Source organism: Varanus komodoensis, unplaced genomic scaffold (genome assembly GCF_004798865.1).
Source record: "Varanus komodoensis strain SLA01 unplaced genomic scaffold, ASM479886v1 scaffold44_3, whole genome shotgun sequence".
Taxonomy (NCBI): domain Eukaryota; kingdom Metazoa; phylum Chordata; class Lepidosauria; order Squamata; family Varanidae; genus Varanus; species Varanus komodoensis.
This window is the reverse complement of record NW_025336010.1, coordinates 2,019,680-2,086,619: the sequence shown is the minus strand read 5'-3', so window position 1 is coordinate 2,086,619 and position 66,940 is coordinate 2,019,680. Positions and strand designations below refer to the sequence as shown.

The following is a 66,940-nucleotide window of genomic DNA, read 5'->3' as shown; positions in this document are numbered from 1 at the left end:
AGTTAGCAGGACAGAACATGTTGCTCAGTAAGCCCAGGAGCTAAACCTCGGCCTGATTAAGTGACCACAGCAAACTTTGCTCGCTTTAGTGTGAAGGCCATTCTGGTGCAGGACAGGGCCCAGGAGCATACCAGGGCCATTCAGGATGCGCCCTTCACACGCACAAATTCAAGCCTCTTCTACAGGCCACGCCTGAATACTCCAGAGCTGAGCTGCGAATGATGTTTGTAAACTGTGTGCTTTAGAAAAATAGAGTCTTTCAGCAATGCACATGCTGGAGAATTGTGCATTTTCATGCTTTAGGCAATGTAAACTACAGAAAAGCATGCTTATTTTTCCAGTTCAGACAATAATAAAAACTTCATGATCAAGAAATTACTTCAGGATGAAACTTGGAAAACCTTGCAGCCTCAAACCCCTTGGTTTTCCTAACCCTGTAAGTCTCTTGGATGAAAAACGCACTAACTATACATGGCCTTCCCTTCAAACAAGGAGCAGTCAAATTCTAAATGTTCATACTTCCTTCAGGATCTTCTCTTTTAGGGTGTGCAGAGCTGGGTGATATGGAAAAATTGTGCTTAATCAAGTAATGAATCAGTTAAATGCAGATTATTAATCAGCCACACACCCCCTTTAATCAGCTGACAGCCCCCATTGTTCATTTCGAGACCCTCTCATGATGCACTGATTGGATCCTCATTGAAACCCTCCACCGGTTTCACCTGGGGGGGGGGGGCGCTCCGTGGGCCGGTGCATATTTACCAAGTTCATTCCGTCTACTCTTTTTAAACGTGGGCTTAGGGTTTGTCCAGTCCTCTGGAGCGGCCTCAGTATTCCAAGATTTACTAAAAATCAGCCTGCTCAGGGGTGCAGACAGCTCCTCGGCCAATTCTTTTAAAACTCTTGGCTGCACATGCTCTGGTCCTGCGGATTTAAAAATGCTCAACTTCAGTAGATGCTCATCTGCCCCTCCTGCAGCAGGCGCCTTGTCCAGAGTGCGTCCCACCTACTGTCCCGACGACGCGGAGCCCTTTCAGTGCGACTGCAGCAGTTTTGAGGATGCGAGAAAAGCAACTAGAACAGCCCAAAGGCTGCCCCGGGGAGCGCCCTGCCTTGCGCCAAGGCCGGAATGGGGGCCCGGGCAGGGCACACGAACTGTCGCGCCCCCACGCAAATGGGTCCCAGCCGCTCCCTTCCGGAGGCACGCGGCTTCTGATCCAGGCAGTGGTGTGTGGCCAGCATGACTGACGGAGGCAGACAGCCGGGGTCGTCGTCATGTCGTCCGGCCCCCCTGGAGACCACCCTAGCTGGTGGCCGTTACATCTCCTGCACCGCTCGAAGGAGGCCTTCCTTCTTGACACATCTGCTGCACAGATGGCGGTGGGGCGAGCCAGCCCCCCGCCCGGCCAGGGTGTGCCAGGCAAGGAAAGGCACAGGCCGGCCTGGGAGGGAGCAGGTCCCTTTGGACTCCGAGGGGCTGGCTCCTGAGCAGGCACGTCTGTGTGCCATTTGCACGTGCACACACAGCACGTCAGCTTCCATTCGGGCCGTGCGGGGTGGCTGCCCTTGTGCTCCCCGCCTTCTCCCTCCGCAAGTTGCAGGGAGCCAGGCCAGCATGGGTTGCTGGCCCTTTGCTTTGGCTCAGGCGGGGCACAGGAGCAGGCGACGCCACGAGAGGGCCACGGAGCAGGCCGCGGGGGCTAGCAGTGGGCAGGCATGCTGGCAAGTGCTGTGGCACCCCCCCCCCCCCCACACACACACACTAATTCTGGTCCTGCCCAGAATAGCCCCTCCATAAAACTACTGAAACCTACACCCAGCCCGAGATGTTTCAACATACGCACCATTCCATTGGGAGCATCAGCTGGAAGTGTTCCCAGTGCCCATATTTCCAAAGGACAGAGCGAGTGGCTCGTGTTGTGAGCAGTAAACCAGACTCTGCACTCTTGAATTCTAAGTCAGTCCCCCCCCCGCCCCCCCGGCCAGCGACAAGCTGCTCAGAGGTCCATTCCATTCTGCCAGTGGCCTTCTTCGCGCCTTCTCCAAATTGCACCCACTTTCGCTGTCGGCCTTTCTCAGCTCCAGGGTTCCATCCTACCTTCCCAAAGGCTGGGAGCGATCGCTGGCCTTCTGCGTGTCGCTTGCCCCTAGCTCCCAGGTGCACTTCCACCGGCTGCGCCAGCTGGGGCTGATGGGAGCTGCACTCGACACCTCCCCCTCCCTTGACTTAAGCGGAGGGACGACCTGCTCAGCTTTTTCCCTGTCATGAACGGCAACGAGCTTGTGGCAGGGCTCCTCCTTCCACACCTTCACCTGAGCGCAGGGCTGGGAGTGTGGGGGGCAGTGGACCCCCATGGGTGCTGTCCCCCCATTCCAAGCCCAACAAGTCCACTGGAATACTAAACCCTGTTCAAGCGTTGTCTGCTGGCGAGGAAGCGGCCAGCAGCTCCCCCAGGCCTTGTGGGAACCAGGCTCTGAGCCTGGATGCCTCTGCTCTGTATGGGAACCGACTGCCTGCAGCTGCTCCGTGGCAGGGAAGGGGCGGCTGAACACGCCCAGGGGCTTTCCTGGCATCCCCCTGCTGGCAAGCTGGGCCACAGCTGGCCATCCGCGCCCATTCCTCCTCACTCAGCAGCCCTGAGCCTGCACACGCAAAGACCGCGGCTTGGTGGCATCCCGCTGCCAAGCCCTCGGATGGGTCAGGGTCTCCAGCACTTAGCCTGGGCCCAGTGTCCCAAGAAGGAGGTCACTGGACACCGAGCGCATTTCGGTGATCTACAGAGCGTGTCCAGGAAGTCACGAGAACGAAGCCCCTACGCTTGAGACGGGCTCTGTGCCGGGAGAGGCTGGCCAAGGGCGCTCAGGTGGGGTCCCGGTGCACGTGAGAACACCGATCAGCTGCGTTCCAGCCCTGCCAGAGTTGAGCCATTCCCGTTCGTGGCACCCTGCTCAAGCGCCTCGTATTCAGAAAAATGCAAGCAAGTTTGGAGCAGTGGCACGCGATAAAATTGTGCGAAATTGAGTAAAATGCATCGGAAACTTTGGAAATAGTGAGGAAAGCTTACGGAGAAGCTGCGCTATCATCTGCACAAGCATACCGATGGCGCGACCTGAGATCGGCTCAGCTTGGATCCTTCATCACGACAACACACAGAGGCACAGGGCTTCGGCCGTCAGGGAGTTTTGGGCTGGAAACACCTCATGGGGCTTCCCATCCACCCCTCAGCCCCGACTTGGCTCCTTGCGGCTTTTTCATCCTCCCAAGGGTGAAGAACGGTTTGAAAGGACACCATTTTGGCCATATGGATAACATCCAAAGAGCCACTACACGGGCTCTGAACGCCATCCCACCGGAAGACTTCCAGGGATGCCATGAAGAACGGAAAAATTACTGGGAGCGTTGTGTGCACTCACAAGGTGCCTGCTTTGAAGGAGACACTGTTCAATTGTAAAAAAATTCAGTAAAAGAATTCTGAAAATACAATTCCCATCACTTTCTGGACACACCTCGTCAGGTTTATCGACAGATGTATTCAGCCTAGTGAGAGGAGCCGCAGCGCTCGGGAAGCCAGGGAATGCTGGTTCCACGTCAGATGTGTAGGGGACGCACAATGGCGTAGGGTCTCCTACAGAAGCCCCCACTAGCGCCCCTTGATCCGGGCTGTCTGCGTGGCACGGCCTGGCAGCCCATGGTGGGAGTATTCACCTGTGGGGCCACCACAGTGTGTTGGGGGCCCACAGGCTTGCTGTGCCTGGTCATGCCACACACACCGAGATGGCAAGGGGTGCAGACAACCCTCAAACAACCCTTAAAAAGTCAGGGGTTCTTTGAGGTTTGCACCACAAGACAAGCCATGGCGCTCAGCAGCACGAGCCCAAGGACAAGGCATGGGCTGCGGTCCCACGACAACCCCGCCAGTGCTGAGAAACAGGCTGCTTCCTGTAAGTTCTTGGGCCATTCCAGCTCCCATTAAAAGACACCCGCAGAACATGACCTGCTTTCTTTTGTCCCTTATCAGGCCCTTGAGAGGTTCTGCCTCCAGGTCTCCACGCTGAGAACTCTCCTTTCAGAAATCTCAGAATCTGGGGCCAGACTATGCAGTAACCCACACTCAGTCTGGGCTGAGTCTGGGCTGAATGAGGGCTGTGGAACCATCGACAGTTACCGAATCATTAAAAGTAGTCTTCCAAATCACGAGAAGTAGCAGTTCCTCTCTAATCCTCACTAGTCAGACCTCACCTGGAATACTGTGCCCGGTTCTGGGCACCAAGATTTAAGAAAGATGCAGAAAAATTAGAAAGGGTCCAGCAGAGGGCAACAAAAATGATCCAGGGTTTGGAAACACTGCCCTGTGAGGAAGGGCTGAGAGAAGTGGGCACGTTCAGCCAAGATCTCTTCTTGCAGATGCCAGCGTGTAGGATACAGATTCAGGCTGGACATGAGGAAAAGCTTCCTCACTGTCAGAGAAATGTGACATTGGAACCAGCAGGGGGTTGGACCTAATGGACTCCATGGCCCCTTCCAACTCTACTATTCTATGATTCCATGAAGGCCATGTGATGGTGCTGAAGGCAAAAATATGCAAGAAACATTCTCGCCAGGGGAGACCTGGAATTCCTGAGAGCGCTGCCCAGGGCTGGCTGACACCTTGGCCCAGCTGAGATCTACCCCAGACTGTGGGGTTGGTTCATCCACAGAAATTAGTTTCATAGCACAGTCTTCTCCATGTTTACTCTGGAGCAAGTCTAGCTATATTTAGGGAGACTGAGAGAACCGGGCATGTTCAGCCTTGAGAAGCGAAGACTGAGGGGGGACATGGGATCCCTCTAGAAGGACCTCAGAGGCTGCCACAAGGAGGAAGGTCAAGCTCTCCTCTCACTGATACCAGAGTGTAGGACATGGGATAATCAAGTTGGGACAACCCAGTTTCAGGCTGGACATCAGGAAGAGCTTCCTCACCGTCAGAGCAATAGGGCAGTGGGACCAGCTGCCAAGGGAGGTGGGGGGCTCTCTCAGACTGGAGACATTCAAGGAGAAACTGGGCAGCCCTCTGAGTGGGATGGTGCGACTCGGTAGCCTGCAACAGCAGAGGTTGAACCCGATGGCCTTCATACCCCCTTCCAATTCTACCATTCTATGAAATGTGGGCATCCGAGACAAGTCAGGTTGACAGAGCACAGTGAACAATGCACGGTTCACATCCCAGTAGCAAACCAGAGGTCCTCTTCTTGGGTTGCCCACAGCTAAGAAGCCCTGTTAGTACAGTGGGCCTTGCGCGCCACCCCCAACAGCGCAGGGTGGCGCAGAGGCGCTCTGCGCATGCCCCGAGGCACTCCCTGCCAGCTCGCACGCTGCTGGGCTGAGTTCCAGCCCTGGGGAGGCTTGCTGGAGCTATGCCCTGGCAGGACTCCAGTTAACTCCTGTTCACCTCCAAAGAAGCCGTTAATGAGGCAATAAGGGAGATGCTGTCACATGCCATGGATTAAAAACTTACTGATCGTGTTGCCATAGGAGAGCTGTCCCCCTGCCGTTCTCCAAGGGGCTTAACTTTTCAAAACACAGTCCAAGGGCAACTGCACCTTGCCAACCGGACAGAAGAACAGTTGAGCAACTTGGTTTACAGAAACTGCTCCTTGGAAATGGTATTCTCCCCCAGAAGCCACCGCGCTGCTTCCTCGGAGGACAGGGACCTCCCTGGGGCCACCTGTTCCCGTTTCATGTGCTCACATGCGCAGACACATGCGTGCGCAAGTGTGGAATGCTTCCTGCCCCTCGAGAGAAATGCTGGGGGGCAGAAGCGAGCCCCTCAGGGAAGAGGTCGTGGCCGTGGGCTTCAAGGGGGCTTCGGCAGAAGCGTGCAGCTGGGTGGGGGCTCTGGAGCGCGGACTCGGATTGGGCCCCAAGGCCTTGTTGCCCTGCGGCAGCCAAAGCCACCCAGTTCCCCTGGCAGAAGAAAGGGCTGCGGGAAGCAGGCTGCGGGCAGTTTCAAAATGCATGGGGCGCCCTGGCAAGGCTGCCCGGGGGCCACGCCTGGGGCTGCTCCGCGCCTCTGGCCAACCACTGCCAGGAAAGGAAGCCAGGCGCAGGGGGCGGTCCTGCCCCGACCAGCGGGGCTCCGCATCCATCGCAAGTCCCCTCCTTCCGGCTCTCGTGCCCCGAGGAGCCTGGACCCTGCCGACGGGGGAGGGTGGGGCTCATGCTCCATGCACCACCTCGCTATTTCTGGCCAGGCCCCTTCCCCTGCTGGCAGGCTCAGGGCCACGCCGAGGATAACCCGTGCCCGTGCCCCGGGTCCCCGGGTCCCCATCGGGGTCGGCAGCACGGCCCCTGCGGACGCCGGCGGCCACCGGAGGCCTCTCCTGGAGCTCGCGGAGGAGTCCATTTGTGTGCCGCTTTTGGGGGTGTCCCTGGGCCGAGTGGACGCGGGGGCAGGTGGGGGCAAGTGCTTGTGGGCAGCCACATCACAGTGGGGCTTGGGGCAGCTTCCTGGATCCCTAACGTGCGCCCACCCCTCCGGCGGGCCGAGTGTCAGGGCAACAAGGTGGATAAGAAGTCAGAGGGAGAGCGAGAGGGAGAGGAAGGAGGCCTGGGGCCATATTTTGGGCAAGCCAGGCCTCATCATCTGAAGTTATTCATCATTCAGAAGTTAGCACAGCAAGGGGGGACGCCCAGCTTTATGAGTAAGGGCAGACCCAGGGCAGCCCTAGAACGCGATGGCTCTGGTTCAGATGAATTAAGGGTTGGGTCAGAAGGAGAGCAGGTCAGATGCAGCAAAAGGAGGCCCTTCCCCCGGGCTGCCCCCGTCCCTCCACGATTTTGCCGAGCTTGCCTCCGCCATTCCGCAGGAGCATCCTTGCCCCCAGATCAGCGCCCCCAGCCTGTGCTGCGTGGGTGCATTTTCTCCAGCAGGCATGCTCTGCTGCAGCAGGGCCAGGCCGTGTCCGAAAGCCCCCTCAGCTAGCAGATCCCACATGCAAGACTGTGTTCTCATCACTGGCATTCAGGCCTGGAGAACATTCCGCTGCTGGTTTGCTCTTCCAGGAACGAGAGTGTGCTCTCCGACTTAAGATAAACGCTGGTTGGCTGTCAGAAATCTCTGTTCAGCACTTACACGCATTTATCTCGCACTGTGACAGGCTGCTGACACAGCAATTTCCATGCCTCGTGCTGCATGGGTGAGTTTGCAAGGGCAGTCAACTCTTGCGCAGGAAGGGTTTCTGATCCTGGAAGATTCTCGTTAATTGACAAATCCAGCAAATTATGTGAGCCGTTAGGGTAGATCATTTAACCTCGCCAGAGTTCCATTAATGAATAGCATTTACACTGCCCTTTAAAGTGGGAGTGTGCCTTGGTCACAAGTTTCAGCTTGGCCACAATTCAGAGGTCCGGAAAGCAGCTTGGTTTGCTTGGGACCAGTTTAAAGCCCACCTGATTTGACTAAAGGGTCAAATGCAGATCTCAGTTTGGAAGGTTCACTTCCCCCTTTCAGTATAACTGCAAATCAACAAATGGTATTTCCTTTTTCCTGTTTGACAGAACTGGATAAAATCTGTAGGAGCAGGTGGGTGAACAGGGAACTTCTGAGGCAAATAGGTGCAGGGGCAGGCAGAGAGGCAGCAGCACTTTCCAGGTGAGCACCTATTGCTGCTCTAGCCTCCCAGCTCCCCTTCCGCTCAGCCCACAATGCACGGGGGCACATACTGAGCACCGTTTTGGGCACGCAGCCCTCAATGGGGCTGTGCTGCATTGTGTGAACTCACTTGTGGGGGGGGGCAGGTAAACGCTAGGTTTATTGTTGGAGTATGTGACTAACCCCGCAGTGATGCCTCATTAGCTCTGCAACATTTAGATTAACTCTGTGAAGTGGGCAGTTCTACGGCCCCCATATTATCCTCGGCATCTGCAGCCTTGCCTAAGGATGAGGCTCCAAATGAGCCGAAGCCCATCAAAGCGAATCCTGAGCAGGCTGCCGAAGGAACGGGGGAAGCGTGCAAGCGGCCACCCCCACACAGGTCAAGTCCAGTCCGAAGCCGCTTTTGCTCACCTAGGACCTGAGACACGTGCGCAGCTCCGAAACAGAAGGCGCGCAAGAGCGGTGCGATCTGAACGCCACTGGCGACTCTGCCTCAAGTGAGCGGCCGCACTCTTCTGGAAATGCACCCCCGACTACAGATGCCCACTTCCCCGCCTCCGCCAAAGGAGCTCCCATCGGCTCTGCAGCACGGGGCAAGGCTCCCCAGGGTGCAGAGAACTGTTTCAGAAGTCCGCGACCCTTTTCCAGTAAGTCGTGTGAATACTGAAGTGTGGGCGGGGATGCCAGAAGCTGTCCAAGAGGGCCTGGCCTGAAGAATCCTTCCTAAGAGAAAGACCGACTGTGGCAACAGTCCGTGAAGCAGAGATGTTGGATCCCCAGCACAAAAAAGCCCCTGAAGCTATTGAACATTCATCTGAATTAAAAGAGGACCATGTTCGGGGACAAAATTACTGAGCTGGGGAGCCTCCTGGCCAGACCGAGCATTGTCATGAAGTGCCGGTCGCACGGTGACCACAAAGAGGAATTTGTGAACGCAGCGATCATTAATTCCACCCTGTGACACCCAAGACTGAAGCTTATGGGCAGGCTCTCCAAAGTTCACAATTCTCCCAAGATGCCTCTTCACACTAGAGGGACATGTGCTGCCTGCCCTTCTACACACAAGCCTCTCTTTTCCCACCAGTCCACTCAACAACTTTCTCAACGATCTTAGTGGACACACCAAAAGGTCCCACCAGAGAAGGGCAAAACAGGAGAAGGCCTCCCCAAATGCAGAAAGACAGCAAGCGCCCTCTTCCAACTGACTGATCTGGCCAGTCCAGTCTGCCAGAAGCACGAAGAAATCCGTGAAATCAGCAAGAAGCAATATTTGCCACATTCTTAAAATCCGACTGTATTTTCTTCCCTTTGCATGGAAGATCCCCTGGAAGGGCTGATGCTTCTGAAGAGGTTGCTGCTTGTGCTAAGACCTGCCACAGCTGGGCTGCTGTGCTGCAGATGTGCATCTTGTTCCTTGGAATGCAAACTCCCTCTCTCCAAACAAGGTTTTGTTGGTGTGAAGCTTGGACGTATCATTCCTCTGCCTCTGTGGTGCTAGAGTCTGCCTCTGCCTCTGGGCGCTTTCTCCCACTCAAGGTAGGCTTCTGGGATGGGACTCCAAACCAAAAGGCTTGTGTGTGTGCGCACACACACATGCACACACACGACACATGGTTGTGGACACACGCCAGCACACGCCCCCATACAGTTCCAAAGTTTCCTTAAAGTTTCCTAACCCCGACCCCGACCATGCCGTGGTCTATGATTAGGCTGATTAATCTACCTGCTCCGGTGACATTGCCGTAACAACACCACAGGGAGACAAAGACACAAAACTTGGCTGACGTGGCCAGCTTGGTAAAATTTGTGCAAGAGAAGACCTTCTGGTTGAGCCACGAAGAAAAAGGGAGGATGCTACCAAGTCGTTAGAGGAAATTTTGGCCGTGGTTCTCTGGGGCGGATACCCCAGTTACGTAATGTCTGTGTAACACTCTTGCACAGAAAATTTCAGTAAGACGCATGGCATGAACTTAGCAAGGAGAACTCTGTAAAAGTTCTTTCTGTAAATTTGATTTGTACATTTTGGAAATCCTGTAAGTTTGTACATTTGTACTTTACAAAATTTTGAATTTTCTAATTTTTCTAATTTTGTAATGTGGCAAGTGTTGTAACTCTTGTAGTATGTTTTTATTTCAATAAAATCGTTACAGATGTCCAAAACCTCTATGCGTTTATAGGCCTGGAGGCGGGACGGCTAACGATGGGTTCAATTTTCCCATTGACTGCACCCACATCCTCCCTCCCCCTCCCCCCCCCTCCGCTGCCCATCCTTGCTGCCTTCTGGCTCCCATTGCTGTGTCCCTGCTTATGCTGCAGCGGCCACTTTTCCCGCAGGAAGCGGGTCTGCCGGAGACGCGTCTGCCCGCCAAGCAGGCGCCCTCGCACGCCCCGTCCCTAACGGTTCAGGGCAGCATCGCTCCGGCTTAGCAACCTGAGGAGATGTGCACCAAAGCAGAGAAAGGGAAAGTCCTGCCATGTCCCTGCACGGCTGGCATGACCTGCATCGGGTGACAAGCCTCATCCAGGCAGAGGGCCAAATGCGGTTTTGCGGGGGCTGCCCAGGAGGTGCCTCTGGGGGTGGGCACAGCCAAAGGCGAAGGGGCAGGCACTGCCGGCGGACTCCAGTTCCTGCTCCTAATGCCTGCGCATCTGGGAAGGCATTCCAGCCTTTGCAAATGGGCCGGGGGAGGGGGCGGACCCGAAGCCACCCACCGATGGGTCACCTGGGCACAGGGGCCGGGCACAGCCATATGGAGGATCCCAAGCGCCAGGCCAGGCTTTCCAGCGTGTGATATGCCTGGAGGTCTTAGGAAAAAGCTGCTCCGAGGCGTTTGCTGCCCACGGTGCTCCGGACCGGCGCATGCATCGGGCCTCATCGCTGGGAGCCCTGGGGCCGCGAGGGGCATGCCGCCTCCTCCAGCGCTGTCCTCCACGCCGCCCACGCAGAGCCGTGGTCGGCCGAGGCAGCCGTTGCGTCACCTCGCGGTGGAGGTGGCCCGCTCCTCCAGCAGGTCCTGAGCGTAGCCCGGTGACACCCCCGCGGGGCAGCATCCGGGAGGCCGGGCCAGCGGCCTCGGCCTAGGCCTCGAGGGAGCGGGAAGGTAAGGCTGCGCAGGGGCAAAGCCAAGGTGCCCAGCGGGTGCCGCCACACAGAAGAAGAGGCGTGTGCCAGGCGGTTTCCTACGGAGGAGCCTTGGCATGAAGAAAACATGAAGATGCATAAATGATGACGGCAAAGGGAGAAGGAGCAGCAGAGCCTTTGCCAAGTCAGCCGCAGGCACCCAAGGCTGCAACCCGATGCCCGAGATAGAGTTACCCGGAACGCTCCGCTGGGGCGTGGCACTTCTCCCAGGGCAGCTCCTGGGGCCAAGGGGGCCACCAGGCAACAGAGGGTGGGGGCTGCCCACCCAAGGAAACGACCGTGCCGCAGTCGCTCCCCCCCACTTGGCAGTTCCTTCCAGCGGCAAATGCTTGGAGGAAAGACGGGACACCCCTCCCCCCCTCCCACAGGGAGCAGCCGCACCTCTTCTTTGGGGCTTACCGAAAGCAGAGGCGGAAAAAGGTCTGCAGGCCAAGGGAAGCGTCCAGTCTCCAAACGGCCAGCCAGGGCCTCCTGTTCCCACAGCCTCTGCTACATGCTGGGGTTCCAGGAGGCACACCAGGGGGTGGAGAGGTGGGACAAGCCCACCTCGGGGGAATCAGAGAATCGGTCCTGAGCCCCAGATCCTTTGGGTGCTCGCTGTAATATGCCAGTGTTCTCCCCATTTTCCACTCCACCGGCTTTGCATTCAGCCCTGTCCATCTCTGTGTGATTCTACACCAGTTCCCATATTGTTCCCGATTATACCAAATCCTTGGGAAGATCGTTTCCTCCACTGTATCCCCACCAGCCCTCCCCCCACCGCGTGCTTTTAGGGTTACCTCCCACCATCCCCAAGCTCTTGGTACGCCATTCAAGTAATCACGGGGCCTCACACCTTGCAGGAGCAGAGTTTCCAGAGGCCTGGCCGACTGCTTTGATAATCCCTCCATGCACGGGCAGAGCGAATTAACATTCTCCACAGGGCTCCGTCGGCATGCGTGACCTAGTTTGCGCTCCGCTCCAGTCGGGGAGGGCAATGTGGGGACCATTTGAGGAGGGGTCCTGCAAGGCTGGCTCACCTGGCTTGGGCTTGGAGAAGCATCCTCCCATGATGGGCCAAGCAGAGGCGGTCCTGGGGGGAAGGAGGGGAGTCAGCAAGCTGCGTCTCCGAGAGGCATCGACCTCCGAGGCAGGGCGGCGGGGGCAAGAGGAGCCCAGTGGCCTCACATCCTCATCTGTGCCGACACCTGCAGCCTTCCTTCATGGCCTGCATCGAGAAAGAGGGCCATCCGTGAGGACGAACTCGGGCACTTCTTGGCGTCCGCCGGCTCCAGTCACTCCCTCAAAGCCTGACGCCCGCATCCCTTTGTGCCCCAGTGGAGTCGCTGCACCAGCGCACTGCTTCCGAGTTCGGAGCTCTCCCAGCCTTCTGCTTCCTTGATGCATTGGACTGCAACTCCCATCATTGCTGGCCTTTGGAAGGAGGGGAGTTGCCTATCAAGGGGCACCAGGTTGGGAAAGGCTGCTCTGCTCTGATCCAGGGGAGAACACGAATGCCTGTTTGCTGCAGGCCCTGAGCCTCAGGGCATTCCCAGGGGGGACAGAACCAGCACGGTTTGGTTTGGCTCTTCTGTCGCTCCCTGCCCTCGAAGCAGAAGAGCTGCACTGCAGAGGCAAACGCCAAGCGAATGTTAAAAAGCAACAATAGTTTAAATCGTAAGACCTGTTTAAGCGGCTAATTCAGTCCCAATATAATAGTAAGTAATTAAATGCCCTGTGGTAGAGCACAGCCTTAAACATGGTATCCGAAAGATGTCACAGTTGGCACCAGTGGGGAGCCTGTTGCATCGCTGACGGGCCACCACCGAAAAGGCCCTTTGCCTGGCTGCCAAAAACTAGGGCGAGCCCTGGGCCTTGACCATGGCACCCGGGCAAACTGCAGTTTGGAGGCCCGCCAGCAGGGGCCGCCTCCCCGAGCCACGAGGGGCTTGGTAGGTCAAGACGCGCATGGTGGATTGGGCTTGCGAGCCTCTGGACGGCGAACGCAAGCAGGCCAGAAATGCTGCACACGCAGATCATGTGGCCCCTCTTAGCAATCTGGCTGCTGAATTCTGCACCAGCTCCTGCTTCTGGACTGTCTTCAAGGGCAGCCCCACACAGAGCGCACTGCAGTAATCTAGCTTCAAGGCTACCAGAGCATAGAAGATCAATAGCAAGCTATCACTGCCTGGATATGGTCATGGCTGAGACCCCAAATGAAGCTGGGAGACAGCACTCCAGGCCACTGATGCCCCCTGGACCTACAGCGAGAACGATGGCTCAGGGGACAGCCTCAGAAGCCTGCCCCTTCAAGGGGAGAGCAACCCTTCTAGAATAGGTTGAGGTCCCTCAGAGGAACCTCCCACTGAGAATGACTCCGGCTTCTCAGGACTGAGCTTCAGTTTGTTGGCCTTCATCTAGTCTACTGTCTCAGCGAGGCGCCATTTTAGTACATTCGCAGCCTCACCTGCTGACGATGCAAAGACGCAGAACTGTGTGCCACCAGCACATTAAGGACAACAGGCTCCAAGCCCCTGACGACCCCACCCAGCGATTTCATGCAGGTGCAGAATGACGTGTGGGCAAGCCACCCCCCGAGGAACCGTGCTGGAGCGTCCAAGGAAGAGCACTGTCCCCCAGCCCTACCTCCTGCCGCCTGCTTCCCAAGCTGGGACGGAATCACGGCAGGGCAGTGCGCCTCGCTCCTGGCTCAGGCGCTGGCCCAGGAGGACACCTTGGTGATGGGCATCAACAACTGTAGAGGAGCACCAATGCTATTATGCCCCTGAGGGTGATTCCAGTTGAAAGACAGAAAAGCTAAAAACATTTTCCACACAGTCTGCCAGTGAGTAGAACATGCGCTGAGCTTCTCTTTGGAAAAGTGGATCCACCCTGCCCATGAGGAAGAGCTGTCGCCCTCCACTCACATGGCCATTTGTGTATCTCTGAGGCCTCATCTTTTTAATGGCCGGATCTGGTGTCATCCCATCTTTCCTCTGTTGTAACAAGAATCAGAGCATCTTGGATGGCAGGGAGACAGGCCTGGGCTCCTCTCTCCAAAGAAATCATTCTTTATCTACCTCGTCTAAAGGGAATTTCAATGGCTTTATTTTTCTCATTGACCATTAGATAGCTTGGAAAACCCAAGTTCCTTTTTAATCTCTTAATTTCAGTCCTCCGACCAGCTAATCTCCACGCTCCATTCCACTCTGAGCCGTCTTTGAATGAAGCAGTTTTATCTCCACAAGGAACAAACGGGAGGGATCATAAAGCAGGGGGAAAGTCAGCAAGAGACACGTGTTCCGCATACTTTCCACAGCGCCTTTGACCCAGCGCTGTGAGGACTCCTCAGGGACAAGGAAACCTCACCACACGGCTGGCTTAGAGTTCCCGACTGAGTTCTGGAAAGGGCTCCTAGATGAGAAGAAACCGGCTTGATTCCTGCAGCCTGCTGCAGGCTGGGGACCCCCAGAAGCCTTGGGCCACAGCACCAGCTGCCCCTGCCATGCACCGGGGGTGTCGTGCTGGGGCAGCTGCTCTGCTTTCTTCCAGTGTCTTCCCACCCACTGCTCGCTAGCTGGGTAGGCTGCAGAGGCCGTTTTTCAAAAGACGGGGTGCCCAGCCACGACAAGAACGCTGCATGGCCCGGGAGCTGCGCTCCCTTCTCCTTGCACAAATGCTGCGGGCTCTCCGACGGCGCTTATGGCAACAGCTCCCTCCACGCCTCTCCGTGGCCCGTTAGAAGACTCAGCAGGAACCCACTCCCAGCACTGCACTGTGAGACCGTGATCCCGTTTCTGGGAACCCATCCATTCTTCCCCCGGGTGCCTGTGCAGGCAGGTCACAACCATGCTTCAAACGTGAGCTGGCACCTACGGCCGCTTTTTCACAACCCACAGCTGGGGTGAAGCACCCTGCTCTACAAGCGCCCCACTGGCACTGGAAGGGGTCCATAAGCTCCTCCGTCTCCGAATGCTGCCACACGTGGAAAGGAAAGAGCCAAGAGCAGAATGGGTGGGGCCGAACCACCAAAATGAATCAGGACATCGTAGCTTAGCTGTCTTTCTGCCGGGAACTAAGCCTCAGGAGAAGTGTCTTGGCCAGCTCCAAGTGTGCGTGTGGGGAGGGGGGGTCACAGAAGCCAGGGGACCACCCAAGGAGCAGCGGCAGGGGGACATGCGATGGGGGCTTCTGGGAAGCCGCGGGGGCTGGACTGGAACACAGGGAGGAGCAGCAGAAAAGCCAGGTCTTCTCTCCTGGGAGGTGGTGCAAGCAGGATCTAGCCAGGGAAGCCACCAAATCAGGAATCGTGGCTCCGTGGTCTGCAGTCTGGAAGGGCCCTCCCGGCCCCTTCCCCCCGGTAGTGTTTTTGTGATGGGGGCAGGGAGAGAGCTGCTGGCTGTGGAAAGGGGACAGGTGCTTTTGCAAGGCCGCAGGGGGCAAAGTGTCCCTCCAGCCCATCTCCTCACTGCTGCCCCAGCAAATTACGGACTCTGGATTAGACGTGTGCACCAGCCAGCATAGCTGCGTTGATTTTATCACTGTTTGCAAGTTTGACAGACAATCTCCCGATATTAATCATTAAACAAAAGATGCCATTCAGATGTCAAAGGTGCATCAATGAAATGCTCGTACATTTCCTAGACGCAGAACTGCACCGAATGCAAAGTCTGGGCCAATCCTGCCCTCGATGGAAGTGCCCACAATAAGGAAGGCTGTAGAAGCCCCAGGCAGGGAAGCGGGTTGGTGGCCGTGCCACAGTTTCCGCAGAAACAGCTCCCGCCAGGCGAAGCTCGTGGAACTCGGCGACAGGGTCTCCAGGTGGCTAGACGGCGTGCGTGCGGTGGGTGCGGTTTACCCGGCTTTCAGCAGGGCCCCTGACAAAGGGCCACATGATGTCCTGGTGGAGAAGCCGATGAGCTCTGCAATGCATCGATGCGCTGCCTGAGGGAGGAGGGCATGGTCGACTGGTCACAAGCTGAGTGTGGGGAACCATCGGGAGGGCGGCTGGGGATGAGTGGAGTCCCCCCAGGCTCGGCTCAGGGACTGGACCTGTTCAACCCCTGTAGCAAAGACCTGGAGGAGGGGATAGCCAGTCTGCTGACCAGATTCGCAGACGATACCCAAGTGGGGGCGGTGGCCACAACTGAGGAGCAGGTACTGTGGATCCAAAAGGATTAGGACAGACAATGGAAGTGGGCCGTGGACAACAGGATGCCGTTCAGTGTGGATAAGTGCGGCGTCTTGCACTTGGGACTCAGGAATAGGTGCTGCAGGTACAGGTAAGGGGACAAGTGGCTGGAGAGCAGCACTCGTGAAAGGGACCTCGGGGTGCTGGTTGACTGCAGGCTGAACATGAGCCAGATGTGTGACACGGTGGTCAAGAGGGCACATGCCACCCTTGGTTGCATAGCCAGAAGTGTGGCTTCCAGATGGGGGCCCACCAGTGTGGGTGTTCAAGCAAAGACTGGCCAACCACATGCTGGGTATTATATGAGCGGAGCCGGCTGGAGCCGGGGGTCAGACTAGATGGCCTAGGAGCCCCCTTCTGACTCACTGTTTCTATGTTTCTAACACCAAGGCAAAATTGGGAAGAAGTGGTCTGGTGAGATACATCTCTTCCTCTTTAAGCATTATCTATCTATTTATTATATGTATATCCCGCCTTTTTTCTCGCAAGGAACCCCACGCAGCCCCCACAATCCCCCTCCTCACCACTGTATCTGCAAGGTGGCCCTGCGAAGTGCGTTGGGCCGAGGTCTGTGGCTGGCCCAAAGCTCTGGGGGCCCTGTGGCCACAAGGGACACGCCTTCCGAGTCGCCATCCATTGCGCCGCCCTGGCTCTCGCAGGACCCCCGGTGCAGCTGGCAAGGAGTCCAGGATGGAGCCAGCTCAGCATTTCTCCACGCAACTCACATTTAACTCTGGGATTTTCTGCCACGATTTGCAGGGCTGGCCAGTGGCAGATCGCTTCTTGGAAGGGTTGCACAGCTGTGGGAGGACAGACGCCTCCATGGTCATTCGGGGGAGCTTCTGCAGTTTCTAGTTAGTCGCAAAACTTAATCTTCAGTGGTACCCACAACTAGTGCGAGAGGCGAGTGGAATCTGAAGCAGAGACTGTCTGCATGAGACGGTCCAGGCTGCTGGCAGGAGCGGATGGCCCAACCCAGATGGCACAATGCAAGGCTGGAAGGATGGCGGAGAGGCCGGAAAGGATGTGCGGAGCGGGAGGACCTCATGCTTCTGGCCTGGCCCTGGCTCTGGTCCTGCTCGCCACAGCCACGTGGCCTCCAGCACCTGACGCATGAGGGACTGCAGCCCTCGGCAAGGAAAAGGTTGCCAGCTCCCACTAGAACCTCAGTACCGAGCAATGGTATTTGAGAGCACTGTGGCCACCACTCCAACAGGTACAATAGCACCCCTTAAAGCCTTTCAAAGTTTGCTTTTTGATAGATTGCACGGCGTCTGATGGTGCTTTCTTGCATTGTGAGAAGGACCGGTTGCAAGCCACTCGGACAGCTTCGGTTATCGGGCAGCACCGGAATGGAACAAACATGATGAGCCGGAGGGGGAGCAGGAGGGGGGTCACAACTCAGAAGGAAGGACGCCCAGAAGGAAGCTGAAAGGGGAACTCCGGAGGGCTTGATCTCTTCCAAAGGCTCGGGGGTGTCCTAAAGTCACCATGGTGGAAGCCCACTGGGAATGCATCCCAGAGGCAACAAGAGGGGGCACCACATCCAAGCAGTCCCTGCGAGATCAAGGAGGGCAGCAAAGAAAGAGCGCCTCCTTCAGGAAGCCTCGCCCCAGCAAGGAGAGCGATGGGACGGAAAGCCGATGTGGGGAGGTCTGTCTCGGGGGCTGTGCAGGGCTGGATGGGCACCAGGAAGCGGAAGCAGCAGCCTGGCTACAGGCTGAGTGAGTCCCACTCGGGGAACTCAGTGGCGGGCCATCCCGGAGAGAGACGCCCTCCTCTTGCCGGAACAGGAATGTCGCTCAGGTGTGCTCCTGGATTTGAGCTTACCCCCAGAGAGGCACATGGCCACAGAGGCGATGAGCACGGTTGCCCCAGGATGGGTGCTTTGCCAGGTCTAGCCTCTCCCAGATCAAGCCTCTGGTAGCCTGTCGGATAGATTACAACGGGGCTGCCCAGTTAGAAACAGAAGCAGAGCGAGTCAGGAGGGGCCTCCCAGCCCATCTAGTCTGACCCCGGCTCCACCCGGCCGGCTCACGACACGCCCACCATGTGCACGCGCACCAGTTCTCCCCATGCAGTACCTACAGCCTGCTCAGCCAGCCACAAGCTGGGCACAGTCTTCTTGGTTGTGGCACCCCTTTCATAAAGCATTTTTCCAGGGATGCCCACAGGGCAGAACACTGGCTCTCTATCCAGGAGCTAAAGCTTCTTTTTCTGACAGCATAATAGCTTTGTTACGCTACATCACTTCGACATCCTTTAGCAGTTTTTCATATAGCTCAGGGAGGGGTTTGCTGTTGCCATTTTCAAATCCAGTTTGCACCAGCGGTTCCCACCCCGTGTGCCAGGAGGGAACGGCTCAAGCGCCAGAAGAAACTGAATAATTGAAGGCTCCTGCTGCCACGTTCAAAGCACGCTCCTGCCCCCGGGGATGCGGGTGGGGAGAGGGGAGCTGGATGGCAGCCCTGGGCCACCACCCCCACCTGCGCGCCCCGGGGAGCAGCTCCCTGAGCCGGCCTGCCCAGCAAGGGGGCCCTGCTGCAGCGGGGGAGGGGGGCTGCTGCGTCACAAGAGCGGAAGCGGCTCTGGGTGGGCTCTCTGCCCAGTAATCGGGGGGGGGGGGCGGTTCCAGTCAGCATCTTCACAGCCTGCTTGCAGGTTAGCCCATGATGCACGATGTAGGATGAGCCCGCTGTGGAGGACCATTCTCAGTGAAAGGCAGCCTTGTTCTGAAGGCCTGCCCAGCCCCTCCCGAGGGAAAGAGGAAGAAAAGGCAGCACTGGGGACTTCGCAAACAGGGACCTGAACGCAGCCGGCCCCATCAGGGCCTTTCCATTTAAACGGTGCTCCTCGCTTGCCCACTGGCACCTCCACTTATGCAACCACACGTGCAACTTCAGTGCCTTTCCCTTCTTCCCCCCACACCGTTTTTGGTGGATCCTCGGTGGCCACTTCCTAAGAATGAACAAAACACCAAGAGCCAAGTGCAGGGCACTTCTGGCAGAGGCAAAGCCGCATGGGGAAAGGGCCCGTGGCTGTCAGCAGGCCAGAGACAGTGCTTTCCTGCCTCACTGAGGACTGCACCCTTGCCCAAGCGAAGTCTCGACTTGCTGACTTAGGGAGGGCTCAGCGGTCAAAAACGCAAGGAAGACTCTACAGGGTCACCTTCATCGGGAAGAGGATGAAAGAAAGATGTCCTGAAATAGAAAATGGAGTGCTTCTCCCAGGGCAGACAGACATCTTCTCCCCAAATGCCACCTCTTCCTATTCTCCCTGTAGCCCATCCAGAAGGATAGAATAGCATGCCTTCGTCTTCATCTTCTTCACCATCATCGCTCTACACCCATGGGCCTCTTTTTCAACTTTTAATGGCCCTCCAGTCAACAGCAAAAGTACACAACCAAAACCAAAACCAGGCCAATAAATCAACTAATACTATGGCACAAAATCCACAATAAAACACTAACCAGCAACTGAAATCCTAGCTTAAACCACCATCCTGGCGGAAAACACATCCCCAGAGGCCGCCAAAGAAGTTGCCCGCTGGCCCTCCCGGGTGCGACTCCAGCCGCGTGACTATGGCAGATGGCTCCACAGCTCTTCCGCCATGGAGTTGCCCTCTGACCGCCTCCGCCGAGCAACGGGCATCGGTGCCCTGACCGACCGAGCCTCCAAAGAGCAGGGCAAGGTCTGGGGACACGGCAATCACCGATAGTTGCTTATCTTGCTACCTGCAGTTACTGCTGATTGCCAGCCGCCTTCTGGCAACGTAAATGGCAGTCGACATAAATGGCAGTCTGCAAAGGCTGTGTCCCCACACCGGGGTCTGCGGCTGGCGGGCCGAGGGAGGGTCCCTCCTGCCCTGCTGGAGGCTCCCTTCCTCTGCTTCTCCCCTTGGATGACCGGTGCACCGTTCGCTCCACCCCCCGCTCGCATGCTCAGCAAGCTACGGCGATGGCAAAGCAGGGGCAGGCAAGAGGGAACTTCAGCTCCTGGCAGTATCGAGATGATGAAGATGAAGATGAAGAAGAGGAAGAAGAAAAGGGGGGCTGGGGGGCTGTGCCATGTTCCTGATGATAAATCAGCATTTGCCAGTATCACCCAAAACAGGCCTAAGGGAGTTAAAAAGTTGAGGCGGGGGGGGGGGGGCAGGACTAGGGTTAGGGTTCGCAAGCCCCTCTGCTGGTGAAAAGCACCAGAGATGCCAGCAGTCCAGGAAGGTGGGGTCACCTCCTGGCTGACTGTGGGATCCGGATGTCCTGGGCCTGCCTGAGACTGGCTTAGTAGCCATTGCACCTTATAGAATTAGGCAGGACCTGGGGGGCCGCCCAGTCCAGCCACGTCTGCGGTCTCATTCGGTATGGGGTGCGGGAGGGCATTTCTCATAATGAGCAGAGTATGTGAGCCACTCCAGAAACCAGACAGTCGCGGGCAAGAGTGCCGGTCAGCCCTTTCAACTGCCATTCCCGGCATTCCCTGGAAGAAGGCCATGCCCACCAAGCCAGGCGGGGCCGCACTGTCGGCACGCCATTCACGCCGTGCCAGTCTTCTGGCCACTTCCTTTCCAGACGACTCTCGGCTTCTGCTCTTGGTTCCTTCAGCCACTCTCTGAAGTGCAGCCGTTCAGCTCAGGAAGCCAGAGAGACAGAGGGGGCCCAGCCCACGGCAGAGGGCCGACAACGAACTGGCCCCATGGCTGAAAACTGTGAGATCCTTGACAGCAGCGTGAATGGAGATGGTGGATCCCGTGCCTGTGCAACGGTGTGCCTTCTGCACGAGCACACTCGGTGGGCTGGTTCATCAGGACGAGGGGCTTAATGAGCCCCACAGCTGCTGGTCACGTGCAGCCAGCTTGCCCAGGTGCGTGGCTCAAAGGGGCATCGAACACGGCAAATAGGCCATGGATCGTGGATGCTTCGTTCGCTGCTTCAACGACCCCCACATCACTCGCCGGGTTCAACTGTCACTGCGAGCTGTGCCCTGCGAGACCGCGGGTCGCAGCAGCTCAGCCAGTTCCCTCTTACACTTTGTAGCTCTCCCCAGCTGGTGCCCTTCCAATGAGTTGTACTACAACTCCCATCATTCCCAGATTCCATGTTGGCTTGGTCCAAGGGCAGCTGCAGTATGGCACGCACCAAGTTGGGGGATGGTGCCTTAAGGCAGTGCCATGCAGAAGGTAGGTCTCCAGAGGTTTGGACTACAACTCCCAGGAGCCCCTGCCAGCACAGCTGACAATTAGGGAGAATACCCAACGATGTCCTGGTGCAAATGCTCATTTAGGGGCTTCATGTGCAGCGGCAGTCGCATGAGCCGGTGCAACAGAAACACCTCCAGCGCTCCCCCCACCTTCAGGGGTGTGAGGACAGTGTTGGAAGGCTCTGGCAAAGGCTAAGGGTCTGCCAGGCCCCAGGAGGTTTCCGATGCATCAGCACCACAACAGGGGCTCCCACGCAGCATTAGCCTGGGAGGAGGCCGGCTATTTCCCCCTCCCCGTTCTGGAAAATAGGCCCATTTGCCAGGATCGACTCCCAAGTCAGTCAGAGATGCTCTGGCCTCTACTAGCAGGGAGCCCCTCCGGCAGGCGCCTTTGCCGCCATGGGGACCCCCGCGTCTTTTAGCTTGCTAAGCTACAGGCTTCCCTTCCGACCAGCCTGGGACAGAAACAAGGAGCGGGCGCCAGCGGTGCCTGCCAGTTCGCAAGGGCGCTCACCTGGCTTCTCTCGGTGCTCACAAAGGCAGTGAAAGTACCAAGCTGCCACATCCACTCAGCCCGAGTTACTTCTGCGCACGGAAACGTCACACGTACCTTTGGCAATGCAAGCGCAGATTCCCGAGTGTGAAGCGGGGGAAGAGGCGCTTTCCGGAGCAGGCATTAAGCAACCGATCCGTGGGAGCCTCCTTGGCGCCCAGTCACATCCCCGGCATCCCCCTCGGGCATCTCTGAGATCGAAGGGGGCGCTCGGCGCTTGTCAAAAATTAGGCTATGCCTGCGGGTCGGCGCATGCCCCCCCGGCCCCTTCGAACGAGGCCGCCCTTAATCACGCTTCTCCCTCGACCTTCCGCCCCGCTCCAGCTCTCCGGGCACGATTCCAGCATGGGGGCTCCGTCACCCACGTCAGGCGACGCAGCTGCCCCTCCTGCTGATGCCCAGGCGCAGCCCGAAGCGCCGAGCAGGGGGTCCGTGCGCAGGCAAAGCGGCGGCGGCGGCGGCGGAAGGGGGGCAGCTCCGATGCGGGCCTGTCCGCGCTGCCGCCGTCACTCCCGAGCCGGAGAGCAGCGATCCGGGGCCCAGCCGGAGAAAAGCACTGCAGCTTCTCCGAGCTGCAATCGCCGAGACGCCCGGATTTCCTTCCTTCCCAGCAGCGTTCCCACGAGGGACTGTTCCGCAGCTGCAGACGGACCCTGCTCCAGCGCCCCGACTCCCGGTTGGGAGCGAAGGGAGAACACGCCGGCGCCCGGTCACCTCCCTCGGTCCCTTCTCCGCCTGCCTCCGGCATCTCCAGCTGGAGGAAATCCTTACCTGTGCAGGGAGAGCAATGCGGCATGAAAGCACAACATCAGGGGCTCGTCGGGCAACCGGCAGCTCTCCCGGGACCAGCTGGCATCACATGCAGGGTGGGGGGCGGCCGTGTGGCTCGGTCTGCCCTCCGAGGCGCCTGAAGCCAGCAGTCGGGTCGGCTCTTCGTCAACCGCGCGCAGCGCTGCCCAAACTTGGCGAGACTTCTCCAGGGCTTCCTGCCTCCCTTCCGGCGCGGCAGCCCGCCCGCGTGCCCGGTGCGCATCCGCAGTCGCCGGACTTCACGCCGCGACTCCGCGAAAAACGTCAAGAGCCCGAGAGCGAGAAGCCAGGTTGCCTCGGCGCACCTGGCGGCCGAGGCAAAGACACAGACGGGCGCTTTGCTCCAAGGCACTGAACCGACGACCTTTCTCTGCTTACCTGCTTCGCCGCCGCAGGAGGGACTGCGGCCAAGCCCACTGGGCGCAGCCACGGGCTTCTCGCTGCCTGGGCAGTCGCGCTCCAGAGCGCATTAGCTGTGCTGGATCCCACCAAAGCAAGCTCCAGGAGGGTGGTAATGCTAATCTGCTGCAGCGGCACTTGAAAGGCTAACGAATCTGTTTCCGGCAAAAGCTTTTTCGACTGCAGGGCACTTTGTGCCACCCATAAACGGGAATGAAATCCGTGGGGGTCTTCTGCCATAATACCCAGCTTTTAGGGCACCTGGGTTGATTTTCCTCAAAATAGACCAGAGCTCACCATTTCCCCATCACAGCAGGAGACCAGTTTGCAGAGTGTGCATGCTAATTAATATGTATAGATGGACATTTAAAAATAAGTGCAATGGTTAAAGTTGAATCTTGCCAAAAGAAGGGAGCCTGGCATGAGGTGAGCTGCACTTCCACTGTTTTCCCATCTTATCTCTAAACCAGGCCTGGACTGGACAGACACTTAAACAGAGGATTGTCCTCTCTAAAGCAGGGCACATGGCCACCCCATCAGTGCCTAAAGTTGCATGTGTGATTTCTCAATGAGTTAAACAAAACTCAGAAGTGCTGCCGAGTCTTCTCTGATGAACATGCTAAATCTGCACCACTGTTCTGGAAAGGAGGATGGTTTCCGAAGAAAAGCCACCAAGTGTTGCAGCGCTGGATGGGATGGAAAGCAGTGTGGACTTCAAGAAGGCAGAAGCTAGCCTTGCTGTGCCGAGCCAGCACGGACCCCAGGCAGTGCAGGTGCATTCCTTTCCAGCCCTATGGGAGGCGCCGCAGGGATCAAGGGTGGGGCACTGCCCACTGGGCTACGGCCCCCTCCAGAAGCGGACTTGCAAAACCCGAGCGCTGGGCCTTGAGCAGCCTTTTGGCATGCATCGCGGAGGCCTGTGGAACACCAGCCAATCGGCACGTGCCCACGGCTGCCAATAGCAGGGCAGGCTAGGAGGTTCTCAGGCGCTTGGCTGCTTTGCCCAACCCACCCTCAGCAGCCGAGCCACGGTGGGCTGCGCCGTGCGCGCGCCTGGCCATGTGGCGTGTTCAGTGCCTGGCCACAGACTGCGGTCGTGCAAACCTGGGGACGGTGGCCCGTTTGAGTGTTATGCACGCTCTGTTCCAGGCTTATGCACAGGTTGTTTAACCCTGGCATAACCTGTTGCCCCCACGTTCACACAACATGGCTTCACCAGCCAGAGAGGACTGTTTTGATGCAGAGAATGACCCCAAATTGGCATGCATCAAGGTGTCCGCCCCCCTCCCGGTGGTCCCAATCTGAACAGGGGGTGGGCTGCACCAGCTATTATCTGCCCCCTGCACTGACACAGTCTGCCCTTCCATTTTTCTCCCTTTAACAAGTCTTTTCCTCATTCTTGTCATACGAAGTAGTAGATGTCAAGGAGCCTTCCCCAACCAGGCCCCATCCAGTGTGAGGGACTGCAGTGTCTAGCATCCCCAAGTGAGCGTGCTGGGAAAGCTGATTTAGAGCATCCCAACAAAGAAAGTGAAAAGCACGGCCAGTTAGTTGAGCGCAGGGCTTCCTTATGGCGCTGGGATCCTCAGGCACTCCTCGAGCACAGAAATGCCAGGTACAATCCCTTTCTACAGAATCACACACAAACAATACTTTGAAAGCATTTACGTATATCAACTTTTCCCCAAGCAGGTCTGAAAGGGGCTCTTTTCTGATGTGCAAGCTGCCCAGCTTCACCCCGTGCCGGTTGACCTGGATGTAAATCCCACTGTGCTCAGAGCAGCTCGGTTCCTGGTGTGTCAAGGACAGCGCCCAAAGCACGCCTCTGCACATGCGTGCCCAAGGCCGGTTCAGGCATCACTCGCAGGGTGTGCATGCGGAGGCTGATCCTGCTGGGTCCCGGGAAAGGATGCCCAGAAGGCTGCCAGGGCAGAGTGGCAGGGCTGGCAAGGGGGGAGCCCAGGCGCTGGCCACCTCAGCCCCACGCCACGCAGGAGCCGCCAGTCCAAAGGCAGCATGCAACACAGGCACCACCACCCGCCCAGGCCTTGTCGCCCAAAATCTGCAGCTCTGCAGCAACTCGAGCTTTTAAGACCTTGGCATAGATTCGGTTTGATCTTTCACGTCGAAAACTTTTGGCTTTGCTCTTTCACTTTTGGGAACCAGGCTGGTTGTGAATATCACTGTCTGCAGTACTGAGAGGCAGTGCAGGAGGGAGCGCTGGACTAGGAGAGCTGCGGTCTGGACCCACTTGGTCATGAAGCTCACGAGGTGACTTTGGACCATTCACAGGCTCTCCACCTAGCCTACCTCACAGGGCTCTTGTGAAAATAAAATGGAGACGAGGAGAGCCCCGTAAGCCATTCTGGATTCCTTACAAAAGGGAAAAAGCTGGAATGTAAATGAAATGTAAGAATAAAATCCTGACCATATTACTATTAGACCTTGTAATTAATAATCCTCTAGAGGCTTCATTATTTGTTCTTAATTCTGCTTTTAGATATGCATCTTTTCTTGCATATCTGCTTTTAGATATGCACGTATACTCTGCCTTTTCTTGTTTTGCATAAATCCAGCCATGTAGGTGACTTCTTTGGCATGCTTCCAGGAATTACCAGAACATGCAGGATTAGAAGAGTCTGCTGCCCTGATCTGTGGCTGGGAGACCCTCCCGGGGGCCACGTGTCAGTGGGACGGTGGCGGGGGGGAAGCACCGCTGCCGTGCACAGCGCTGGGCTTTCTGCTGAGGGTGCCCGCGCGCAACCACATTGTCGGGATTTTTCGGGGTGGCTCCAGGTGCCGTCCTCTTTGATTTGTAATGCGCTCGTGTTCTCCCACCATTTCTTCCATCTTGTATCAAAAAATGTCCAATGAGGAGGGAAAGAGGGAACAGCCGCTCAATGCGCTGCAGCTGCGGCACTGGGAGCCTTCTCCCCGGGTCTCTGGCAGGGCCTTGCCAGGGTGGTGCACGCAGTCAGGCGTTCCCTTCCATCCCCGGTGCGCCAGGTGGCCCATGACCAATCGCATGCTTGCGTGGAAACGAAGGTGGGGAAGAGCTTTCTGTTTGGTAGCTGTTCTAGATACTGGAAGGTTTACGATGTGGTCTGGTTTGGCTTACAAGTTTGACGGACAGAATTTTCTGTGGCTGCGTGATTGTCTGGCACGGTTGTGAACTTCAGGCTTGAGTGGGCTCGTTCTGTCCGATGCCTGTCGGGTGGAGACGGCTTCCTAGAGAATTTTTAACGTCAAGGTGAAGGTTCCCCCTGCTAAGCCCAGTGGGGTTGCTGTTCGTGTGCAAACAATCTCGCCTCGCAGGATCAAAGCCCGTCTCAGAGTTCTGAGTTACAACTTCATATGGCTCTGCATCAGGGGTCCTCGAACTTTTTAAACATGGGGCCACTTCACTGTCTTTCAAACTGTTGCGGGACTGGACTATAGTTTGAAAAAAATATGAATTCCTATGCACACTGCACATTAGAATTAATTAAAATTAAAATATTCTTTAAAATGATTAAAATTTAAAAAATAATTTAAAAAATTAAAAAATGTTTGCTCCGCTCCCTCAGGCTGCAGCAGAAACCCATGATGAGATGGGGAAGAGCACGTGCTGGCAAAACTGTGGGGTAAAAGGCTTGCTTGAGCATATGTGGATATCTTGTGCAAAGTGGAATTATTCTGGAAAGAGGCAATTAAATGATTAGAAAAGCTAATGCATCAAAACAAGATTGGTCATCAAACTCTCCTATTATTCTCCCTCTTTGTGGACGGGAATGAGAATTTAAATAATAAAGAGTGGGTGAGATCCTTACGGGAGCAGCGAGATTAGAAATTGGGCAAACCTGGAAAGATGTTAAGGGCGTCTCCTCTCCAAGATACTTAGGAAGGGAACAGGAAAGTGCACTAGTGGAGAAATTGACTAGACGGAATCCTGAGAGGGGAAATGAAAATGGCTAATTTCATTAAACCTTGGCACCCCTCACTGACCTTGCATATGCAATCAAAGGTTGAGATAAATAAGTAGAAAACCCTATAGTATATTGGTCTGCTGCTTAGTAAGTTTTTATATATATATATATATTTGTGACTTTCAATTTGTGGAATACACTTGGAATGGACATGTAAATAGTTATTGTTATATAGAAAATGTACATGCTGTACGATGACTGTATGTTTTTGTTATTGTTAAGGATTGTCAATTTTTTAAAAAATGGAAACGATGCAACAAGAAGGTTCATGGGGGCTCCTAGGCATGTTTGGAAGAGTGAGGCTGCTGTCTCTGGGCTTCTAGTAGTCCTTCCATTTTCTAAAGCACAACTTGGCTGTGGCTGTGCTTGTGCTTGAAAGTCACACTGGTCCCTCCTGAGCTTTGCTTCCGTAGCTGCCATTATCCCTCTTGCAGGAGCTGCACCTTCACTGTGAAAACCCCCTCCTGAGACGCCACCGGCCCTTTCTCCCAACTGGGGAGGATCCTATGGATGGCGCACGTTTCAGAAGCTGTGGACGAGTTTTTCAATTCAGGCCTCAGCCTGCCTTTGCCTGAGCTCAGGTGGAAGAGAAGGAGACTTTAGTTTTCCATGACTCTCTGTGCATTGGGTTTCTACGTATTCCCCCAAAAGCTCCTGAGATGGTTCACAGCAATGAAAGCCATAAGGTTAAATAGATGGAGTGCAACATGGAAGCTTAAAACCACAGTAAAAATGTCAATCATGCCCAGAATAGAAGCTTGGACCGAAGCAAATGTGAGCACATGGAAGCAGGCTTGGAGCCACAGAGGTTTTCCTGCAAATGCCCTGGGCACCAAGCAGTCATGACCATGGGCATATGTGGTCAATCAAAGGGTTTGGCCTGGCATCCCCCAGTTGGCCCGGGGGGGTGGGGAGGGTTAGGAGCGTGGCGTCATAATGCGAGCAGGCCGGCTCCCTCCAGCTCCCAGCGCCATCACAGAGCTGCCGGTCCTCGCAGGTCATCATCCGACCCGATAAAAGCCAGGACTTTCTGAGGCCAAGCTCAGACTGCAGCCATCCTTCAGAGGGTCCAGCCCTCCCAGGAGCTGAGCTCACCTGTGAATGAGAAGGCTTGGGAATAGTTGCCACTGCTGGTGCTGAGCCTGCAATCCAGCCCTCTCACAAGCTGAGCTCACCTGCGGAAGAGAAGGCTTGGCAATTGTTGCCAGTGCTGATCCTGAGCGAAATCCGGGAAGGTGAACGAAGAGTGGAAGGCGAGACGCCACTGAGGACAAGCTCTCCATGGGATGCCCTGGCGAATTCCGTCAGCCCCACTGGCCGGCCGGAAAGCACCCGCAGCGGAGGCAGCGGCAACATGGAAAGGGGAAGCCCAGCCCTGCGGGGACGGCGGCGTCGCACGGAATCCCAACTCTGGCCCGAGGTCTGGCTGAAGTGTGTGGATCCGTTCTGGCAGCCAGGTCGGCTGAAGACTGCACGCAAGAATGAAATGCTATATTTTTTGATACAGTAAAATAAATGTTGATTCATTTCTCATAGAACCAATTGCCTTCTTATTCATTTAAAGAGAAATACAAAACTCTGTATGCTTGTGGTACCCTTATCATTGATTTGGTTGGGTGGTATTTTAAGATAGGGGTATTCTGCTCACCTGCCAAACCTCAGTGCCAGAGCGGTGGAGTGCTTAAGGGCGCAGCACTGGGCCCCCGGTGAACCGTGGGAGCAACGGGATCTCACCCTGTTGTGCAGATTCGAACCGGCAACCGTTCGATCAACCAGCCCAGCAGCACAGTGGTTTAAACCACTGCTCCACCTGCATCTCCACATACACTTACAAACCCCCAAACTGTTCAAAGAATTAGAAGAGAAATTATGTGTTTTATGAGACTCAGGAGAAAGAGCAAATAGATCCTGCCCTTTTAGGGGATACTCAACAAGCCACCTGCAGAGGGTATTTTACAGTGGAGGGAGCAAGATTAAAACGAGAGAAACAGAGGCCCGGAATGGCTTGAAGTTCAAAGAAAGAGACTCACAGAAGAACAGAAGAAAATGGGCTGGAAGAAAACCTCTCTGCAACTTACGGGGACCGAATCAGAGTTGGAAGCAGCAGACACATGAAAACATATGCAGCCAGGAGGTACTGAAACAGGAGCTGCTATTAGGAGGAGTTCTACAAAACAGAATTAATTGAGAAAGATATATGAAAGAATTTGTGGATGTATTACCAATAATACCAATTCCTGAAGAGCATGAACAACAGCTTAACTCTCCAGTAACAGTAGTGGAAATCAGAACAGCTATTCTGACACTAAAAGGGGGGTAAATTACTAGCTTTCATTATTACAAAATTTGGGAAGAGGTTGTATCCATACACTTGTCAAAATATATAACGCAATATTGGGTGGAGGAAAATACCAGAATCTTGCAGATTACTTAGAAGAAAAGTTACACCGAAGCAAGGGAAAGACCTTACCCTTTCCTTAGTTAACAGACCAATTCCATTACAAATTCATCCTCTTCCGTTTTGCCTCAAAGATTGACCAGCTTCCTAGTGAATTACTCGTATGCCCAGGCAGATCAGGATGGCTTGATGCCAGCCCAACCGATGGCAGATGCGACCCGAGGAGCGCTGAAGATCAAATACACGGCAGCTGCGGAGAAACCGGAAATAGCAACGCTCTCCTTGGATGTGTTTCAAGCTTTGGATTGTGTGGGAGGGCAGTATTAGTTGTAACTGAAGGGGAAAATGAGTTTGGGCAAGGGATTTAGCAGAACTATAAAGAGCCTCTGACAGGGGTCCCCATACTTTTTAAACAGGGGGCCAGTTCACTGTCCCTCAGAGTGTTGGGAGGGAACTATAGTTTGCAAAAAATGAACTAATTTCTATGCACACTGCACATTAAAAATTAGTTAAAATTTAAAAAAATGTTTACTCCACTCCCTCGAGCTGCAGCAGAAGCGCAAGATGAGACGGGGAAGAGCATGTCCATATTCAAGGGACAGAGCTACAACACAACCAAGGCACTAAATGTAAGTGCAGGTTAGGGGACAAGTGGCTGGAGAGCAGCACTTGTGAGAGGGACCTCGGGGTGCTGGTCGACTGCAGGCCGAACATGAGTCAGCCGTGTGACGCGGTGGTCAAGAGGGCGAACGCCACCCTTGGTTGCATAGCCAGAAGTGTGGCTTCTAGATCAAGAGGGGTATTACTGCCACTCTATACGACTCTGGTGCGCCCACAACTGGAGTATTGTGCTCAGTTTTGGGCTCCTCATTACAGGGTGAGGCCCCACCAGTGAGGGTGTTCAGAGATAGGCGAGACATGCACATGGTGGACATGTCATAAACGGAGCTGGCTGGAGCCGGGGGACAGACTAGATGGCCCACGAGACCCCTTCTGACTGTCTCTGAATATAGTATTTTGCATAATGCAGCTGAGGACTGCAACTGGCATTTACAAAGAATGAAGCAAAAATACTAAGGATAAATACTGTTAATGCCACTCTTAGTATTTCAAGCAAATCAGCCCAGAACTATGCCCACAATACACAATGGCTGTATTTGGATGCAGAGCTGATGACTACCATATTTTAAGTGCAACCTTGGCAAAACTAGTACTGTCCTGTGAGTTGGACTACAACTTCCATTGGCCATGCTGGTTGGGCATGATGGACATGACGCTCCTCGCTGCTGTCCCGGTTCCGAAGGAGCAGGAGCGGCAGTGGGAGGCCGGAGAGGTGAGCACGGGGTGGCTCCCCGTCCGGGAGAGGCCGCGAGGAGGGAGGCGAGGGCTTCTTTCAAGGCGAGGGGAGGGGAGGGGAGGGACAGCGGCGGCGGCTTGCCCATAGAAGGCCGCTGCTCCCGCGCCTCCGTCGTGGCCTTCTCTGAGCAAGCCGCTGCCACCGTTGAGTGACTGCCCCTGGGCTCGGCAAGGTGGCGGCTTGGCCCGCAGCCTGGGGACATGGCTCACATACGAGAAAATGGATTTTTTAAGTTACATTTTTATCTTCAATCCTTTTTTAGTGTCTTCATCTCTCTCTTCCGCCCTCCTCTCTTCTGTTTCCCACTCCATATACCGGTTCTGTATATGCATGCAATGCGGGGGAGGGGCGGAGAGCTGGCACACACACAGCTGAGCTGTTACAATTTGGTGCGTGCGCCGCCTCTCCGCTCAGTTTCAAAGAACATCTGTGCCAGCTCAGAGCTTTTGGACTCGTTTGGAGTTTGTTTTCTCCAAGTGAATCCAAAAGCTCTGAGGCGGGCCAGATAAATGAGGCAGGATCCAGCCCGTGGGCTGTAGTTTGAGAACCTCTGCTCTACATAATCTGAAAGAGCAGGTTTGTTTTTCCTTTCCAGAATCCATGGGTGTGGTTTTTCCTAGGCACAAATACATCTAAAATGCTAATTTGCAACTGTATGGAGATCAAACGCATCTTGTTTCCAGTTTTCAGTCTTGATGTTATTTTTGACAGCAAACTGCTCTGGAAAGATCATCTTGCTTTGAAAATTAGAAAATATAGTCAGGAGGAACATGCAAAAGATTGTCTCTACAAGCAATCAAGGGTGACTAGGATGACACTTTTGATTTGTTTTACTGTGCCTAGGTTAGAAACATAGAAACAGAGTGAGTCAGAAGGGGCCTCCCAGGCCATCCAGTCTGACCCCAGTTCTAGCCGGCTCCACTCACAACATGCCCACCATGTGCGTGTCCAGCCTATCCTTGAACACCCTCACCGATGGGGCCTCACCCACCTCCTGGGGAAGCCCATTCCACCCCCTCGGGGTCCTGACTGTCAGGAAGTGCTTCCTGGTATCTAAATGGAACCTAGGTTTCCTGAGCTTTGCTCCGTTGGAGCACGTCCTGCCTTCCTCTGCAGGGCAGAACAGGTCTCTACCCACCTCCTTTGACACCCCCTCACATGCCTGTATGTCGCCAACAGGTCCCCTCGGAGTCTCCTCTTCTCCAGGCTGAAGAGACTCCGTTCCAGGTCAGACTTCTCTTGGTTCATGGAGATCAGGTCTCTTCTGCTTGGTTGATCAAATTCAGGCTCTTCAGGGCAGGGCTTTAAGAATAATTACTGGAGCTTTCATTTCTACTTCTGGTGCAGCTTTGCAGAGAGTCTGAGCAATGGTCATGTGATCCGAGAGGCAACATTTCAGGCCTGTCCTTGTGGGAGCTGGGTCCTTTTCGGGAGGGATCTTTGCACGGATTCTATGATGAATGCTGACGCCTCGAGACTTCCAAGACGTGGAAGCTTTGAACGCCTCGTGCAGTTTGCATTCACTGTCTGCCGAGCAAGTCCAGTGCACCAGGTAACAAAGTCAGTCCACAGCTGCATGGTTGGCTCTGGATGCCCCCCTTGGTGAATGCCAGGATTAGGAAGTCGGGGTCCCGGTGGGCCAGTATCTCAGAAATGGCGCTGGAGAATATTCCCTTGGGTTGGAGCCTTTCCTGCATGGAATGTGGGTGGCTGCAGAAGTGTTTGCAATGCCAGTATCTCTGAGTCTAGAGTGCAGGCAGGGCTTGGCTTGTCCAGCAGAACTGATGCTGTTTCAATGAGGCTTGTGAGGCGAAGGGATGCAAACTGACCATGTCTTGAGGCTCTTGGTTCCCCTTTGAGACTGTTTGCTCTTCAAGCTGGCAAAAGTACCTGTCAGAATGAAAAAGCCAGTGAAATCTGGTCTGGGAACACTGAGTTTTGCACTAGGGGCACATGCTTGTGCTGGCCACCCAAGGACCTTGATTGCGTGGTTTCAGAATCCCCGCGTCTATCTGCAAAGCACCTCTCCTGGAGGGAAGTTACAGGGGGCTAAAAAGCAAAATATTCGCCCTCAGACGTTTCTTTGTTCCACTTCTGCACTAGGTACAGACTTTAATGAGCTGGGCAGAGTGGGGGGCTCGCTCCAGGGCTGGGGGCCCCCAACAACTGCGCCAGTTCCCGCCTTTGCGGGGTGCCCGGGGCTCGGGAGGCAGCCGCCCGGGGTTGCCTGGCTATGGGGCGGCCCTTGCGCATCCCCTCGCTTTCAGGGGGGCCTGCGAGCAATCTGGGCGCGCTTTGGCACGATGGGGGCGGCAGCCTCTTCCACAGACCATCGTCCGACTAGCTCCTTCTCAGGCTCGGTTCGGTATTTGTGGGGGGGGGGGGCAGGCGGCCTGTTCGCCAGTCGGCAACCCCGAGAGGAAGCAGGGGCAGGCGTGCGGGGCCTCCCTAAGCGCTGGGTTGCGACCCACACCAGCCGGGGATGACGGGCGCGGCGGTGCAGGCGGGCAGGGCGGACGCGAGCAGCAGCCGGGAGCGCTGGGAGGCTGGTGGGGGCGGCGCCCCACCCACGCGTCCGCCAGACCAAGGCGGCGGGGGAGCCGCGGGAAGGCCATCCAACCGCCGCGCTGCGCCCGCCGCTCCTCAGGCTCCTCCGCGCTCCTCGGAACCGCAAGCGACCCGCGCGAACGGGCGAAGCAGGCCGCCCGCGGAGCACAGGACGCCGAGCCCGCCTCCGCCAACGCGCCTGCGCTCCGGCAGGGGCAGGGCCGAGCGGAGCTGCCGCTGGGCGGCCTCCGGGGGGCGTGGCCCGCAACTGAGGGCGCGCCGGGTGGATTCTGGGGGCTGTAGTCCGCACTTCCCAGTGGCCTGTGCGTGCCGAGGCCGCCGGCGCTCCGGAGTGCGGGCGAGGTAAGAGCGCGGGGCGCACTCATGAGCGTGCGACGGGCGGCACGGGAAGGGGCCTTCGCGGGGAGCGTGTTAGGTCCGGCGCTGGGCGAGGCGACGGGCCGCGCGTGAAAATGTTTGCGCCGCTGCACAAGCCCCTCCCGGGGGAGCTCCGCCGCCTGCTGTGCACGTGCGGCGGCAGGAGCGGGGCCGCGGGTCTCCTCGGCGCCGGCTTCGACCCTCCTGCCGCCGCACGTGCACAGCAGGCGGCACCAGCGGGGTGGCCGCGGGGACGGGGCGGGCGTGGAACTTGCCCGCGCTGCCACTGGCCCGCAGCTGCGACGGCGGAACACTCACCGGAATCCGGGCTGCTTGCTTGTAATTCGTGCAGGCGCCAATTGGGCAGGGGAAGCCTTTCCACCCTGGAGTCACACGGCCAGATGTGCTAATCACGTTCATAACCCGCCTAACCTTGCTCTTCGTGTCATCCTCATGGCAGCCCTGCGAGGCAGGCCAGCCAGAGAGACAGGGCCTGGCCCATGGGCTCCCTCAGTGAGGACTCGAACTCAGCTCTCCTAGGTCGTCGGTGGTCAGGCCAAGATAGCAGACGTATCACCATGCTGGCTCGCCATGTTTTCTTCTCTCTGATTCCAGCGGCTGCCCGCGGTCTCCAGGATGTGATGGGCCCCAGTGCCACAGCAGCTGTTCCCTCTCCTCTTCTTTTCCAATGCAGATGCGTGCCACCTCCGTCTTGAAGGCCCCGGGTGGGTGGGCTGCCTGCAGATCTCCCTGCCGTGCTGCCTCTTCCTCCTCCTCCCCCTCGTCGCCCGGGACGGATGCGCAGGCGCTGCGCTTTGTGCCGGCCAGCCCTCCCCTGGACCCCGCGGACGCCCGAAGGCTGCAGGAGTTCGTGCGGCACTCCCAGCGGCTCTTTGTGCTGACCGGGGCCGGGGTCTCCACCGAGTCCGGCATCCCGGACTACCGCTCCGAAGGCGTGGGCCTGTATGCCCGCACGGACAGGCGGCCCATGCAGCACGCGGAATTCCTCCGCAGCGCCAGAGCCCGCCAGCGGTACTGGGCCCGGAACTTCGTGGGCTGGCCCCAGTTCTCCTCCCGCCAGCCCAACGCGGCGCACCTGGCACTGCGGGACTGGGAGGCTCTGGGGAAGCTGCACTGGCTGGTGACCCAGAACGTGGACGCCCTCCACAGCAAGGCTGGGAGTCGGCGCCTGACAGAGCTGCACGGCAGCATCCACAGGTTGGGGGCCGGGCTGGGCCGGGGGAATGGCGGAAAGGGTGCGCCACTGGATCAGCGACTGGCAAACACTTCTCGCTTCTCGAGGCGGGTGCCTGCCTGCCTTGCTCGCTCAGGACTGGCCTGAGCGAGCTGCCCAGCTGTCACGGGGCGGCGGGGTGCGTGTGTGTGAGCGCACGCGTAGACACGATGGGGCAGCCCTTGGGAAGGGATTGTGCCTACGGGGACACCAGAACTGGCTTCCTGACCCCACTGCCCTTCGGATGCAGTCGGCAACAACAGCTGTCATCCTCAGCCAGCAAGGGGAAGATGGGAGTTGTGCTCCAGACCAGGGAAGGCTGTCAGGGCCGCAGACTGCCCAGTTTGCCCTACAACTTAAAGGGCTGTTGTCCCACAGAGTCCTGTGCGTCAGCTGTGGAGACCAGACCTCCCGCACTGCACTCCAGGAGCACTTCACAGCCCTGAACCCCGCGTGGCAGGCCGAGGGCCACGGGGTGGCCCCCGATGGTGACGTCTTTCTGACGGAAGAGGAGATGTGCCATTTCCGTGTCCCCTCCTGCGAAAGATGTGGTGGGGCCCTCAAGCCGGACGTCACTTTCTTTGGGGACTCCGTGCGCAGAGAGAAAGTGGACTTCGTCTACCGGCGCCTGGCCGAATCAGATTCTGTCCTCGTGGCAGGGTCTTCACTGCAGGTACCCTCGGGGCGCCGGGGAGCTCTTGGTGCTGCCAAGCGCAGCAGAGCAGATCCCTCCCGAACAGGGGCTCTGCACCGCGGAGGAAGTGCTTCCTTCCGCTGCTGTGGGTGGCCCAGGCCGCGTGGTTTTTCCTGCTTTTGGGCCAAACGGCGTTTGGATCCAGGGCTTCGTGGGGGTGCCCCGTGCTTCCGCGGCTCTTCACTGGGCCTTCCCCATGTGTCCCGCTAGGTGTACTCGGCATACAAGTTTGCTCTTGCGGCCCGTGAGGGGAACCTGCCAGTCGCCATCGTCAACATCGGCCCTACCAGGGCGGATGCCTTTGCGTCGCTGAAAGTGGACTCTCGCTGTGGGGAGCTGCTGCCTTCCATCGTCCTCAGCTGACCCAGGTGGGCATCGTGGGAGCCCTGCTGGCGCTCCCCTCCTCCTGCCCAGGCTGGCCAAGCCAGCTCCGTGCAGCAGACGCCCCCGGCCAGCAGGCGGGAAGGGTGCAGCTGCTGCCTGCTGCACAGACAAGAGGGGAGGGCGCCCGGTGGGCCTGAATCCTTTGTGCCGCCCGGGAATGGCACAGCTCCTTCCCCAAGGGCTCCTGGACGCACAGACAGGAGAGCATTCCACACCTGGGATGTGGGGCATCCCTGGAGCTCCCCCTCCAGGACCTGCTCTTCAGGCTTCCAAAGGTGGGGGCGCGTGGAGAATGGTCTCCACAGGTGATCTGAGGGCATGTGCAGGTGCACAGGGCAAGAGGTGCTCCACCAGATACTGGGTCCCAGGCCCCAGGCCGAAGCCAGCACTTCCAGCTGGACTCAGGCCCAGTCTGGGGCTCCCCAGCGGGGCTCCTCATGTGCCTGCGCTCATGGACGGTGGCCACCTGTGTGACCCAAAATATTCTGGTTTTACTAGCCACAGAGAAAGTCAGGGAACATTTATCTTTTCCTGTGGGGCATGGAATCCTCCTTGAAATCTGTGCAGACAAATCTTTAGATCCTGCGATTGTCCACATGCTTTCATGTGTCTCTCATGGGCTAGAAACTTGCTTTTAGAAAAGATCTAAAAGGTGCTAAGCTCAGTTCTTTGGCCACTGCCATCAACTGTGCTTCTGATTATAGCAGTCGCCTCACTGGATACGGGTTCAATGGCAGCTTAGCAGGTGGGTGTGGGCCTCCCCAGACCAGAGCAGCCGAGTAGCACCTTCTGTCGCCTGCAGGTCTGCTTTGATGCTCAGCCCGCTCAGAGAGTTGCTTCAGCAGCCACCCTGGCAAGAGGCACCAGCTGCAGCTTCTCTGGAAACGCGGAGCTACCTGTGTCCCTCTCCCGTGATTTCAGCCTCCGAACCTCTTCACGTCCTGTGCAAACTTCCCAGGTCCCTTTGGTGGCCGTTCCGCGCCTTCTGCTGTGCTGTTGGAGCACGAGGCAGCGTGGGCGGTTTGTTCATCAGAAGATCCCCAGAAGCCACGTGTCTTGGTTTCAGGTCACACATGCTCTCGTTTCTGCAGGTGCCTCTGCGTATCTAATGCTGGACTGAAATTCGTGCTTCCTGGATTTACTTTTTATCATAGTGTAAGCATGATTTTGTGCGCACCTTTCACTACTGGCCCTGCGTGGGGCTGCAACACATACAAATGGGAAAATTCTCGCGGGCCTGTCCATAGCTTCGGACGTTTATTTCGGGCAGGACTGCCTTCGGCGCCGAGTTCACAGTTGGGTGCAGGTAAGGGCACTTTCCGCATGGAGCTGGAAAGTAGCATCGTTTGCATCTGCACAAGGCACCCAAGGCTGCTAGAGTGAGGTTGGAGAGAACGTAATGAATAAAATAAGTTATATTTCTTTTACTGTCCCGGGGTGGAATTTATGAGAGCTGGCTGATTTAGCCTTGTGTGGGCTAGGGTGTGGTTGCCCCATCTACGGAACGAGCGCGCTTCCTTTGGGTTCCTTCTTAATGGGCAAAGCAAGGGGGTTCTGGCGCTGCACAGACCGGGAGTGACTGAAATGGAGCTGGGAGAGCAACCAGGACAAGCAAGATGAGGGACACGGATCCCCTGAGAGGCTGAAGGAGCCGGTGTGTCCAGCTCTTAGCAGCAAGCATGAAGCAGAGGCAGGCAGCATTCTGCAGATCCCAGAAGGGCGGGACTAGGTCGGACTCGGGCTGGCCGGGTCAACAGACACCTTGCGCAACCCCCCCCCCCCCCCGCTGCATGTGTTTGGCCAGCCGTGAACTTTTCCCCCACCGTTGCAGTTTGGCGTCATCCAAGCCCGTTGGATCCCAGCCTTTTCTCAAAGTTGTCGAGCTGCATCCTGGTTAGACTGGAAGTCATCCCAGAACTGGCAGAGTCACTCCCCTTTTCAGCACAGTGGGCCTGCCCCCCTGCTTCCCTCCTCAATATGCTGCTGCATTTGAAGAAACCACTTTGTCTTGGAAGAAAGGTGTCAGGGAGGTTGCAAGAGCCGTCTATGACCAGGCGCCCTCCAGATGCTTTGGAGCTGACACGGCAGCCTGGTCATTGGTCCTGCTTGGAGTCACAGTCCAGTCCAAGACCTCTGGAGGGGACAGGCTCAGGAAAGGCTTGCTCCCAGTCGCTCGTGACCTCCAGGATGTACCCACGGTGGCCAAGAGAGCGCAAAGAGGACATTTTGCACATCGCCTGGGCTTGGAAGGATTGATGACCTCACTCGGGCCGAGTGCAGGTTCAACCGTGGACTGTCGCTGGAACAGACCGACTGGGTTCACACAGCCACGACTGGAGGGCTCAGCACACCTCCTCAGAAGGGGCTGCACGTTCACACGAAGCGAAGCCATGGCTTGTCCTGCACTTCAGAGAATCCACTGCAGATTTGCTTGTCTTGCAGTATCAGCTGCTCCTGGCTGGGTGCCCCGCAGACCCTTTGGGCCACAGTTCCCATTATTTCCAGCCAGCCCAGCTGGGACTGATGGATACTGAAGGCTAGTGCATCTGGAAGGCAACTCCCCTGCTGCAGTCCAGCAGCGAGGGGAGGCAGGCCCACGGAGGATTTTGCTCTCGTGTGCAGAGGAGGAGGGAGGGAAAGGGGCAGCTCGCCCGCTGGGCACGCTGGACTGGCTGGGCCGGGGGAGGTTCCTGCCAGGCAAAGGCCTGTGTGGTTAGGAATGGCAGGGAGTGGCTTGCAGGAGCCACGGAGAGCTGCCTCCTCCCAGTCGGGCCAGATGGCTGACTGGGGGCGGGCCACATGCTCCTTGTCACCTGGGCAGAAGGTCGTGCACTTACCCGAGCTGCACAAGAGCAGCGGCGCCAGCTGGGCTTCCTGACAGGCCGGGGTGGCCATGGGTGTGCTCAGGATCCTTGGCCCGCTTCTCGCGGCCCTGTGCGCTTACTATTTCTACAGCCAGGAGGCCTTTTCAGCAGGTAAGCCAGGCAGCCCTCCTCTCCCGGGTGGCAGCCTTGAGAAATTATTAAGCAGTGTTAAGCAGAAGCCATTAGCGCATTTTCCCTTAAAGAATCACTGGGCTTTGCAGGTGTCCAGTTGTGGGGGCTGAAATGGGCAGCCTGGCAAGCCTGCCCCGCCTACACATTAAGCCAAGGAGGCTGCAAAGAGAACTTTGCTTTTGGTTCTCCTGACAGCTGTCAAAAAGGGGTTGCCAAGGGAAAGCAGATCGGGAGTGAATTCTGCGCTAAAGTGAGGTGCCGGCAGAGCAGCCCCTTCAAGGCAAGATCCTCTGATTAGTTCTGCCTGCACCCGACTCCTCTCATCCCATGTCTTTCCCACCCGTTCCCAAGAACAGCTGACCAGGAGGATGGAAATGCATGTGCCAGCCCTTTGAGCAGAGCTGCAACGTTTGCAAGTTGGCTGTCAAAATTCAGGCTTCCTTTTACAATGGGGTTATGATGGTCCGAGTTGGGATGTAAGGCAGGGACAGGCGCCTGCCTGGGCACTTTGGAGGGGCTATCAGCCTGGAGGTTGTAAAGATACTCTCTGGGAAGGACAGAAGGGAGGGCGGGAAAGCACAGCTGGCAGAAAAGGGTTTGCATTCATGAAGGAAATGGGGGCAGCCTGAATGTTGGATGCAGTGTGGGTGGTTCACTTGTGGGGCCGGGGTTAGTGTGTCTTGCAATGTGCCCAGTGAGCTTTTCCCTGCTCCCGATCCATGGTAAGTACTTGCCTCTATTTCCTCACTGGTAAGAAGCGGACAACTGTGCCAAGCCGGGCAGACAACTCAGAGTAGCTGCAGTTTGGCATTTCCAGGCCCCTTACCGTGTGGGGTGGGCTGGCGGGGCATGTGTTGGGCTGGGGACCTGGGGGATCTGGGCCTTGCGGGACAGCTTTGCGCCAGAAGGCAAGATCGCCGTGCAGGGCGTTACTGAGGAGGCCATGGGCACATTTCCCTGCTGAGCCGGCAGCGCTGGGTGTCGGTGCCTCCTGTCCACCGCTCATTTTCCACCGCCCCCATTTCTCCCTCTTTCTCGGCTTTGCTGCACAGGATTGTCCCCCTGCCCGGCCTTCCCCAACCTGGCGCCCTCGGAGGCTTTGCCCTGCAGCTCCCTTCATGCTCAGCCAGCAAGGCTGAAGTCTGCAGTGCTAAATGTCCAGAGGGGCCCAGATTTGGGAAGGCCACGCTTGCCTCTCCAGAGGACCGCACCCTCTGTGTAAACTGGCACTGCAGACTGACGGGTCAAGCTCCAATCTTTGCCTTTGGTTAATCGATAACACTTGCATGGTGGAACCAGGCCGACTCCAGCAGCCCTGCCAGATTTCTCGCTCGGCCTGGGAGCATCTGGGGGAGCTTCCTGGTCATGTGGGGATTCAGCCCAGGCCTACTGCCCAAAGTCAGGCATGCTCTGTCCCCCCCCCCCACCCCCGCCAATGAGGGAACCCCAGCTCATAAGGGCCGCCAGGAGTACGGAGGCAGCAAGTCGCTCGACCGCCCCTTCCCCCTCCAGAGATGGTGCGAGGCAAGCGTGTCCTGGTGACCGGCTCGAGCACGGGGATCGGGGAGCAGATGGCCTACGAGTTCGCGCGGATGGGTGCCCACGTGATGGTGACGGCCCGGAGGGAGGAGCAACTCCAGCAGGTAAGCTGGGAGGCCGCCACCGCCCATCCGCTCAGAGCCCACCTCCCGTGGCTAACCGGACACCCAGCCTCTCCAGTGTTTCCCAGGTTCCTGTCCTGGACCAGGGACTCCTGTGCCCCACCTGCTGCACTGGCTGGGGGCAGCAGGGGGCCCAGTGCCCAGAGTGGATGGTGCCCCCCCGCCCCCTTCTACCGGCCCTGGCAAGACCGGGATCCCCTCGTCTGTGGACTCTGTTCCAGCACAAGCAAAGGCAGGAAAAATCCAGACGAAGGGGGAACTGGGTGGGCTGGACCTGTCCTGCCAAGCTCCACTGCTCTGCCGCTCAGTGCCTTGGCTCGGACCCTGGGAACGCAACCAGGTCAGTGCTGACAGGGTCTTGAAGCAAGACTGGCAAGGACGGGGGCTGCGGGGTGCCTGGCAGGAGGCACGTGCGGTCCAGGGCAGCAGCAAAATGGAGCTGCCCCTCTGGGATGCAGGCTCATTTACCTGTTATTAACCATCAAATGCCACCTGCCTGCCGAAAAGCCCTTAAAGTGGAGCACAGCAGTTTAAACCTCCAATTCCCCCATCCTGTGCCCTCCAGGTGGTTCAGAAGTGCCTGGAGCTGGGGGCCAGCTCGGCTGCATACGTCGTGTCAGACATGAAGAACTTGACCTCTGCCCAGAAGGTTGTGGGAGAAGCCAAAGCCACCTTTGGTAAAGACTTCCAGTGATGCCGCCCGCCCACGAGGCAGAAACGGTGGTGCAGGCCTGGCCGTCCAGGGGAAGCCGGAGTGTGGGGGGAGCGTTGGACTGGCGCCCCGAGCCTGGCCGGCCCCTGCTCACCCCGGAGTGAGGCGCTGCCGGGCACGGCCGAGTCGTGTGGCCAGCTCAGCCTCGGCGGCCGGAGCACGGAGGGCTCAGGGTGGGAACAAGGCAGGCCTGCACGTGAGAACAGGAAGGCCAAGAGCAGGTTGGCCCCTGGCTCCCCTGGAGCGGCCAGAGATGGCCGGTCCACCCCGCCTCGCCGCCTCCTGCCCAGCGCAAGCTGCGGCAACCTGGCTATGCATCAGAGGGGTAGCTGTGGCTCCAGGAGGCCCCGAGGGAAGGCATGCAGAAGCAGGGAGCCGGCAGCAGGGGGCGAGGCAGCTGCGCAGCGCCCTGCACCCCCAGACCACGGCCCTGTGCGCTCTCAGTTCGCACAAGGGCAGCTGCCGAAGCGCTCTGGGTGCGGCTCGCCCCGCCTGTAAGCACGCAGGGTGGCAGTCCGGGAGTCCCAGTGTGCGCAGGGAGGGGGCGCCCACGGAACACCCTTCACGCGTTTGCAGGGCCAAGCTGACCCTCCCTGCGGGCACTGGAGCCTCCGGGGTCACTTTCACTGTGCCGGGATGCAACCCGCTGTGCCCTTTGCACTTCCAGGGGGTCTTGACATGCTCGTGCTGAACCACGTGGGAGGAAATGCAGGATTTCAGCCTTTCAAAGGAGACATGGAGTTAGTGATCAGCTCTATGACCGTGAATTTCCTCAGCTATGTACAGCTGACCATTTCGGCAATGGACCTTCTCCGAGAGGCTCATGGGAACATTGTTGTCGTGTCTTCTATGAGCGGTAGGCAAGGGGGTTTAGCACCAGCACTTTGGGGCTTCAGTAAGGGGCAGACAAGGCAAAAAGAATGATCCCAGGGCTGGAGCGACACTCTGATGAGGAAACCATACATCTCTCCCACACTGGAGATGTTCAGAAAGTGACTGGACAGCCCTTGGGACAGAGGGGGATGGTGGAACATGGTGTCCTGCAACAGCAGCGGGTTGAACTCGATGGCCTTCTGGCCCCTCCCAACTCCACTGTTCTATGATTCTGTGATCTGGGATAGTTTCACATAGGAAAAGGCTGGCGAGGGGAGACATCGAGGCATCCTGAAGCATGCTGGGTGTGGAGGAAGTGGAGAGGGAGGCCTTTTTAAGTTGTAGTCCCGAAACATTTGGTGGACACCAGGCTGGGGAGGGCGGTCCTACTGTGCTCTGCTCTCAGGCAAATGGTGCCTGAATGTACGTCATCCTGGGCCTCAAGGGGCTCGCTTCTGGACGATCTGTGGGATCGCGCCTTTCGTGTAGGAACCTGCCACATTTAACTCGTCGGGAAGCATCGGAAGCAGAAACTGTTTGGAAACTGGCTACCCAGAGAGCCTTCTGGCCATTGGGCAGTACGGAAGGTCCAGCAAGCAAGCGCCCGCTCGCTTCTCAGGCCTGAGGTGCATCTTGTCCATGGCCTCACAAGACGGAAGAGGGCCCACAGCTCAGCCTCAGGGGGCATGCAGAAGGCCCGGGGTGCAGCCCCCAGCTGCCTCTCCAGCAGGGCTGGAAAGCCCCTGCCTGAGCCTACGAGGAGAGCCCTCGCCGAGGGCCGGGTCAGCGGCACCGGGCTGGTGGAACTGGGGCAGTGTCGGTTGCTCCCGCGGCGACCCAGCATGGCTCCCCTCGGCTCTTATTTCTGTCCTCCTCTTCTCTGTTACCTTAGCCTCTGTTTGCAGAACGGTAAGACCTGAACCGCTGGATCGGGTCCACGCTTTTGTTCCCACAGGCACTGGCTAGAAACCTCTGTGGATGATGGGATCTGCAGCTCAGGAAGGCTAGTTAGGCACTCGGGTCCAGGTGGCCGTAACAGAGGAAGTTCTATCCTGTAGCAAAACAAGAGAGGCAGCAGTCCAGTCTTCCTGGGAGTGGCCCTTTACTGTACGGAAACGAATTGGCCGCGCTGGCCCTCACAGGCTTCTGCGGCCGCCCACGCTGAGTGCTTTGCTCTCTGCCCAGGCCGCATCCCTGCCCCGTTCTCCACCGCGTACGCCGCAGCCAAGTTCGCCCTGGAGGGCTTCTACAGCAGCCTGCGCACGGAGCTGCGGCTGCGGGGAGTCGACCTGCCCGTCACCGTGGCTGTCTTGGGGTACATCGACACAGGTGAGCCGCGCCCAAGGCCCCTGGCCCGCTCGACCCCTCCCACGGGGAGCTAATCCCGGTTGCGCTTCTCCCGCAGATACTGCTCTGAAGATTGTGGGGGGCAAAATCAACATGCAGGCAAGCCCGAAAGAAGACTGTGCCCGGGAGATCGTGAGAGGTGGTGCGCTGCGAAAGCGGGAGGTTTTCTATCCTTATTGGAGCACCAAGCCTGCCCTGTTGCTCCGGGACTGGCTGCCGGAGCTCATGGAGCAACTCATCGGCCAAGCATACCTCCTGGAGAAAATCCTCTGACGGGCTTGTGCTGTGGCCTTGGGCGTCCCAGAAAAACGCACGTCGGCCTGAAAGTCATTCCTTCCCCAAGCTGGCCACAAAGGAAAGTGGCAAAGTGGGCAAAACCTTCATTGCAAATCTACATATTCGTAGGCAATCAAGTCACATTTCAAGTTTACTCCTGCAGGGGCACCGTTTGTCGGAACACACAAGGGGAGGAAAGAGGAGGACGTGCTCCGGACCATCCGGTGAACATGCACCCACCGTCACACACTGCAACTGCGGCCACAGCCAGGGGGCGTCAGAACCCAAGGCAGCTCGGGTTCCCTCTGCTGGCCAACGGCCTGCATCACAGCTCTGGTGGTTGCAGGATTGGGTGCACAAGCTGCTGCAGCTATCAGGGCCTCTACGAGTGGCACCTGGGAGCCTTCAGATGCTGCCTCAACAATAAAGGCTTTCTGGCTCTTCATGCTCTGGCCCGTCCCTGAGCTCTGCTCCAGTGCTACTCCAGTCTTGCTCCAGTCGGCCGGCCTTGCTCCTGCACTGCTCTGGTCTTGCTCCAGCCCCGCCCATTGCTCCAGCCTTGCTCCAGCCTAGCCACAGTCACTCCAGCTCTGCCCCAGCTGCTCCTGCCTTGCTGCAGTGGCTCCAGCCCTCAAGGTCCCTGCTTCCCTCGGCTCCTCTCGGGTCTCCAACCTTTGGACTATTTTCAGCTGTGCTTCTGGACTGGCCCGTGTGCCGCGCCCTGGAGCTCCCACCCACTAGCCCGCTGCCCATGTCCCAGATGCTGACACGGGGGCCTGTCCACAGCCCCCTGGAGAGTCCAGGGCTCTGACTCCCCCATTCAGCCTTAGAGTCCAACTACACAATGAGGCACCTATGTAGAATTCGACAGCCCCCTGGCAAGCTCACGGCCCACGTATGTAGCTCCCCCCACCCACCAGGTACCAGCAGGAGGGCAGAGGTCAGCCAGAATCTTTCCCAGGTCTTTTTAACTTGGCAAAGAACCCATCCTGGAATGGGCAGCACTAAGATGGCGAGCCTCTCTCTATGCAAGGAGAGCCAGAGGCCAGCGTCCCCCTGGGCTTCCCTGGAAGTCCCCTTCCCCTGGCCCCACCCACTTCCCTCCAGCCCCAGACTGCTGATGATCTCCCAGCTTGTGTGCTGTTTTTCTCCCACTCTAAACATCTGAATTGCTTCTCTTGGGACTTCACTGTCGGCAGTAAGAGATGCAAGCTAAACTATACTGGCCTGCTTCTTAATTTTGCTGCACCCAAACCCGAAGCGGCCACCGGCGTGCTTGGCCCTAGCATGGCTTCCAAACTGAACTCGGCCTGTGGGCTGACAGACGCAAGGCGCCTGTGCTAGGAGAAAAGTGGTCCCCATCCTCTGAGCAACAGCAAGACCTCTCCCCACGGCTTGTACAAAGCGACGTGCCACGGTCGGTCGTGGTGGGGAGTGCTGTGGTGCCGAGTCACATAAATGCCTGCCCCGTATTCCCGGCTGCAGGGAGGCCAGGAAGGGCGGCAGGCTGGCTGGCAACTTCACGGTCCTCTCAGTGACCCTGCCAGGGGGTCACAACTCCGTGACCTGCCTGAGGACACCCATTCCAGAGTTTTAGTTCCTGCCCCAGCCATTCCACCGGTCTTCCCCAACCTGGTGCCTTCCAGATGTGTTGGATTACAACTCCCATCATTCACAGCCAGCAGGGCCAGCGGCACCTGCAAAGCACCAGGCTGGAGAAGGCAGCTCTGTCGGCTTTCCATCTGCTTGCAAAGCGAGTGGTGCCCTGCGTGTCCAGCCTGGGCACGCCGGTGATCTGGCCGCAGCGGCTTCCACCCCACGGACTGTCCAAGCTGACCCCCTTCCTCCCACACCGCTTCCTAGGAGGATGGCTGTCCCAGCAGAGGCGGACTGCTCGTCGGTCAGGGGGGTCTTCCTGACGTCAGAATCCCCATGCAAGATGCGCCAAAGCGCCAGGACCACCCCCCTTTCCCTGCAGCCCCCGGTGGCCCCTCCCGCTTGCCCCACGCTTCGACAGCCTTCACGTGCAGGACTGGGCCCACCCTACAAAGCGGCATGCACGGGACTTTAATTCAAGTAGCGTCCTCCCACGCACGACGGCATTTAGGCCCCTGTAGGTTTTGACTCGGGGCCGGCAGTTTCGCTCTCTTTCTCCTCATCTTTGTCGCCTTTGAACTTGGGCAGCACAGGCGTGTTGAAGACGGCCGTGGTGCCGGGTGAGCCGGCACTGTGAGAGGACGGAGCAGGGCCACTGGCAGGACTCCTGCAACAAGAGAGTCCTTCCCATGAGCACAGCTGGGCCCCCCAAGGGCCAAGCCAGGTGGCAGGCTTGCTCACTGCTGCGGCCGCCCAGCCTGGCGAGCGAGCCGCAGTGGAATGGCTGCTTCCCGAGGCTCCCACCATGAGCCTGGCAAACGGGGGGCTCATCGGGGGCTCCCCACGCCCCCTGCTCCCTTCCATCCGCCAGGTCTTCTCTCCCGGGTGCCCATGACCGCATGCCAAGGGGGGCTTGTGCTGTGCAAGGGGGTCCTGCCTGACCCAGGGCAGGGACAGGCGGGGTGCCTGAGGCACTCGAGCAGGGGCAGCGCCACGGAGGAGCGCCTGCTTCTCCTTCTCCAGCAGGAGGCAGCCCAGCCCAGCCTCTCCATGCCCCAGCACAGCGTGTGGCCGGCAGCACAGAAGGGCAAAGGCATCACCACCTGCCCTGGGGGCCTGCTCCTGAGTGGGGAGATCTGGGCTCAGTGAGGGGAGGGGAGGAGCCACCTGCTGCACAGCACTGCTCTCTCTGGGCATGGGGTAGCCCCACGGAGCCCGTCCCTGCCCGCAGCCTGAGAGTCACAGACACAGAAGGGAGAGGCACCTCGCCACCCTGGCTAGCAGCTGGCATCGGCTGCTCGGCAGCAGTGGGCAGAGGTGTCTGTTCTGTGCTGTTCAGGCAGCCAACGCTCCTGAGAGCAGCCCCCCTGGCCACTTGGACACCTGGGGACTGCCCACGCTGGCACAGGTGAGGGATTTTTGCTGCTCTCGCCCCTGGCTGCAGGGCTCACCTGGTCTCCGTGGGCTATGTCAGTCAGGTGTGGATGACAGGACGGCCCTCCTGCAGACCCCACACAAAGTCCACCTGGGATAACAGGCCATTTTGTCCAAAGCCAGTCCTTGCCACCCTCTTGCAAGTGCCGCCAGGAGCAGCTGAAAGAGCTGGCTGGCTGGTGGAGAAGACGAGGGGAGACATGACCGGGGGCCTCAAGTGTGGGGAAGGCAGGAGACGGAGTTCTTTTTTGCTCTGGGAGGCATGGCTGGGACCAACAGGGCAAAACTGCTGGGAAGCGGATTCTGGCTGGCCAAGGGAAGAAAGCCCCTGCAGCAACCTGCGCAGGCTTGGGGGAGGCAGCTGCCCGGTTGGTGAGGCTGCACCTGTGGGGCAGTGCCTGCGCCTCAGAGGAGCTCGGCTCGGGGGTCCGCTGAGGCCCCTTTCTACTATATGATTCCCAAGGAACCTGAGCGTGGGGCACGCGGGCGATTGTGACCAAAGACGACTGGTGCCCTGCTCAGAGTGCAAGGTCAAAGGACCGCCCCCGGTAGGGGGGCCATGGCAGGGTCCAGCTCAGCTGCCTTGGGAGAGCAGCGCATCCATTCATCATAATCATCACCAAATAACATTTCTACGCCACCACATGGCCATAAAAGGCTCTCAGGGTGGTTTCCAAAATACCTTAGTGCAGTATACAAAATACAGTGTAAGGCAAGATCCAAGAATTCAAAATGCTGCGCGAGGCAGTAAACACAATTTGCAGAATTTATAAAATATCTAATGCAACAACAGCAACACAAGAATTAAGGTCTGACCATTCATTATCTTCATGTGGCCCAAACCACATCCTCCGCACGCAAACGAAATGCCTCTCCCTGCTCAGGTATCTCTCCGCGGAAGGGACCTACCTTGGGAAGCTGGAGTACTTCAGCCGGCTGATGTTACTCCCCAGGAATGAGGGACGGAAGCCGCCGGGGTTCAACACGAAGGGGCGCAGGTCAACCAGGCTGTTCCGAGGCAGCAGAGGGGTCTGGTTAGGCTCGGCTCACAGCGCAGCCGCAGCCTCCCTGCTCCCCGGGCAGCCTCGGGGAGGGAGGCGGGCCCCCTCCTCTTGGCCGCCCACGGTGCCTCGCCCCTTCCCAAGCCTCCCGCTTAGCGGCTCCATCCAAGGACGCCGGGGCCGGGGCCTCACTGGGGCGTGGCTGCTGGGTGCCCCACGATTCTGCAGCCCTTCTCTCGGGAAAGGCCTGCAAACTTTGCGGGAGGCCCTTCGGAAGCTCCCACAGCCCACCAGCCTCTGGCAAAGCTGGCCTTGCCTTAGCCTGCACCCACCTCTTTCTGTTGGCGGACGCCAGGCCAGCCCAGAGCTGCTTCAGGTCTGCGCCAGAAGCCGGGCTCCTCTCTACCTGTTGGGGGTACAAAGGGAGCCCCCTCAGGCATGGCCGCTGCTCCCCCCAAGAGGCAACCACACCCCTCACACTGGATGGCGCCTTGCAGGAAAGACACGTGGCTGGAGGGGGACTGCCCCTTTCTGTCCCGACCGAGCCCAGTCTGGCACATTTGCATCTTTGCCCCAGCAGAGCAAAGAGTCGAAGGGGAGCCCTTCAGGGGCGCCACCCCACGGCTCACCAGCGTTGTCGGCAGTCTTCCAGCTCTGGAGGAAAAGAGCAGCCCGGGCGCGACGCCATGCCGGGCATGGGCCATGTGTGTCGGACAGAGCGCGGCCCAGCAGCTCCTGGCAGGGCAGGAGGCCTCTTGCCGCGGACGCCCCGGTGCGGGCCAGCAGGCTGCAGCCAGCACTGCGAGAAGCCTCTCATCGCAGCAGCCTGCCCAGGGGCCAAGGACCGCCAGAGGTCTTGCCACAGAGCCCAGCTGCCCTGCCAGGCACTCTCATCCACAGCGCCGGCTCTTCAGAAGGCCTCCCGAGCTGCTTGTGCCCTGGGGACCTGTGAGTCAGCCCTTTCCCCGTGAGTGGTTGCTCCGCCAGGGCTACCGCTTTGCCCCACAAGGAGGGAGAGGCAGGACCTTCCCCAGCAGCAAGGGGGCACGTGGCAGCCCTGTGGGAAGGGGCCGTGTCGGGGCAGACCCGAGGGCTGCAGGCCCAAATCCTTCGCTTGGGCCGCAAATCTCTGGGGGGCCCTCGGCCCCAGGACTCTGCTGTCCGTGGGCATGTGCTGAAAGACTAGTGTGGGGGCCACAGGGAGCCCCGTGGCACTTGATGCCTGACTTGGCTGGCCATTCACCCACATGCACATGCCTCTTGCTGCCCCAGTTCTTCCGCCTGAGTATTTTTTCTGACACCGAGCCCCTCCCGGCACCCCACCCTGCTATCACAGCAGATTCTGCATCAGAGCCTAAGAGAAGCTGGGCTGGACCGGTCACAGGCCCATCTGGGCCAGCATTCTGTTCACAGATGGGCCGCCGGCTGCCCACAGGATCCTGCCCGGGTCCCCAGCGACGGTGCACTAAGGCAGGTTGCCTTTCATCCTGGTGCCCTCCCAGCCATCCAGACTAGGTGCCATCCATGCCCTTCCCTGCCAGGAATTGGTCCAGGGCTGTCCAGAGCAGGGCCCATCGCAACATCTCATGGAAGGGAATCCCACCGGTTAATTGCGCACAGTGTGAAGACGGGGTTCCTCTGGTCCGCCCTGAATCTCTCCCCACGAGCTTCCTGGGATGACCCAGCTGGGTGCCAGTACAGAAGGGGGAAGAGAAGGTCTCCCTCCGCTTGCTCCACACCATTCGACACTGATGCGAACATCTGGGAAAACGGGAGGCGGTGGCAGAGGAGGGCCTTCTGAGAAGCGCAAACCTGCTTTGGGAAGGAACCAAATATTCTGGGCATGGCTGGAACACCGGAGTCCAGAAGTTTGTTCTGGCTGGGGCTGAATCCTCCCAGCGGGGCAGTCTTCCCCATCTGCACCTCCAAAGGCCTCCATAATGCTGTCTTGGCAGCTGCGAAGGAGAAAGGCTGTTTTATGCATGAGGCAGCAGCAACAAGCATCGCAGCCCCCTCACATCCAGCCCAGCCTGGCCCTGGCCTGCACACAGCGAGGGCAACTACACAACACCCAGGAGGCCAAAGCATTTTAAGTCTCTCATCTTTAAAAAAGTGATCTGTCATATCACAAAGTTCCATTCTTATTGTTGTTGTTATTTAAAAATTCATTTTTAGTATTTTGAAAATGTGATATTTTTAAATTCCAGGAAAAGATGATGGGCAGAAAGTGATAGTTCAGCATCAACGTGAACATCATCTTGGAATGAGTGTGTAAATAGCTGGCTTTTGCTCGACCATCAGCCTGGAGGAGGCTGAGGGGAGGGAGGGCAGCAAACCCTTGAAAGGCTGCCTTGCTGCCGAGGGTCAGGATCTCTTCTTGGTCATCCCGGAGTGCAGGACACGGAGCAACTGGCTCCAGTTGCAGGAAGTACCTCTTGCCTTTCGAGCAGTACGGCAGCAGAACCCGTGACCCGAGGGGCTGGGGCTCCCCCACCCCGGTGTCTGTCGAGAGGCAGCCCTTGCCAGGAGCGCCTTCACATGGAATCCCGGGTGGCGGGGAGGGGGGGCAATGGCCTGCAGGGCCCCTCCACACCTGCTCTTCGGAGGTGCTCCGGCTGCAATTCTGAGCTGCCCGGCACTTGGAGCGGCACAAAGCGAGGCTGCACATGCTTCCCCGGGAACCACCTGCATTGCTCTCCGTTCACCTTTGATGCGTTTTCTCTCCCAGAAGCTGGTACAAATATGGTGGCTGTGCGCATCAGCTGTGACCTGGTGCAAGTCAGTCGCTAATTCCGACAGACCACTAAACTACGCTCCAGATATTTTCAGTTTCAGATTATGCCAGACCTTGAAACCGTGATTCATCTTAACTTTTAATTAGGGAAACAAACCGACTTCTCAACTACAGTTTGATTCTCTAAAGAGTAATTAAGACTACAGTTTGACTGAGTTCAGACATGATCTGCATTTGGTGCAAATTAAAGCCCAAGGTTCCAGGCTGGAAGGGAGGAGGAGAGTGCAGGAAGCACGGGAGGGTTCCGTGGTGATGTGGCCCAGGAAGGCCAAGTGGCCATAGGAAAGCTGCCATGTGCCCTGCTAATTCCGGCAATCTAACTGGTCAATTAGGGCCCAGAGTTCTATATTGGTGGTTAAGAAAAACGTGGTTAATCTTTAATCACACTGAATTCCACTGTCCACTTTGTTGCCCAATTCATCCCTTTGTCCCTCTGAATTAATTATGCAAATGAGTACTAGGGAGAGTAATGATGGAAGCTGTGTGGGGCAGAGGGATCACAGGGACGGGCTGCCTGGAGCTAAATCCAGACAGAAGGGAGAAGAGAGGAGGGCTTCTTACCGCACGCATAATCACTAGCCTTTTCCATCTCCTGCCTCAGTTGCTCCACCTTTTCTTCCAGTTCCAGTTCCCCCAGCACGTTGTCAGAGTTCATGTCTCCCTGAAGCATGTAAAAGAGCTTGGCCTGGAAAAGAGCACTATATACATGAGGCAGGCGAATTAGCCTGCAAACATGCAAAAGCAGCAGGTGGCCAGATTACAAGGTTGCTGAGCAGACATGGTGCCACTCCAGATGCTGTGGGCTGGGCAGTGGGGAGGACCATTTCAGAGGGTGGAGGAAGAAGGTGTGCTGTGCACAGGAAGCCTTCCTGCAAGCTGTTTCTGCTGATCACCACAGTGAGAGGCCTGGGAGAAAGCAGGGCTCTTTCCTCTGTCCTTCAGCAACTTGCTTTGGAGGTCCCCTTGGGAAGCACAGCCTTACCTTCAGAAATCGCACCAAGCCAGCTTTCTCGTTTTCGGATTGTTTCCTCTTGCGTAGCACCCGCTTGCAGATTCCCGGGTTCTGCTCCATCTGAGCATAAAGTTCCTGCAGGGATTTCTTGGTGTAGCTCAGGGCCTGCTGATCAAAAGCCTGCGGGGAAATCTGCTCACAGAAGGAAACCGTTAGCGGGTACTCGTTGTCAAATTCATCCAGGGTCTCCATACTACACTTGGCCAGAGAGAAAGAGGAGAGGCAAGGAGATGGCATGTCAAGTGCTTGGCAGAAAACCCAGTCAATCAGCATCTTATTCATGAGCATGTTGCACATCCAGCAGGATTGTTCTCCTGCACATGCTTCACTGGAAAGCAGAAGATTTGCATCTCACGCCCATCTGCACTTATTTGGGTGGGAGGGTCTGTCGAAGAACTTTCCGTTGGATCGTGCCCCACTTGAGGAGCCTGCAAGCCTCATCTCACGCCGTGAGTGGGTTCGCACAACACTGCAACCCATTATGGCTGCTCTGCAAACCTGAACTGTTTCACACCAGATGGGTCGCTCATGAGCAATAGGTTGGTTGCCCTGTCATCTGAATGTGAGTAACTCCTGAGAACTAGCCAGTGAACCACTTGGCAGGAATGGTAAAACATCTTTGCTGCCTCTGCTAAGCTGGCCAGGGCCACTGCCAGCCACCCTACAAGTTCCCAGACGTCTCTTTGGAATGACTGGGATTGGCTGGGCCTTGAATCATAGAAAACTAGAGTTGGGAGGGGCCAATAAAACTATCAGATCCAACCCTCTGCCCAATGCAGGAGCTAAATTCAAGCATCCCTGACAGATGGCTATCCAACTGCGTCCCTAGGTAACTGGTTCCATTGCTGGGCAGCTCTAACAGTCACAAGTTCTTCCTGATGTCTAGCCACAACCTGGCTTCATGTAACTTGAGCCCATTTTATTCTGTCCTGCACTCTGGGCTGATCAAGAAGAGATTATGTCCTTCCTCTTTGGACAGCGTTTCAAGTACTTGAAGAGTGCTACCATATCGCCCCTGTTTTCTCAAGGTTAAACATGCCCATTCATAGAATCATAGAACAGTAGAGTTGGAAGGGGCCATGAAGGTCATTGGGTCCAGCCCCCTGCTGTTGCAGGACACCAAGTCACACCACCCCACTCAGAGGGCTGCCCAGTTTCTTTTTGAATATGTCTAGTGTGAGAGCGCCCCCCACCTCTCTAGGCAGCTGGCTCCACTATCATATAGCTCTGACCATGAGGAAGCTTTTCCTGATATCGAACCTGAACCTGGATTGTCACAACTTGACTTGATTACACTCTGGTATCAATGAGAGGAGATCTTGACCTTCCTCCTTGTGACAGCCTTTGAGGTATTTATGGAGGGATATCATGTGCCCCCTCGGTCTTCTCTTCTCAAGGCTGAACATGCCCAGTTCCCTCAGTCTCTCCTCATAGGGCAGTCACCCCAAACCCTGGATCATTTTTGTTGCCCTCCTCTGGACCCTTTCTAATTTTCCTGCATCTTTCTTAAATCTTGGTGCCCAGAACTGGACATGGTATTCCAGATGTTCTCTCAGTCTCTCCTCATAGGGCTTTGTTTGTATTTCCCTGGTCATTTTTGTTTCCCTCTTCTAAACCCTTTCCAGTTTGACTGCATACTTCCTAAAGTGGGGAACCCAGAACTGGACACAGGACTCCAGGCGAGGCCTCACCGTTGCTGAGTAGGGAAGAACTAGCACTTCCTGTCATTTGGGGGCAACTGAACCAAAGACTTCTGCCTTTCCTGCCTGAGCAGGTCTGCCTCCTTTCTTTGTCATCTGTTATCATTTTGTCATCTTTGCTGAGCACCTTCTTTTCTTTTGTTGGGAACCACCTTTTCTTTTACTATGTGTGCATCTAATGGAGGATTTTGTTGCTTCTCAAAGCTTCAACAGACACGATTTCTTAAAGCCTCTACTTGGTAGTATCATTTGTTCCCAAATGGATGAGAAGGAAGGAGGAAGAGCCGCTTGGGCTTCATGAGCATCAACCACCTTTCAGCCACGCCTCTAATCACCCCCCCCCCCCCCGGGGAAACAGCTGTACGGGAGGCCAGGAGTGGCAGGCCTTCCCGAGTGGCAGGCAGACTCCCACAGCAACTGGTCCTCTCTTGCTGCTGCTGCTGCAGCTGTAGGCCTTGGGCTCATTGCTCCTGACTGTCAGCCCCTTGCCTGCTGCTGCTGAGGGCATCCTGCAGTCCTTCCTCTGCAGGCTGTCCTCCAGTCTTGGCCTCAAACACGTGAAGGCAGCTCCATCCCACAGCTCTCGCCGGCACAGTTGGACCTCTGGCTCTTCTGCTCCCAACTGCTGCCCCTTTCCAGGGATTTTCCATGCCTTCGTTTCCCATGTTTCTTCCAACAGACCAACCAGGTTGCAATGGTTGCATGTGTAGGCCAAGTGGATCTCGGGCAACCACCAAGCATCCACTGGCCAAACGAACGAACCTGCCATTATTGTGACCACGTTTTGCTGCCACGGCTTTTCTGTACTCTACCCATTTTTTTTCCAGAGCAGAGTTGTCTCAGGCGTGACAACCAATTTCCGCACTATCTGCTTCAACAGCTGCCGAAAGCCCTCTTCCAAATGCTCAAGTGGCACATTGCAGTGCTTGGTAAACTTTTTATAAAGTGTGCCCATGATGGGCACAAATGTTTTTTAAACAATAATAATGCAGTTGTCCTTACAGACCTGCAGAGGTGAGGAGTTCCATGAGTTTGGAAATGCAGAGCTCAGCTAGGCAACACCCTGGTCTGTTCCTGCTGTCAAAGTGGGCTTTTCTGGACAGATGTCAAGAGAAAGCAAAGGCATTAGAGATTTTTGCTCATGCAAAGAGGGTAGTGAGGTACCCTCCCTTTGTGATGAAAGGTACACTCCCTTTGTGACGAAATCCTCATCTTGGTTGTTCTTGCTGTTTTGCTTGCTTTTCTGACATAACTGTCCTCAGGATCCTAACAGTTTGCAGTTTTTCCAGAGACTTGTCGCTCCTCAGGAAACTGCAAAAGTGCAGCCTCTCCCCTCCATGGAGAGCAAAGGAATCACCTTTGGGGTTTCTTTTAAAATGGAGTTTTAACAGGGCAATAGGTAGTTTTTGACAGGCACATGCAAAGGTGGTGGGCAAAATAGCAAAGGTGAGAAGCTCACCACAAAGGGGGTGTAAATTGCACCCCCTTTTTGCAAGCCCTAAATTGTCAACCACTGTCATCTCCCACAGCGTGCCATTTGGGCACTTTGAAGGGGCTTTCCATGGCTGTCAAAATCTCAGTGAACAGACACTAAAGCCCTGATGAATGAGAAGGGGCTCGTGATCGCCGCGACAGGGGAACTGAGCAAGTCAGTTCTGCCACAAAGTCCCCTGGGATACCTGTGGGAGAACATGAAAGAGCAGGGGGATCTTGCCTAGCTCCTCTTGCTCATGGCGAATCAGCCGCAGCTCCTTTTGCACTGCTGTCCTTCTTCAGGGTAGTCTGCAGGCCTTACAGCTTTCTTTAAATCACTGACCACTCTCCTCTGATAAGGGGTCACAGGCATAATCACAGGGGCTTCTGGGCTGAACCTGCCAGAGGGTTAGGAAGGTTAGCTTGTTGAGCTCTCAGTGCCCTTTTCCTTGGGAAGACGTCTGGATTTTGACCTTTAGGTATGGATCCAGCATCCAGATCCTTTTTTTTTAACCTTCACAATGACTCTTGTCACCAGGATCACTTGGAATGATTCCTCTTATCTGGGTATAAGGAATTTCTTCTTTTCCAGACTTTGGGATTGGAAAGGCAGCATAATACTTCTTGTTAAAGCAAAATTTGAACTTGTCTCAGGAATTTATTCCAGGAGAAATCAGCTTTTTCTGCAGGGTAGAGGTTACTAGCACATTACCCCGCTCTCTGACCCTGTTTTCTGTTGGTTCAGAGCTTCCTTACAATGCAATGCAGCGGCTTCCAGCTCTTCCATCACTGCAGTCTTTGGCACCTGTTTGTAACCTGAGCACTGGGTATGGACTTACCCAAGTGAACCACGTTTAATGACCTTCGCTGAAGCAAGGCTGGGCTGACTGCCCTGCAGACATTTTGGACTACAACTCCCCTCAGCCATACCCGGCACAGCCAGTGATGAGGACAGATGGGAGTTGTTGGCCAAGCATCAAGCTCCACAGGTTGCCTTTGCCCGCTCTGAAAGAAGACTCACCATCTCCTCAAAGGGCACTTCCCAACATCTTCTGGGGGAAGCTGTGGGTCAAGTGAAGGTTTGCGAGGTGGGTGCAGCCCTGATCAGGTGCTGGGTGGGCCAGCAAGCGATCGCGGTGCCCGTGAGGCTGGTCGCTAGGGCGCCACTTAATCTCCCTCCTGCAGCAGCAACCAGGTGTTCTCGGATGGAATGGCTTGTGGAGATCTCCTCTCAGGCATCAGCCACAATTCCGTTGATGAGCGAGGCTGGGAAAGTACAGTACCCTCTCGGCTGCCTCGCTGGGACCGGCCTGGGGATGCCGTCATTCCCAGCGAGCCCAGACAGTGGCATGCAGAGGGAGGGCTCTGGGGCCCAGCCCAGGGACTTGTGGGGTGCCATGGGGTTCTGCCCTGCACCACAGGGCTCTTCGCCTTCTGCACGAAACGGCTGAATGCGGGCCCCCAGGGACTCTCCCCAGGTGCCCGGGACACCCAGCTCGTGCTGGCTCTCCCGCTCTCCCCCGATTTCCATCAACCATCCTAGGAAAGCAGAGGAGCCTCTCCACAGTGTTGGAAGGCCACCTTCGAGTTGCTTAAGGGTGAACAAGCTGGGTGTAACATGTTGGCTGGGATCAGCTGCAGGCAGCCTGTGTTGAGTGAGGAGGAGGATCAGGTCGGCCGGCTGGGAAGGCTCCTGGAGAGCATGGGGAGGGCCCCCGCCCACTTCATACACATCCGGCCCCGGCCACAGTGTGCTCTGAGGGGGCCGTCCTTGAACCTCCACGAGCCCAGAGCACCCTGGCCTGTGCAGGTGTCTGAGGGCAGCAGCAGCCGGATCAGTGTAGGAACACGTAACGCAAAGCAGCTGCGTGTGGGTCTGACACAGAGGCTCGGGTAAGTGCCTGCTCCCCACAGGGCCCGTCCCTTTTGCAGCTCCCTCAGGCAGAGCTTTGACAGGTGCCTTTTTTCAGTGGAAAGGAAACCCACTGGAGGAAAATTCTGGCCTGTCTGATTTCTGCCAACCATGCGGTGGTTTGCAGGCGCTGGAACCCTGCCAGAAAAAATGTAGCCAGCTGGAGCGAGCATCAGGCTGGCCCAGGGAGACCCCGCGTTCCAGCCCCCATTCAGCCGTGAAGTCTGCCAGGTGGCTTGGGGCCGGTCTTCATGTCCCAGTCCAACTTACCATACAGGACTGTTACGGTTCTGAAACTGGGAGCACTGGGTTGTGCAGTGCTTTGGAGCAGTAGAAGAGAAATGGGTGGGAGGAGACCTCCTGGCTTGATGCCGGCGCGTCGCAGGCAGCGGGGAAGCCGAGAGGCACCATGTCTCACGGCCTGGTGGCCCCCGTCCTGAGGGGCCTTGGTGGGACAGGGAAGCGGGAGGCTCCTCTCGGGCTGGGCCTCTCATCCTTCCCAGCCTTCAACCGGAGCCAAGCGGCTTTTCTTTAATGGGGGGCGGTTTGGGAAGGCAAGGGGAGCAGGAGGAAGGTGCTTTGTGGTTGGAGGCTTGGGACTGAGGAATAGAAGGGATAAAGTTGTGAGACAAGCTGTAACGGCGAATAAAGCAGGTTTTGTGAAAGCACCCGAGCGCCGCGAAGGGCCGCGCGGCGAGGGCGGGGCTGTGCCCACTTGTGCGGGGGGGGGGCAGGGTTCCCGCGGCACCCCGGGCAGCGCCCCCGCGCGCCACGCGAGGTGCAGCGCCAGGCGGCGGTGGGCGGTGCCCTCGCGGGCGAGCCCTCCGGGGAGAGGGAGCGTCGCTGCCGCCCGGGCCGAAAGCCGCCCGGGCCGAGGGGCCCCGGCGCGCGCTCTCCTTCGCTGCCCTGAGCCTGCGAGGCCGGCTCAAAGGCGACCGGGAGTGAAGGCGCTTGCGCAGCCCACCGGAAGGACGCCGGGGGGGCAAGGCTGGGCCCCGAGGCGCCCGGCTTACCTTCCCCGCTCGCTCGCTCGCTCGCCCTGGATCAGCTGGAGCCCGGTGGCCGCGCGGTGCTGCCCGCCTCGCCTCGCCTCGCCTCTGCGCCGCCCTCCCCTGCAGGGGCCGCGGGCGCCGGTCCGCGCATTGTGACACACGCGCCGGCGGCGGGGCGCTCCTCGGCCCGCGCCCTTCCCACGGCCGGGGCCTCCCGACGGGACGCGGCCAGCGCCGACTGCGGCAGCCCCCCGCCGCCGCCCCCTGCAGCCGGCCGAGCGCCCTCCCCCGGCGTCGCTGGTGCGCCCGCCCGGCGGAGGCCGCGGGCGAAAATGCCCTCGGAGGGTGCCCGCCGCGGCCAGGCCCCGCTCCCGCCAGGTCAGGGGTTCCCCCGCGAGCTGCCACCCCGCGCCGCGCCGCCGCGCCGCGCCGCGCGGGAAGGAAGAGCAGCGGGCGCGCGTCGGTGCCGGGCTTTATTCCCGAGGAGGCCCTTCCCTGGCTGGCCCCCTTTCGCGGGCTCCAGCTTTGCCCCGACGCCTGGCCGCCGCGGCTCCCCGGCCCCCCGCGGGAAGGCGGCCGGGCCTCGCAGGGCCAGCGCGTGGCGCTCCGGTCACTGGCAGCGCCCGCTCGCGCCTGGGCGCTTGTTCTCGCCGTGGTGAGGCGCTCCGGCGAAGCACAGGGCAGCGCTGCGGTCGCAGTTGCAGATAAATGCCTCGCATTCGCCGTTCTTCCCTGCGGGGGAAGGAAAGGGTTTGAGCGATCCCCAGCGCCGCTCCTTTTGGAAAACGAAGCCCGCCCACGCTTCCCTCAGCAGCACCCTGAGGCCCGGCTCTGAAATACTCCGAGACGTTGAAAGCTCGGGACAGTTCGTTCAGTGTCCTCCTAGCACTCAAGCCTTTGCTCTGAAGTTGCTATACTTAGTTAACTTCTGTTTTGTGGAGTATCTGGCTGGTACCAGGATCAAAATCTTGCTTTCTAGTGTTACAGTGTTGCCCTCCTGTGTTATTTCACCCCGATTTGTGGATTTTTTTCCCCATAATAAAACACAACCAGAAACCATCCTATACATGATGGAGAGGCCAGACTGCTGTTGGAGTCTCTTCAGGGCTCCTGCACTTTTAGTTAAATACTTCCTGTTCACAGTTCCTGATAGTGTGGCAGATAGATTCATGGTAACTGTGATACAGTGTTCTTGGTTTAAACCAGGGGTCTCAAACTCAACTTACCTGGGGGCCGCTGGAAGTAGAGTCTGGGTGAGGCTGGGCCGCATCAACTATCCCACCACCACGGTGGTGGTGGGCCCCTCATCCCGCGTCGCTCCCGGAGGCCAGCCCGGGTGCCGCTGGTGCTTTGAAGGCCACAGGGCCCCTCCCCCGTGCCCCCCCGTCCCGGCAATTGGCCCGCGGGCCGCAAGTTTGAGACCCCTGGTTTATGCCACCTTGATGCCCTTTTAGTAAATTAGCTGGTATGTAAACATTACTATGATAAATAATAAATGCACAGTTTCTTTCTTGATCTTGGAACAGCCCCTCTTAAGCCAGAAATGTCTGTGCAGAAAAAAGTCCCACTGAGACCTAGGGAACTAACTTAGTTTCCATTATGAGGGTGCAGAACTGCTGCATTAATGACTCCAGGGACAATTTGGGTCTGGTTTCTGCTTTGCACAATTTGACTTAAGCCTAAAACTTCATTCTGATTTCTCTGCAAATAGACAGAGGAAACCACACTGGGGCTCGGGAGCATTTCTGTTAATGCTCCCGGGCAGCCCCCACCGCAGTGAAGCCTGAAGTTGCAGGGGCAACTCAGCCTGGCCACCTCTCTGACATGGGGAAGCGGGGCACAGAGAGGACCTTTCCCCAGACACGGGCCAGGAAGTCCATCGGTGCCTGTTGGGGGTGGGCTGAGAATGCCATGCCAGTGGACGTGGCTGGGAGTGCCAGTGAGTGTGGCCAGGCCGGTTGTCCCCCTTGCACCCTCATGGATGCCACCCCCAACCTGATTCACACACACTTCGCTATCCCCTGCATGAACGGGGCATGCTGGAAACAGCTGTGGTAGCAGAGGGCCACACGGTAGCTGCGAGGGCAGGGGTAACTGGGCATGCCACAGGCCTGGGCCCTTCTGCCTGAGGAGCAGGACAGCCTGCTGGACATGGTGTGTAGTGTGTCCAGATGCCCGGAAGCGCTCCCTGACAGTCAGGACCCCGAGGGTGGGAATGGGCTTCCACGGGGGGTCGTTGAGGCCCCATCGGTGCGGGTGTTCAAGGACAGGTTGGACGTGCACATGGTGGGCATGTCGTGAGCGGAGCCGGCTGGAGCCGGGGGTCAGACTAGATGACCCAGGAGACTCCTTCTGACTCGCTCAGTTTCTATGTTTCTACCTTCACAGGTGATGGTAGTGCCAGAGCACTTGTAGTGGTAGGTGTTCATGTAAGGATTGTCCAGAAGGAATCGGCACTCGGGGTGCTTCTTGGCTGCAGAATAGCAGTTGTCATGGGCTTGGCAACATCTGTGCAAGAAGAAAAAACGAGTGCTCTGAATTGTTTCCAGGCTTGGTGCAAAGGAAGGCGAGAGCCACCTTCATGAAGAGACTGAGGTTGGTCCCTCTTGGTCCTGCAGCAGCTAGCTAGGTACTTCCCAGAACCCCCTGCTGGGGCCATGAACCTTCCTTGTTTGTCCTCAGCATCCACAGGTAGATTGCCTCCGAACATGGAAGTTCCACTCTTAGCTATCCTATGATCACTAAAGCAGCCCTGCTGGATTCAGACCAAAGATTCTTCTGGACGCCAGCAGATGCCAGCAGGAAACAGCCAATCCCAGGGGCTCCCTCAAAACATTTTTCCACTGTTGGAAAAATGGGATAAAGCTACTGCCTGACCACATTTCGTGACCATGCGTTCCATCAGTTAAGCTACTGGATAAGGCCGGACTGGGAGCCATGTTGGCGGGCCCTGGCCATGGGATGGTTAGCACAGGTTGAGTGGCAGCCCCGGCCGGAGCTCTTCCTGTGGCCAGAGAGGCCGCTTTGCACATCCTTGGCGTTCCACGCCAGGGCCGGGGCTTGGGGAGGCTGCTTCGATGGGCCGGGTGAGAAAATGGCCGTCGAATTAACTCCTGCATCCCATTCTGCGATGGGCCCGCGTAGATTCGTGGTTAAGAGCATGGTACTGGGACTCAGGCGGTCTGGGTTCTTGTCCTCGCTTGGCCGTGGAGCCCACCGGGTGACTTTGAGCCAGGCACTCCCTCTCACCTCAGTCTACCCCACAGGGATGTTGTGGGGAAAAGACTGCGAGGAGGAGGGTGTCAATCAGTTTGAGTTCGTAAGAAAAAGGCAAAATATAGAGCTATCAAATAATGCCAGCAGCAATGCAATGACGGCCTTCGTTCTACCGCGGCTGGCATGGCGTGGCAGTGAGGGCTGGGCTGGGGTCTGGTCTCCACGCGGCCACAAAGCTCACGAGGCTTGGGCTAGTCTCCGCTGGCCTACTTTACAGGGTTGTTGTGAAGATAAGAAGTGGAGGGGAGAAGGCCCTGGGCTCCTTGTGGGAAAGGTGGAGTAGAAATGTAAGGCATAAACAGAATAATATCGCCAATCAATTTTACTGGCAGTTTTAGTATGACGAGGAAAAACGCCCCCCCCTTGCACCGATGGCAGCTCCTTGCACCGCTAGCCAGCGCTCGGGGCTCCTCCCCGCTCAGTCTCGCAGCAGCCCTGCAAAACAGGCTGGGCAGGTGGGCGGTGACTGGCCCCAGCTCACCCAGTGGCTTCATGGCCCAGCAAGGATCGGACCCCAGGCCTCGACGGCGCCGGCCCCGGCCAGGCCCCCGGCTGCCGCACCACCCAGACTGCTCCAGCAGCGCCGTGCGCAGGCCCATGGGCCATCACGAGACGGCCGCAGCCTCCCGCCAGTGCTCCCCTCCAGACCGTGCGTGCGGCCAGCTGGCCTGGGAAAAGCCGCTTCCGTTCAGCCACGCAGCCGAGGGCGACGCTGTGCAAGTCGGACGACCCCCCGCCCCAGGCTCTCCGCCTAAACTTGCCTTGGGCTGGGCCTGCCGCACGCCGCCCTCCCCATGCCCAGCCGGGCACAGCTCCGGACGAAGAGAGCGAGCTGTGACTTTGGCGCTTCTCAGCTGGACTGGTTGGGGTTCTGCACCAAATGGATCCATTTTTCCGTCCCCAGCAAAAAGAGAGGAGGCCCGGGTGGGCCGCACACCCAGGAAGGATGTGCAGAAAGGGTGGGGCTCACCTGTCCAGTGCGTCCACTGGGGTGCCGCTGCCCCCCAAGCCACAGTAGCAGCCGTAGGTGCTGAAATCCCACACGGGATTACTGCTGGGGATGACGCATTTGATCATTTTCCAAAATTGCCACAGATTCCGGGATTTGGCAGCACTGACTGAGACCACTGGGAAAGCGGGGTGGGGGGGGGGGGAGAGAGAGAGAGCGATTTCTCAGGAGACGACCAGCTATTTGGGTGGGTTTCACTTCCTTGAAAGAAGGTTTAAAACAATCGTGCTGGTACTTTGCATGCACACCACTGGAATGCAGTGCCCTGAGAGTGTCTCCAGAATGGAACTGGCCCCTGGGCAGGAAGGTGCAGCACCCCTCTTCTAGTGTGTAAAACATTCAGGGTTGCCCAGGCAGCAGTCTTAATCTGAATGTGCGTTGGCATGGAGGGAGGCAACCTGGCGCAGCAGCATGCAGTGTTGCAACAGGCAGCCTCCCTGCGAGCAGAGAATTCAGCCAGAGGGCTGGAACAATGCAGCCAGGCTCCGTGCTTAGAGGGCAGAGCCCGCTGGAGCTGCACTCTGTGCATGCAGAGAGGCTGATGCCAGCTTTTGCACGGGTTTCTTCCGGTGCTCCAGGGCATCCCCTGAGCCTGTGAGTGGTGCGCCCTAGATGAGGGCTGCAGCAGCCAGCCGTGCACGCAGCAGGCTGGGCGTGAGGCCACCCACCCCGCCCCACACTAGGCAGAGTGAGGCCCGATGCTGGGCGGCTGCAGCCAGCGGCAGAGGGAGCTCTCTGGGGCCTCCTTCAGGCGAGGGGGAAGTGCCGTTCTGGTGCTGGTGCTGGTGCTGGAGCAGGAGGCAACTGCCCACCCGGGCTGTTTATGTGCAGGGAATGGAGGGGCAGCCGGATGTTTTGGGCTGGCCCTGCAAGAGTCAAAGAGAAGAAGATCGCAGAGCCCAGAAGCTGTTGCTTGCTCGACCCCAGGTGAAACTCCTGCCGATCAGTCTTCCTCAAGGCAGCTCAGGCCTCCTTTTAATTCAGAGTTCAGAGCTGTCCTCTGCATGCAGGGTTGGACCAGGGCCCCGGATTGTGCTGTGCTGTGCACAGTGCAGAGACAGGGACAGCAGTACATCCTTTGCCGGGATGCCTGACAATTGCAAGAACCAGACACGGCTGGGCAGGGCAGCAGGCAGCAAGCAAGACAGCTCCAGCCGTCCCTTGCAGGGTCAGCCTGCCTGCCTTTTGCTGAGCCCCAGAGTGGAAACGTGCAGACAGCAGGTGACTCTGCAGAGTCTTCTGCTTGCGCACCTGCTGCAGTGAGAGAGAGGCACTAGCCTGGATTCACTGAAGGAAAATCTGTCCCTGTAGCTCATTTGCACAAATGCACAAGCCACGTGCTAGTAACTGATTGATGTGTAGCAGAATGATAGAACATCCCATCTTGCAGGTGTGGTGCAGGGAGCCCAAGCGAAAACGCCCCCACCCCAGCAAAGTGGTGAGATTTCTTCAGAAAAATTCTCCACACTCAGTAACATCTCTGCACCCCTTCCTGACCCTCCGTCCCCCACTCCCTCCCCATCCTTTATAGTCTGCAGTTCAATAGCATAACATTTGCAGGCTGGTTTACATTTTAAACCACAAGTAACCACAAAACCAGCACATGTGCCCAAGATCAAAAAAACCCAGCACATGTGCCCAGTGGCTCAAGCAGAGTGTTGGGGCTGAAATTCAAAGGCTCTTTTGGGGTCTTAGGTGAGTGTTGCTGCCAGGGAGCCACTCCTGAAGAGGCCCTCGCCGTTAAGCGCCCGCCATGCCTCAGAGACTGCAGCCAGGGAAGGCTGCCTGGTCAGGGCTTGGGTGTATCGGCAGGAGACCCCATGCATCCTGTTCCCAGGCCATGGAGCCTTTCAGAAGGTCACAAGCACTTCGAACTTGCCTGGGAAGTGGCCATCTAGCTCCCTCTGGCCACAAGTGTGGCAAAGGCGCTAGCCCAAGCCAGTAAGCATAGCACAAGCAACCTGCAGCTCCGGTGACTCAAGCCCAGAGGTCTCCTCAGAGGCCATCCCACCCCCTCCCAAGGCAGACCTACCTGGGCTTTGACAAGTGGAAGGAAAGTTCCATCAGTAGGCAGGGGAAGACGCAGAGCCAATTCCACTCCCCCCCCCCCCCCCTTGCCTGCCCCCGACACGCAGGTGTGTGCCAGGAGGGGCCCATCCTGCACATGCTTCCCATCCTGCTTCGAAAGCCGCCCCTCTGCCGCTTGGTAACCTTGGTGCTGCAGCTGGATGCTTTCAGCAACGGGACCTCCTGCTTCCGGGAGGTCATGTGTGCAGTGTGGACGTGATGCCAACGGGCTCCGAGTGTGGCAATCAGCCCCGCTGCATCTGGCTCCTGCTCACTCATCCTGGTGTGCGGGGCCTTGCACGCCGGCCCCGGATTCCTGTCCAGAGGGCACCTCTGCACCATCTCCTGCTCTGGGCCAGCAGGCCTGGCTAGTGGCAACTCACCAAGGGCCAGCAAGAGGAGGGAGAGAAGTTTCATTCTGCCAGCAAGCCAGGCACCGAACGGGTTTTCTGTCATCCACTTTTTCAGCCTCTTTATAGGTCTGCTGTTATCTTGGCACCAGCAGCTGAGATCAGGGAGCTGTGTTTACCTTTCCTTAAGCATCTCTCTTCTGTCCCGGGAACACCTTCTTCCATATTTGCCCTCCCGCCCCTTGAGATCGGCAGCAGAGGCCCTCCTCCGGGAGCCCTCCATGAAGGATATTAGGAGGCAAAGTACCTGGAGGAGGGCTTTCTTTGCGGTGGCACCCCACCTATGGAATGTGCTCCCCAGAGAGGTCCACCTGGCACTGTTGTTATTTGTTTTTTGGCACCAGGTTAAGACCTTTTTATTCCAACAATATTTTAATAACTTTTAATATTGGTTTATATATGTTTTTAATCTGCAGCCAGGGTGGATCTGAAATTCATTTGCATTATGTTTTATATTATTATTTTTTATTTATGTAAGCTGTCCTGAGGCCTTTGCGACAGACTGGCATATAAATATTCTAAACAAACATCACACAAGGCCATCTGAAAGTGGCTGCTGCTTCTCCAAGGCTTGGCTTAGCCATCTGTTTTGCAGTGAGAAGGTTCCAGCGCCAGCACACGGTCTCCTTTCCCCACCAGGAGGATTTACATTTGGGTGGGGTGGGCATCCTCAGGCCTCGGCTCCCAGGGCCTGGAAATGAGGAGGACGGGCACACACCTCACTGCCTGAACTCGGGCGCCAGGCTGGTGGGCAGTCCCATTGCAGGAGTCCAGGACTGGGTTCAAGAGGCCCCCTCCAGGCCTGCTCTGCCTCATCTCCATTTAACCCCAGCCAGCACTGCCAGTGGCCGGTGGGAGGTGAAGTCCAATGCACCTGGCTGGGAAAGGTGGAGGAGGAGACAGACACCTTTTTCCATGGTTATAAGCATTCTTCCCCCTTTGCGGGCTTCGATGCCTGCCCCTGCCTCCCACCCCCCAACCGCCCCTCGCTTGCTCCAATGTCCTGCGTGCCCACTGAGCATGGCCGGTCACTGCGGCTCAGCGGGAAAGGTGGGGGCCTGCAGCTGCATGCATGAGCACATGGCGAAGCGCAGCAGGGGGTCGACTTGGTGGCCTTAGAGACCCCTTCCAGCTGCTCCATTCCATTCATTCCTCAAAACTCTCTTTTCCTCCCCAGTCCAAATAACCTTCTACAGGCTTCTCCAACCTGTCCCTCTAGGGGTGTAGCACTGCAACCCCCATCAGCGCTGGCTGGGAATGAAGGGAGCTGCCGCCCGCCTGGCCTGCCAAGTCTAAGCTCACTTCTGCAGCAGCAGCCGTCTGCCTGCTGATGCCGGCCTGCTTCCCGCGCCGCGTCCCTCGAGTGGCTGCCCGAGTGGCCAGCCCTTTGGGCAGCAGCCTTTCCTCTTGCGTGCACACGTGGCAAGGGCCTGGGAGCCCACGCCCGAGCGCGGAGGGATGGGCACGGAGGGCACGGGCCCACGTGGTCCAGGCTCCGCTCTGAGGATCTCTTGTTCTCCTTTCCCAAGGCACATTCCTCTGCTGGAGTGGCCAGGCTCTGAGGACATTGGCTGGCGCCCAGCTTTCTAAATGAAATGAAAGGGCAAGTGTGGGGTGCAGCAGGTCCTCGCCAACCTCCCTGAGCTGCGAGCCAGCCGAGGACACCCGGGGGCACCCCACAATCCAGTGGGACGTTCTCCTGCGCAAGCCCCACTGACGTGAACAGCAGTTACACCTCCTATTCATGAAATGGTACTTATGGGGAGAACTTACCACTGGATGACCACAGACCAGCCCCTTCCAACCCAGTGCCCCGGCTAGAGCTGTCCTGAGTCCCACTCAGGTGCCCTCTGTGACTGGCCTGGAGGCCAATTCAGCCCCCCCCCCCCCCCCGGCACCCCATGCTTGGCGGGGCAGGCACCTCGGGGCCTTCCTAGGTGCCGGCATGCAGCTCCCACCGGCGCTCCGTGCCACAGTCACTGGCGGGGAGAGTTGTTGTTGCAGGGCACGGTGCAGGGGTGGCCACAAGTTTCCCACCCAGGTCCAAGGAGGTGCCTGTGGCCCCTAGTGATGTATAAATGTTCACACCCTGCCCTTTTCCCTTTCAAGGAACTCAAGGTGGCTCACACCTCTCTCCTCCTCATCTCTGTCTTATCCTTCCAACAACCATCCCGCCAGGCGGTTCGGCCGAGCGTCTGGGACTGGCTCCACGCCACCTGCTCGGCTTCCTGGCTCCCGCTTGCCTGAGCTCTGGTGCCACACGCTTACCCAGGACACCACACAGCGTGCTCTTTGACCCCACTTGCCAGTTGCACCAGAAAGCCAGGGCGCCTCTCTGCCTCTGCCTCCTTGCTCCTCCTCCGGGCAGACTTCCCTGACCGGGTGCCCGACAGCTCCCCAAGTCCTGCCCAGGGGCCGTGGGTGCCGTTGCTCACGGGAGCTGAACTCCAAGTTGTGTGGGGTGGCGGACCCAGCAAGAGACCATCCCCTCCAAGAGCTTCATCAACAAAAACCCAAATACACCTTGGAAATGCC

General features: G+C 57.5%; 5 protein-coding genes and 1 long non-coding RNA gene across 8 annotated transcripts in view; 2 read left to right on the top strand and 4 right to left on the bottom strand.

The window, feature by feature from the left end:
- Positions 1-11,894, bottom strand: part of AIFM3 (apoptosis inducing factor mitochondria associated 3) — a 39,208-nt gene extending 27,314 nt beyond the window's left edge. Inside the window, exon 1 of the mRNA XM_044444271.1 lies at positions 11,796-11,894. Coding sequence (XP_044300206.1) covers positions 11,796-11,826 — 31 coding nt within the window. The 5' untranslated portion in view covers positions 11,827-11,894. The remainder of the gene's footprint in view (positions 1-11,795) is intronic.
- A 13,464-nt stretch (positions 11,895-25,358) lies between these two features.
- On the bottom strand, positions 25,359-29,791 carry LOC123030430. The gene is made up of 3 exons (XR_006416102.1): positions 28,951-29,791; positions 28,048-28,341; positions 25,359-26,582 (listed from the first exon to the last, which is right to left on the bottom strand). It is a non-coding gene; the product is annotated as an uncharacterized LOC123030430 (long non-coding RNA).
- A 4,061-nt stretch (positions 29,792-33,852) lies between these two features.
- Positions 33,853-37,288, top strand: SIRT4 (sirtuin 4). 3 transcript variants are annotated; one of them, XM_044444339.1, is made up of 4 exons: positions 33,853-34,770; positions 35,165-35,459; positions 35,691-35,848; positions 36,956-37,288. In XM_044444339.1, the coding sequence occupies exons 1-3, from the start codon at positions 34,241-34,243 to the stop codon at positions 35,841-35,843; spliced, it is 978 nt and encodes a 325-aa protein (XP_044300274.1). In that variant the 5' UTR covers positions 33,853-34,240; the 3' UTR covers positions 35,844-35,848; positions 36,956-37,288. The 3 variants fall into 3 exon arrangements, with proteins under 3 accessions (XP_044300274.1, XP_044300275.1, XP_044300277.1); XM_044444340.1 differs by having other exon boundaries at positions 36,667-37,288; XM_044444342.1 differs by lacking the exon at positions 35,691-35,848.
- A 1,392-nt stretch (positions 37,289-38,680) lies between these two features.
- Positions 38,681-43,883, top strand: LOC123030429 (hydroxysteroid 11-beta-dehydrogenase 1-like protein B). Its single transcript, XM_044444343.1, has 6 exons — positions 38,681-38,839; positions 40,373-40,503; positions 41,087-41,198; positions 41,901-42,089; positions 43,292-43,435; positions 43,512-43,883. The coding sequence occupies exons 1-6, from the start codon at positions 38,758-38,760 to the stop codon at positions 43,724-43,726; spliced, it is 873 nt and encodes a 290-aa protein (XP_044300278.1). The 5' UTR covers positions 38,681-38,757; the 3' UTR covers positions 43,727-43,883.
- A 1,949-nt stretch (positions 43,884-45,832) lies between these two features.
- On the bottom strand, positions 45,833-51,758 carry LOC123030333. The gene is made up of 6 exons (XM_044444184.1): positions 51,537-51,758; positions 51,116-51,239; positions 49,573-49,715; positions 48,093-48,166; positions 47,669-47,767; positions 45,833-45,992 (listed from the first exon to the last, which is right to left on the bottom strand). The coding sequence occupies exons 1-6, from the start codon at positions 51,756-51,758 to the stop codon at positions 45,833-45,835; spliced, it is 822 nt and encodes a 273-aa protein (XP_044300119.1).
- A 6,495-nt stretch (positions 51,759-58,253) lies between these two features.
- PLA2G1B (phospholipase A2 group IB) lies at positions 58,254-64,397 on the bottom strand. Its single transcript, XM_044444326.1, has 4 exons — positions 64,379-64,397; positions 61,890-62,046; positions 60,024-60,151; positions 58,254-58,375 (listed from the first exon to the last, which is right to left on the bottom strand). The coding sequence occupies exons 2-4, from the start codon at positions 61,994-61,996 to the stop codon at positions 58,254-58,256; spliced, it is 357 nt and encodes a 118-aa protein (XP_044300261.1). The 5' UTR covers positions 61,997-62,046; positions 64,379-64,397.
- Positions 64,398-66,940: the final 2,543 nt, after the last annotated feature.

What these genes read in the sequence shown, in the direction of transcription:
- SIRT4 (XM_044444339.1), top strand. Translation starts at nt 34,241, where the DNA reads ATGCAGATGCGTGCCACCTCCGTCTTGAAGGCCCCGGGTGGGTGGGCT. An exon ending in CTGCACGGCAGCATCCACAG is followed by an intron (nt 34,771 to 35,164) that starts GTTGGGGGCCGG and finishes GTTGTCCCACAG; the next exon opens with AGTCCTGTGCGTCAGCTGTG. An exon ending in TGGCAGGGTCTTCACTGCAG is followed by an intron (nt 35,460 to 35,690) that starts GTACCCTCGGGG and finishes GTGTCCCGCTAG; the next exon opens with GTGTACTCGGCATACAAGTT.
- LOC123030429 (XM_044444343.1), top strand. Translation starts at nt 38,758, where the DNA reads ATGGGTGTGCTCAGGATCCTTGGCCCGCTTCTCGCGGCCCTGTGCGCT. An exon ending in CCAGGAGGCCTTTTCAGCAG is followed by an intron (nt 38,840 to 40,372) that starts GTAAGCCAGGCA and finishes TTCCCCCTCCAG; the next exon opens with AGATGGTGCGAGGCAAGCGT. An exon ending in AGAAGCCAAAGCCACCTTTG is followed by an intron (nt 41,199 to 41,900) that starts GTAAAGACTTCC and finishes TTGCACTTCCAG; the next exon opens with GGGGTCTTGACATGCTCGTG.
- LOC123030333 (XM_044444184.1), bottom strand. Translation starts at nt 51,758, where the DNA reads ATGGAGACCCTGGATGAATTTGACAACGAGTACCCGCTAACGGTTTCC. An exon ending in GCGTCCGCCAACAGAAAGAG is followed by an intron (nt 47,768 to 48,092) that starts GTGGGTGCAGGC and finishes GCCTCGGAACAG; the next exon opens with CCTGGTTGACCTGCGCCCCT. An exon ending in AAGTACTCCAGCTTCCCAAG is followed by an intron (nt 45,993 to 47,668) that starts GTAGGTCCCTTC and finishes CTCTTGTTGCAG; the next exon opens with GAGTCCTGCCAGTGGCCCTG.
- PLA2G1B (XM_044444326.1), bottom strand. Translation starts at nt 61,996, where the DNA reads ATGATCAAATGCGTCATCCCCAGCAGTAATCCCGTGTGGGATTTCAGC. An exon ending in CCAGTGGACGCACTGGACAG is followed by an intron (nt 60,152 to 61,889) that starts GTGAGCCCCACC and finishes CTTCTTGCACAG; the next exon opens with ATGTTGCCAAGCCCATGACA. An exon ending in CACTACCATCACCTGTGAAG is followed by an intron (nt 58,376 to 60,023) that starts GTAGAAACATAG and finishes CTTCCCCCGCAG; the next exon opens with GGAAGAACGGCGAATGCGAG.